At 38.0% G+C, this 72,089-nt stretch overlaps 2 long non-coding RNA genes across 3 annotated transcripts; both read left to right on the top strand.

Moving 5' to 3' along the window:
- The first annotated feature begins 35,450 nt into the window (after positions 1 to 35,450).
- Positions 35,451 to 42,951, top strand: LOC113993159. 2 transcript variants are annotated; one of them, XR_005564485.1, is made up of 3 exons: positions 35,451 to 35,482; positions 40,494 to 40,604; positions 42,639 to 42,951. It is a non-coding gene; the product is annotated as an uncharacterized LOC113993159 (long non-coding RNA). The 2 variants fall into 2 exon arrangements; XR_005564484.1 differs by having other exon boundaries at positions 42,557 to 42,951.
- Positions 42,952 to 45,121: 2,170 nt separating this feature from the next.
- Positions 45,122 to 53,003, top strand: LOC120323719. Its single transcript, XR_005564486.1, has 4 exons — positions 45,122 to 47,966; positions 50,031 to 50,092; positions 51,466 to 51,555; positions 52,978 to 53,003. It is a non-coding gene; the product is annotated as an uncharacterized LOC120323719 (long non-coding RNA).
- Positions 53,004 to 72,089: the final 19,086 nt, after the last annotated feature.

Below are 72,089 nucleotides of genomic sequence, written 5' to 3'. Positions count from 1 at the left end.
CCATTATGGAGTCTACTTATTTTGGGAGGTGACCAAGGAAAATCTCAATATTCAACAGAGAAAAAGGCTGAAGATGTGACACTGTCTCTGAGGGAAGGTTTAGTTCAGATGCATATCCCTTTTCATATGACTCCTGTATCTCACTACGAAATTACTATTAAATAAGGCAATGGCTTCTTTCCCCATTAAACAAGAGCAAATGGGAAAATATTTTCACAAGAATGACTTACTGATTACCAATTTGAAATGTAGGTTCCAAGCCTATTTTCTAGATTTATTATTTTCTGCCAAAATTGATTTGGACAAAAAACATAGTAATCACCTAATATGTGGTTAGTAATTTTCCATCTCATTACACAACTCTTGTAACTTATTACCCATTTAAATGAATACCTGTTAAATGATCAGACCTGTACAATACAAACAATTTTTTGACCCATCGAGCCAAAACAAATAGAGGACTGTAATAAAGTCTTTACAACAGTATACTACAGTACAAGATGCAATAAAAATGGGATTTCTCAGTGTAATACATCAACTGAATGAATATAAAACTTCATAACAGAATCAAAATTACTATTTGGGATGCCACATGACTGTACTATAACCCTAATCTTTCCAAATCCCAAGGAGCTCTGAGGAGGCATTCTGCATCATCCGCATAAGAGCTTGCTCCTGATTCATCGAAACACACACAGTACTTTTACAGGCCTAACACATGATCAGTACTACTAAAATACACACAAAAAGCCAAGAAGCACGAAAACTAGTAATTTTCAACTTGTAATTTTTGCAATGCTTTTATATAATCTAAGGTATATATTGAAAAAAGTGTAAATATACTCATTGTAGAGTGTCTGTTGTCTTTTAAGCAGTTGTTTTTCAAAGCACACATGATGTTTAGGTACTGGAAAAATAAAAAGAGCACTGTAACCAGGGTGATTCAAATTTAAAAAGAAAAGTTATACTTCAAGATTAAGATCATCAAGTCAAACTCAATTCTGCTAGAGTTCAGCATATGTCTACCAATTTATAGTTATAAAGCAGAGTAACAGGGTATGTAAATTGACAGCTTGGTCACTATATCCACAGAATGCAGCTCCATGGCTTTGCTTATGCTATTGTTGCTTCATTATTTTTATGTTCATAAATCAGTAATTAGCAGAGTATCACAATCAGTACATATTTTGCATATAATTAGAGAAGACATTATAGCAATCCCCAAAAAATTACAGAAAAAAACAAACAAAAAAACAATGACAACCCCCCCCAAAATCAAAATAAAACAAAAAAACCCCAAAACACACAAAAAACCCCACACTAAAAAAACCCCCAACCCCCCCCAAAAACCAAAAACAATCCCCCCAAAAAACACAAAACAAACAAACAAACAAACAAACGAAAACAAACAAAAAAACCCCAAAACCCCCACAAGAAATAGATCACTGGTGAGGTAATATTCAGAAAAAATTCTTTCCACAAAGATAATTCTTACCATTTGTAGACAACATGAAATGAGCAGCATTCTGTTGTGGAAACCACCTAATTTTATTATTTTTTCCTCAATTTCTAGACTTTTCAAGTAGTCAAACTGAGGTTCATGACTCTGGAAAGTACCATAAACATTATATTCTGTCCTAGAATGAAGACTGCTATATTCTTCAAGGAGACATATTTCTCGAAGCTGATGTAACTCAGTTCATTGTGAATTGTACATACAAAACAGTAACTAGAAATCATCAATTATAAAGTAAACTTCTTAGATCTTGATGAATTCTACATTTTTCTGATACTCTACCTAGTTTAGCACACAGACTCCCTCTTTAGAAAAATAGATCTTTATACATAAATATGTGTGTACTCCTAGAACATGGCACCTCAAAGCCCTTTAAAGAGGCCTGCCGTCCACAGAGGAATTCCTGTGTTTGCATGGAAGAGTTCTAGGCTTGGCTACCTCTCCTAAAGGGTTTCAACAGAATTGGAGCAGAGAAGTTAGCTATGTCAGAAAACGCAAGCCACCAATTCCATGTGATTAATTTGTGCACTTCACCTAATCTGCTTTGCTTTTCCTTATGCTATTTCTCACTGCAGTCATAGTGTAGCCCACACAGAACCAGGAACTCTTGCCATTTACTAATGATCAAACAAACAAAGTGAGAACAGAGTCAATAGAAAGGTGGAAAATGCAAATTCATGTCTTTGCTGCAGTGAGTCCTTAAGGACTCAAGGTGAAAAGCCTAAGGACATTGTTAAGATCCAATTATTGAGAGATGTCTCTGCCTGAATTCAGGAGCAAACAAGACCATTTACCAAAGACAATAGTATGGATTTTATTTAAAAGTAAATGTGAGGTAGAGAGATAGAAAGAAATATAAATAGGTGGGGGGAAGAAAGACAGAGAGAGAGAGAGGGAGGGGGAGAGAGAGCAAGAGAAAGATAGAGGCATCAATCAGATCCACCCACGGGTCCAGTGGTATCCCATTGGTCCTTCTTCACCTTGGGCTTCTCAGTGATGGGCATCCCGCGGTTGTTAAAAATTTTTAACTGTTTATACATTTTATCAAACAAATGAGTTAATGCTCATTGGCTACACAGTTCTCTTATTCTGTTTGTTAAATGATTCCCTTGCTTCCAATGCTAATTAGTCTCCTGCTCAGTCTTTCCCTTCTTTTGAGTCAATGGGTTTCCTGAGTTGGTGGATCATGATCTCCTTCAGCTGGAATTACCTTTTACCCAGTCTGAGCTGATTTCAGCACAGTTGCTGAGTTGGCTTTCTTTGTGGCTGCATTCTTTATGTCCATTGTCAGTGACACATTCCTCTCCTTCACCTTTGTTTACCTCCCCCTAGGTCTGAGATAACACCCAGACAATAATAGCACCTTTATCTTATGTGAAGTTCCCATCAGGGTGGCTAAACTTACAGTCCAAGTTCCAGGTATCCTCGAAGGCACATTGGGGAGGGAGTGTGGGGGATGTGGTGGTCAGAGATGCCATCTGTACCATTGTTATGGTCAGGTTATTAAAATTATTAGAGAAATGCCTCTGCCCAAATTAATGAGACCATATGCTGAAGTCAATAGTATGGATTTTTATTTAATAGTAAATGTGAGGTAGAAAGACAGAGAAAGCAACAGGAAAAAGAGAGAGGAGGAGGGAGAAAGAGTGACAGAAAGAGAGATTAAGTAGAAAAATATCACCACTGTGGATTCCAACAGCATCCTGCTGGTCCTCTTCTTGAGGTTTTCTCGGTGGTGAGAGTCCCAGTCTCGTCGAAGTGATGGTTGCAGGCTGGATACACTAAGGGAAGGCCAGGAAGGGTAAGGGAAGACCTCACAGAGTCCATAGGGGTTTTTAATATGCTTAGGCTAGGTGGAAATGCCTCTGGTACGTCCCCTGAGGCATGGAGTTTTACACTGGATGATGTAATATTGGATCATACTGGACATTTCAGGAGTCTTTGACACCTTGTAAGACATTACAGCAGCCTGTTATGTCAGCAGTTGAGTCAGTTATCACCCATCAGCAGAATATCTTCAGGCTATGTGTGAATTGTTCTGGTAATTCCCCAGAGGGGAGTTACCACAGCTGAGTCATTTGTGTAAGGACACCCTCAGCACCTGGGCAGTTACTTTGTACATGGTCAGCTTGCACCTTGATTGTTTGAGTTATTAACATTCCAGTCTCTCACACTTGTGAATATGTTCTTCTCCTGGGATAATTTTATCCTTTATTAGAATAAAGGACAAAATATATATTAAATTTATATATATTATATATATTATATAATTTATATATATTATATATATTAAATTTATATCTTTATTTTATCTCAAGTTCCTGTAACAGTCCAAATTAATAGGTGTTTTTGGGGAGGGGTGGGCTTCAGTTGTTTCTTTGCACAGTTTGCTACAGCGGGCAAAAGTCTTTCAGTGATTTTAACAATATTTAAGCCATTAACCATTTCAGTCTCTCCCACCCATAACTCAAGATGATCTTTGTTTGACCGATGACATGCATATGAGCAGCTGCTTCTTTACACGGTTTGCCACAGTAGGAATTTTTGTCTAGATTCATACCTACGATGTGCTAGCCAGATCTTGCCTCACCAGGCCTGGAGTTAGCACCATCCTGTCACTCCATTCTGTGCTTATCTCATGGCAAAGTCCTCTGTGGCTTTAGCAGTGTTTGAGAGAGGCAACTGTACTCTCACAGACATTCATCTCAAAATAGACAATTTTTCATAATAACCATTTCCTTTTGTGATATGTGGGCATGATAGACTCATGGTCCACTTAGAGTTCCCAGATAGGACTTGATGCTGTCTCTTTGACATGTAAAATGATTATTCATCTATTTGAACACTTCTTGCAAAGTTTGATTGTCGTCAGATTCATGATGCTGTAGGAAAGGAATAATTTCAAAACACCACATTCTTCTTGAGCTGTATTTATGTGTTTAAGCTCTTCAGGCTCTTAACTCGAGCTTTTTTTAGTTACCGTTTTTTTTGACACACAGCTGTAGTACTGTACATTAAAATGTTGGAGAAAACAGACATTGGACAGAGTTCATATAAACTTTATTTAAAGCCAAAAAAATGTAACTTTTATAACAGAACAAAAAATATATCCAACCTAGAGAAATAAGGATTTAAAGCAAAACCCAAATACAACCCTATGCAACAATTAGAAATATGTATTATAGGTGTCAGATGGCCTTTTAAAGTGCATTTTCCCTTGGAAATATCTAGGCATTTATGTCCTTTTTGTAGTAATTAATAGGCTGAAAAATTGATGTTAGAAACACAAAAACAATACAGCCTCTCTGGTAAGTTTTTTCTTATTCTCTTACTCTTTTTATATCCTTACAGTTTTATTACTGATACTGAAATTATTTTTTTTTTTTGTTCTGAGTGAAATATAGTATGTTAAAGCACAGAAGTCTTGTTTTCAGGGTTAGGTGAATTTTTATTGGCTTGTGATGAATCAATAAGAAAGGAATAGTGATGGAAACACTGAGATGTTCCTGGCTACATAATACAGTTACTGGACACTGTGCCATGCATGTATGCCCACACATAGTTTAAAATAAATGTATGTAAGCAGAGTAAAATAAATTTTCTAAGAGTGAAAGCTGAGCTAAGCTTTTTAATGCAAAAAATCAGCTGGATTAAGGAATCAGACCACCCACTGCTGGAAGATAAATGCTCATACCATATATTATGCAACTTTGGTATCTACAGGCTGATGTGAAGTATTGCAATGTGGAATTCTACTGACTGGGTAATGAAAAAAAGATACACTGAGAGAATGAAATAAAGGTAAAAAGATTTATTAATTAATGAATTTACACTTTCCATAACCAAAATTTAAATCTTCCTGTTCAGAAGTCTTCAGCATGTTCACATTAAGGGTTCAAATCATGAAGCTACTTTCATACATTATTAACTCTACCCCTATTTATTAAAGCAATATAAACCTATGCATAACATTTAAAAATGCTTAAAAGTCTTGCTGAGTTGTGGCCTCCCTATCTGACCTGAAGTCCTTTGTCATCACTATGAGTCTTTCTATCAACCAGAAAGAATTCTGTGTTTTTGTAGGGGTAATACCTAAATAGAACATTGCAACATGCTCCTAAATACCCATCACACCATAAAACTAAGACAAAAATTAAGATTCTGAGTCACAAATTGCATTGTTTTGGTTTTGTTTGTTAGCTGTTGTTTGCACTTCTCTTTGTTGCTAATACCATTGCTGTATGTCAAGCTTAGTTTCTGACATGAAATTTAAGTGCTTGTCTTGCAGAATGATAACATATTTGATTTGATTTCAGTATACCTGTTTGTTTGCATAGAAAAGGGTAATTTATTTGATTAAAGAATTACCCCATTAATGTTACATGAAAATAACACACTTGTATAAATATTTCCCTTGTGACAGAAAAGAAGGATGTGTTCGTATTATATCAGGCGCAAAACCTCACTCATTCTGTGACATGGCATGCTGTCCTCCATGGGCTGAAGGCGTATCTCTGCTCCACCATGGATCTCCATGGGCTGCCAGGGAACAACCTGCCTCACCATGGTCTTTACCATGGGCTGCGGGGGAAACTCTGCTTCAGTGCCTAGAGGACCTCCTCCCCCTCCTTCTTCACTGACCTGGGTGTCTGCAGAGTTGTTCCTCTCACATATTCTCACTCCTCTCTTCTCTGGCTGCAGTTTTTTTCCTGTGCAATAACTTTTTTCCCTTTTTAAACACGTCCTCCCATAGGCACTACCACCATTGCTGATGGGCTTGGCCTTGGCCAGCGGTGGGTCTATCTTGGCACAGCCTGGCTCTGGCTCTATCAAACATAGGGGAAGTTTCATGTAGCTTCTCACAGAAACTACCACTCTGACCTTCTTGCTCCCAAAACCCTACCACATAATAGTCTCTCGCAAAATCAAAGAGTGTAGACGGACACCATGCATTATGCAGACAATATCCTCCTGGCACGGAAATAACTTAGACCAGCAGAACAATCTATTGCTGAAACAGCTGATTTGTTTTTACTGTAGAAGGCTTCAAGGAAGAAACCTGGCTGCTCACTAAAACAGGCAAATTTTCCCTTTCCCTGGTTGCATAGCAGTGTTTTTCTATTTTACCTCTGTAGCTCTTTGCAACACATCTCCATCAGTCTCAGACTGTCCTCTTCATGATTATAAATAAGATCCCCAGCTCCATGCTTTCCAGTTTGTAAGCTTCCTGCATAGGAGCTTCTTTGGAAGCAGTACTTTGGGCACTGCTGATACACATACACAGGAAACACTTATGATAGTCTAAGTTAATTACTGCGACAAAACTCTTTTTTGAAGCACACACAGAAAATAACTCCAATCACTTACACTTTAATAGATGACTGAGTTACTTGCCTCTCTTTTGTTACTGGACAGATACTTCAGAACATTTGATATGTGATAGCCTGATGTAGGGAAGTGTTGGATTAGCTGTACCTCAGGGGTTACTTAAAAGCATGGAGCTTCAAGCCCTCATTTGGACTACTTGTGCCTGAGGCTGTCACTCATACAGAAAAACTATCTAGATCGACCAAGTCATCCCGATCTTATTAAAAGAGTTACTGGTGTAGCTGTCAATCAAAGGCAACACCATGCCTCTGGCTGATTTGCCAGTACAAGTTTTTTTGCTTGAAAAAAGCGCCAAAGTTTTAAAAGACAAAATGCCATAGGGGTGTTCACTAGGGACCCAATTAAAATTAAATTAATGTTTAATTATGTGCAATTTTGGAACAGAACAAATACAAGTATTTTCAAGTAAAAAATTTATAGCTTCGTTAACTGGCAAAGTTAATTAGAGTACATTTTATGTTACCTCTTCAGGCCATTTTTAAATTAACAATCAGCAATTATCTTCTGAACCCGTCTTCCAGTCCTGAGAGGAGTATATTTAATCATCAAGTGCCAGATCCTCTCTTTTCATTTTTTCTTTCTGTTTGATAAATTTCCTACTTAGAAATTCAGTTTCATACTTACAGAACATAATTCTTAAACAAGAAAGCCCATTGAAACCTTTCAAATTGAGTATAAAACAAACTATGTCATATACAACACCATGGACCTGAATAAAAAGCAAAAGTTTAAGTGTCTTAATAGGATACAGAATATTTCATCGAATATTGGAAGGAACCCACAAAGATCATCAAGTCCAACTCTTAAGTGAGTGGCCTATAAAGGGATTGAACCCACAGCCATGGTGTTATTAGCGTCATGCTTGACCAACTGAACTGAGCTCACAGTCAAACCTTGTGACATTTAATTTATATGTTCAGCACTTGTAGCAAATGTATAGCAAATACTCAAAACCTTAAAAAGAGAATTCATCTAAGGCTGTTGAGAGAGCAAGTCTTTCATTGTCAAACACTGATGTAGCTGTCACTCTGACCTGTTCTCACCACATAATATTTTGTGCTCCCAGGTATACTCCTAGGTATCTTGCCTGCTTGAATTGTTTATTTTATGAAAGGATCATAAGATAGCAAGACCTATGAAAGTCAGAGAAGAGATTTGGAGACTATAGAGGCATCTCTAATCCCTATTCAACAGAACATAACATTTAGAAATTCCTACCAGTAATAATAGAATAATAGAATTACTTGGGTTGGAATGGATCTGAAAGATCATTTAGGTCCAACCCCCTTGCCATGGGCAGGGACACCTGCCAGGTAAGCAACCTGATCAGATTGGTCAAAGCCCCATCCAACCTGGCCTTGAGCACTTCCACAGCTTCTCTGGGCAACCTGTTCTGGTGCCTCATGACCCTCACACTAGCGATTTCTTCATAATATCTAATCTAAACTTCCCCTCTTTCAATCTGAAGCCATTACATATTGTCTGTCACTACATGACCCTGTAAATGGATTGTCTCCATCTTTCTTGTAGGCTCCCTTCAGGTGCTGCAAGGCTGCAATTAGGTCACCTCAAAACCTTCTATTCTCCAGGGTGAGCAATTCCAATTCTCTCAGCCTTTCCTTATAGGAGAGGTGCTCCATTCCTCTAATGATCTTGATGACCCTCCTCTGGACTCACTCCAACAGGTGGAGGTCCTTGCTGTGCTGAGGACCCCAGAGCTGGATGCAGCACTCCAGGTGGGGTCTCACAAGGGCAGAGTAGAGAGGCAGAATGCCCTCCTTCGACCCGCCCTGCCTTTGATGCAACCGTGCACACAATTGGGTTTCTGGACTGTGAGCGCACATCGCCGGGTCATGTCCAGCCTCTCATCCACCCCAAGTGCTCCTGGGCAGGGCTGCTCTCCCCCTATTCATCCCCCAGCCTGTATTGATACAGAGGGCTGCCCTGAGCCACGTGCAGCATCTTGCACTCGCTCTTGTTAAACCATCATGAGATTGCCATGGGCCCACTTCTTGAGCTTGTCCAGGTCCCTCTGGATGGCATCAGGTGTGTCAACCACACCACTCAGCTTGGTGTCAGCTGCAAATTTGCTGAGGGTGCACTCGATCCCTTTTGTCTGTGTCGTTAATCAAAATATTAAATAACACTGGTCCCAATACAGACCCCTGAGGGACACCACTTGTTACTGACCTCCATCAGGACTCCGAGCCATTGACCACTACCCTCTGGATGTGACTGTTCACCCAATTTCTTATCCATCTAACAATCCATGCATCAAATCCGTCTCTCTCCAGTTTAGAGAAAAGGGTGTTGTGGAGGACCGATGTTGATGATGTGGCAATTCCATGCCGTGTGAGGTTAAATAAATTGGATGAAAATGAGAATTATTTCCTTACAGGAGTCTTACACCAAAGTTACCTTATTCTCACTCTCCTACTCTGTAGTCAGAGTATCATAGTAAAGTAATTTAATCTGATCCTTGAAATGGGAAATTATAGCTTTCTGAAAAAAGATAGTTTTCTTTCAAGAGTTTATGTTAAAATGGACTAGGTTACCTCAAAGAAAGAGGGTATCATATTAAGGTTGTCATAGAACAAGAGAATTAAAGCATAAAAATTTAAGTGGAAAATGCCCTTTAAAATTGCATGAAGAAACACAATTTATTTTTGACTCATCCTTAAAGTGAGAGTGATTTCTACAAGCACCAAAACCAAACCAAATTGAATTCAATGCAAGATTTTTCGATGCATTCAATGGTTTTTGAGTCTAACTCTTCTGGAGAACATTTAGGGATTTCTCTCTTATGGTAATATTGATAGGAAGAGAATTACTATTTCTCTCAGCATCTAGAGTGATTGAAATGGTAGAAACCTGACCTAACAGTTATTTTCAAGCAACATTCATGCTTGTGCTATGTACAGAGCCTGAAATGTTACAAATAAAAGTTTAGTTTTGCAACACAAAATTGGAAAATGTATCGTATTAATGTATCATTATGATCATTAATTACAAAGATATTCTCCTGTTTAAGGAGACATTTGCTCAAACTACAGTGATTTTATTATTCTCTCTGTGCAAATAACATTACTCTTTTGATCATATGTGATAGTTGCGTAGATGATATGAAAGTAACAATAAATAAAGGACAGTCCCTGAACCACAGAAATCTTACAGTTTATACGACAAAGATGTACAGTGCATATACAGCATATTGCTGAAAAATAAAACTAATTGATATCTAATACGAGCTTGGTTTCAGTGGGAACAGTAGGAGGTATTTATCACAAATAAAAGACCTAATTGTATAAAAGGAGTGAGAAGAAGATGAAGAAGCAAAAGATAGAGATGAGTGGTTTTATTTATGCTGCTTTTATATGTCATTTCAATTACTTACTTATGGGCAAATGCAAGGTGATAATCCTTTTGCCTAATTTTTTTTGAAATTTTATCATGGTTTCCCTCAGACACTTAGGTAGAAGTGCTAACTGCATGTGCCATTATTGATCCTCCTCTAGTAGCTTTTGAATCTATGAGTTCATTGAGTCAAATCTGCCAAGGAGTGTTTCAAAAGGGTAGGATGGTTTCAGAGATGACCACATTTCCACCAGTTCTATGAATAAGTAAGGTGTGAATGTCTGTTTAAGTGTCAAGAATTTAAGGCTACAGCATGAGTTGAATCCCTTACAGATACAGCGGTATCTACTTTGCTGAGCAACTCTGTAAATGATCCAGCTTTGGAGCAGGCAAGAATTCACCTGGAACTCATCCTTCCTTGACCATCAGTCAGGTCATCATAAATCATATAGCATGGAATTTATCACCTACCTGTAAATGTCTACAGTGTAGACGTGAACCTCTGAGCTAGTCACGCTTTTTATAGTCAGTGGGGAATAAAAGGCACTGAAAGGGTAAGGCCACAATTTGTCTGACCTGCTTTAGACAGCTATTTTAAGATAAGATAAAATGTGCCCTAGAAATGCCAACTTCGCTTCACTGACTGCAAAAACAGTCTAAGGCAACTTACTCAAATATAGATGGTGGTTTAAGTCCCAGTCAAAATGCAAGGTATTTATTCCTCAGCTACTTCATAGAATTTTAACTCTGAAGAAAATTTTCTGTGTGCCTAACACATCTGAAAAATAATGTGACATTTTTTAATTCAGTAAAGTTTTTTCAAAAAGCTGAGGTGATTGTGCATTCCTCACGTGGGAACAAGTACATTGATTTTCATTATCTGTTGAGATGGTACTGTATGTATGCATGTGTACACACGGTCAGTGTCATTTTCTAGGGCTCTTATTGTCTTTTTCTTTCAGCCAAAGCAGGCTGTGTGACTGTGTCATGAAGAATCTCATCCCGGAGCGCCCATTACCTGGTACCAACCAATGGAGATAAAGTGATGGCTGAAAGACCACAGTTCAAACTTGGAGGTAGGAGTTATAGCCTTTAATTGAGACTTTAAAGCCAGAAACCTTGCCAGGAGACTAACTTTTACCAACAGCATTCCCAGAAGACTCTCTGGGAATGAATCCTCTCCAGTATGGGTTCAATAGTGGTGGATGAGTGTAACCGGACATTAAAGGATATGTGACCAGCTGTCTGTAGTGAGCCAACAGAAAGAAGGACTACTCTGGTTTTGCATTGCAAGTATGGGAGTTGCAGGTCTCATTGCAGGGAATAGAAGGGAGTTCTCAATGTCAATGCAAAGAACTGAACTTTCAAATCCACAAACACTGAAAGTGTGTACATAAGTATGTGTAATATCTGTGCATTATCTACAAATATATTGCTTCATTCCACTTTGCATATATATCTACCTAGGTGTAATAAGTGCATAGTCATCAGATATATTATAGTAATATTAGCCAGAATCAGACTAGGGAAATAATCTTAGTAGTTAGTGTCCTTATTTTCAAAAGCTATATAAAAAATTAATCTAATAGGCTCTCCTTCCTATTAATTCTAATGAATTATTAAGAAAGAAATGAAATATCTGAAGAAGACTCTCTGTTTTCTGACTGTTTTCAGTCTGTTAGCTCTAACACATGAAAGAATGGAAGCAATTTGATTTGGAAACCTATGATAATAGACTTATAAGAAATGTATATATAAAATATTTGCAATTTAAAAACTTCTGCAATCCTAAATTGATTTCTATATCCACTTTTCTTGATCCTCACCTCAACTTTTACTTTTCCCGAGTTACCCTTTCACAGAATCACAGAATATACTGAGTTGGAAGGGACCCACAAGGATCATTGACTCCAACTCTTAACCAGCACAGGACCATCCCCAGGAGTCACACCATGTGCCTGAAAACATTGTCCAAACTCTTCTTCCACTCTGTCAGGTTTGGTGCTGTGACCACTTCTCTGGGGAGTCTGTTTCAGTACCCAACCACCCTCTAGGTGAAGAACCTTTCTCGAATACCTAACCTAAACCTCCCCTGACACAACTTCAGGCCATTCCTTCAGGTCCAGTCGCTGGTTGCCACAGAGAAGAAAACTCTGCCTACCCCTCCTCTTCCCCTCATGAGGAATTGTAACTGTGGTGAGGTCTCCCCTCAGTCTCCTCCAGGCTGAACAGACCAAGTGACCTCAGCTGCTCCTCATACGGTTTCCCCTCAGGGCCCTTCACTATCTTCATTGTCCTCCTTTGGATGCTCTCTAATAGCTTAATATTTTTGTTATTGTGGTGCCCAAAACTGCACACAATATTCAAGATGAGGCCTCACCAGTGCAGAGAAGAGCAGGACAACCCCCTCCCTCGATCAGCTGGTGATGCTTTGTCTAATGCCCCCCATGACACGGTTGGCCCTCCTGGCTGCCAGGGCACTGCTGACTCATATTCAACTTGCCATCCACAAGGACCACCAGGTCCTCTCCATGGCACTGCTTTCCAGTATCTCATTCCCCAGTCTGTATGAACATCCAGGGTTGTCTCATCCCAGGTGCAGAATTCTGCGCTTTCCTTTGTTGAATTTCATATGGTTGGTGATTGCCCAGTCCTCTAACTTGTTGAGGTCTCTCTGCAGGGCCTCCCTGCCTTTGAGGGAGTCAACAGCTCCTCCTAGTTTTTTGTCATGTGCAAACTTGCTCAGTATGCCTTCCAGCCCTGTGTCCATGTCATTTATGAAGATGTTGAAGGGCACAGGGCCTAAGATGGAGCCCTGTGAACTCCATTAGTGACAGGTCACCAGTCTGATGTTTCCCCATTCACTATTACCCTCTGTGCTCGACCTGTGAGCCAATTGCTCGCCCATCACCTGCTGTGTTTGTCCAGCTGTGTGCTGGACAGTTTGTCCAAAAGGGTCCTGGGAGAGACTGTATCAAAAGCTTAACTGAAATTCAAAAAGCTTACATCAGCTGGCTTCCCTAGATAAACTAGGTGGGCTACTTTTTCATAAAAAGAAATCAGGTTAGATAAGCAGGACTTTCTTCCCATGAAGCCGCGCTGGCTGTGACCAGTGACTGCGTTATCTTTCAGGTGTTTTTCAATACCATTCTCCATAACTTTACCAGGCCCTGAAGTGAAACTGACAGGCCTTTAGTTTACAGGGTCCTCCTTCTTGCCCGTCTTGAAAACTAGGACAACGTTCACCAGCTTCTGGTCACCTGGGACCTCTCCGGATTCCTAAGATCACTCAAAAATCATTGAGAGAGGTTTTGTGATGACATCAGCCAGCTCTTCAAGAATACTTGGATGAATCCCATCAGGCCCCATAGATCTGTACAGATCCAGTTGGAGCAGCAGCAGATCCTGCACAATTTCAGGGAGCTGATCATTCTCTCAGTCATGGTCCTCCAGCTCAGGGCACTGAGACACCCTTGGTCTGTCATCTGTGCTGAAGACAGAGGCAAAGAAAGTGTTAAATACCTCTGCCTTGTCTCTGTCCCTGTCTGTGAGGTGACCATCCTCATACTCTAATGGGCTGATGATATTTCTATACTGTCTATTGCTATTAATATATTTGAAAAAACTCTTTTTATTGTCACCCACATTTCTGGCCAGTTTCAACTCCAGCTGAATTTTGGCGGCATAAAGTTTCTCCCTACAGCAGCAAGCAGCATCTCCGAATTCTTCCCATATCACTTGACCTTACTTCCACTGGGCATACACCTTCCTTTTTTGCCTTATTTCCAAGAGAAGATCCCTGCTCAGCCAAGCCAGCCTTTTGCCTCCCCTGCTTGATTTCCAACACTTGGGAATTGCCTCCTCCTGTGCCCTTAGGAGGTGATGTTTGAAAAAGGACTAGCACTGACGAACCCCAGCACCTGCAAAAACCTTTTCTCAGGGGACCTTGCTTACTAGTTCCCCGAGCAGCCCAAAGTCTGCTCTCCTCATGTCCAGAGCTGAGGTTTTGCTGGCACTTTTCCTCCTGTCAACAGAGATTTTAAACTCAATCTCTTCATGGTCATTGAGGCCAAGACGGCCAACAATCTCCACTTTGCTCACAGGATCCACTCTGTTGACAAGCAGCAGATCAAGGAGAGCATGTTTCTGAGTCAGCTCCCTTAGGATCTGTTCCATAAAGTTGTCATCCAGGTTTTTAGGAATCTTCTGGCCTGGGTTGTACCAGCTGTGTGATGCTCCCAGTTAATTTCTGGCAAGTTGAAGTCCCCCACAAGGAAAAGGGCAGTTGTGTCCCTTAGTTCCTCAAACAATAAGTCATCGGTGTCATCGTCCTGGCTGAGTGGTCTATAGCAGACTTCCATGATGACACCTGCATTATTTGTTTGCCCCTTGATTCTTACCCAGAGGCTCTCTCTACCATTGCCAACTCTACACATTCTAACCCTTCTATTACATACAGTGCCACCCCTCCACCTCTTCAGCCCTGCCTATCCCTCCTGAAGAGCCTGTAACAACCCACCAGGGCACTCCAGTCACAGGTCTCATCCTGCCAGGTTTCACTTATGCCAGTTTTCATCCCTGCTTTGTCAACTTCACACTGTTTCCCTTCACATTACTGTTTAGCTTCTCCCAGAATTCATGGGGATTATTTTTCTGAGGATTACCACTTCAAACTCTGAAGTGTTGTGATGTGACTGTTATCATTCTGTTCTGTTTGTACTCCTGACAAATACCTTGCTTATTTAGATTAGAGACAACACATATAATTTTGGGCTCTAACAGTACCTTTTCTAGTTGAATGAGTCAACTTTTTGGGGGGAAGGGGCTCTTAGACATTGAAGTAATAGGTTTGACTGATAATGCTAATGGTAATAAAGACACTTCAAGGAGAAAGCTGAAAGCTCTTGCTCTTCAGTAAAATAAAAGTAATTGAAACAATTCTAAGTACTATGCCTGAGCAATGTGTTTTTTTCACTGGCATTTCTCGCTGTACATGTGAAGATCCATGCTTGGCAACTAATTTTATGATCTAGTTTCCAGCTGTAGTAGTCAGATTATTTATCACCAGGAGCTAGGCAAAAAACTATAACAATTTAAAGTCATAACAGGAGAGTTTGGAACAGACACCCGAAAAATTTGATTGTGTTAAATGTCCAAAGACTATTTTGGAAGGTTCCATGACCTTTGTTGAGTTTCTTCTGCACATCCAAGTCAATTTTTTTAAATTCATATATAGATCCTCACACCAAAACAATGTTGTTGGGTTTGTCAACGAAGTAAGAAGAGACAAAATTTGGAAGAGGTTGTGATAACATTATCTGTTACTTTAGGAAATTACAGATGTGACAAATGTCACTAGATGGTGGGTTTTGCTAATTTATTGTTTCACAGTATACATGAGAAAGGTTTCTGATTTCAAAACCTAATGGAAGCTTTTAAGGACTTCAGATGTTCTGTTTAATGCACAGAGATTTTTTAACTTAACATATAACATTTTTTTAAAATTTGGTTTTAAATATTAGGTAAAATTCAAGACAAGGCCATTGAAGTTTGCCAAGAGTAGTAATGGAAAAAAATAATTTGGATGTCTTCTTTAGTTCTAAGTGCAAAATCTGTGTGAACAGTTTCAGTGCAACAAAGAGAGACAAATTCTACGTGAAAAAAGTAGATGGGATACAAATAATGGTTAAACCATGGCTCTTGTTATGCCATACATTACTTCCCACATTCACTTAGAACTAAAAATACTTTTCTCAAGGTTTTTGTGGAGAGGAGACAAGAAGGAAAAGAGGTAGTAAAAAAATGTAAATATTAAAATAAGTTTTTAAACAATGCTAATCTATTTTTTTTAATGTAATAGGCAGGAACCAGCCTGCTCACAACAGGGAGTTGACTCTCTTTTACACATAAACACAGCTTCTTCGACTATTTTGCTATACTTCAGGAAGAAATGAAATGATGAATACAGCTTCTATTAGGCAGAACCCCCAGGAAAGTGGTAGTTACAAATCTAGCAACTAGACTGGCGGAGTGTTAATGATTAGTTACTTTTTATTGTGTATTACTCTGAAAAAAACCATTTTCTTCAGGATTAGTGGCTAAGGTAAGCAGCTGTCTTTTTTTCTTTTCAAAGTGTTATTGAAATTATAAAACCATACTCCAGAAGAACTATAAATATAGCATCTTTTTGCTGTTGTTATTAGGTGTTGTATTTCTCTAACAAATGCTTGCAGATAATAGCTGCATTTGTACTTTTAGAGGTGAGCTGAAGATGAAATATAGAGTACTATTGCTGAAGAAGGTATAACAAAAGGTATGAGCAATAAATTACTGTGTTTGCTTCCAGCATGTAAAAGACAATGTTTTTTCCAATCGTTTTGTTCATTCAGCAGTTTTCCTGTGGACAAAAGACATTTTCACACAGCCAAAAGAATAGTCATCGATCTGTTAGACAAAGACTCTGTGGTTATGTGCTATCATGACCCTTATCTTCCACAGTATAGAAGTGTTCCTCTCATAAAGCAAGAGTTTTTTATTTTCTTATTTATTGTTGTACAATGCATATTGTAGTTTTTCAATTTTCTCTTCAGTGCCAGATTCCTGCTTGGGGAATGAGGGATGGCTTGCCATTTCTGCAGCTTTAACTTGCTTCCTCAGCAAAGTCACAACCATCCACCAGCAGAATCATATTACCAGAGGTCACTGAAGAGGCTGCTCCTGACAGTATGTATTATAACAGAGAGTCATCAATGTTGCAGTTGTAATTCTTATCAACATTACTCACAACCTGTAAATACCAAGAGTAATTCAGGTCCAAGCCCTTCTCTCACTCTCCTCCCCACAACTGCTTCTTTCATTTTCCTGCCAACTTGCTTATCTCCAGGGTTTCTTTGAAATACTGATCTACTAAATTAGAACAGCAAACACAAGTAGATTTATTTAACTTTGAAAGCCTTGTTGGCAGAGTCCTTTCACTTTGTTATGAAGTAACTTCTGAATTGAAAGGGCATCTTAATTCTTTTCATCCCTTTTTGTCACAAGCACAGTTTTCTTTCACATAAACTGCAGAGTTTTATTTCATTAATTGACAATGTGATTACTTACTCTACAGCATAATGAACATTTTCTGAAGTGTTTGGTGTGTTTTTCAGTCTAGTGCTTAAAATGTATTACTGTAAGCACTGAAAAAAATGTTTTGTATGTTCATATTTTCCTCCAGGTTGCATGAAAAAGTCTTGCTTTGCTATGTGTATTTACACTGCTCAGGAATGGTAAGGGGAAAGGCTCTTACCTCAAAGTAGTATTCCTCATGCACTTTGATCATTGGCAGCAGCTAGTTCTGGCACCCTACTCCCAGTTCATCACTGTGTGATGCTCCCAGTTATCACCAGGCACACCTGTGTTGCTGCACTACCCCTCTGGAGCATCTCTGTCCTTCTGGGAAGCCAGGGCAGAAGACAGGATTGTAGAGCAGAGCAGGGCTATGAAGAGCAGTGTTAGAGAGCATTTGTTTACATGGGTAAAGAAAGGACAAACACAAAGCACTGTATGCACTGTGAATTTGCTGAAGAAAATTTGGGATCAGTTGGAAAGATACATAGTGCACTAATACAGACCCAAATAATAGACTGGTATGTCTTTAAAGACTTCATTAACTTCACTGTGATACTGTGAGAAGGCTAGTACAGTGGCTTGTTTTTAGCAGATTAGTGCATGGGTAAGAACAACTATATATATCTCTGCCCCCTGCCTACGTAGAAATATTCAGTGGACTTTAAATCAATGACAGATTAAAGCTAAACCCCTCAGGTGAGACAAGCAAAGTATTCAGGATTATTGGGCACTCAATGCCCCTGTCAATGGTGAACAACCAAATCCTAATTCAAAACAGAAAGTGTAAATAGCTAATCCAAGCTCAAAAAAAGGTGCTGTCTGTTAGACCTCAAAGTACCTTTTATTGTTAACCTCTTACCTTTACGTGACGTTGTGTGAATTTCAGTGGTTTTTTTAGTGATAGTAAATTTACACTCAGAAGCACATTACAACACCAGAAAACTCAAACCTTGAGAAAAAAGCAGACCACCGGATTCAGTTCTAATAGCTACTTGTTAACTGACAGCTTCCACTATGAATGTTTTTTATTTTAAAATGAAAGGGTTTTTCGTAATTCCTTTACTGCTACTGCTACAGACACTTCATATGTCTTGTTTTTGGACAGAAATTATTCCACCCTCTGTGATGGCACAACTTCAGTCTTCATGAGGTACATTAAGGTTTTGATGACAGGTTTTACAAATTACAATGTAATGTAACTTTTGACCGAAGGTACTGTAGTAATTAAAGCCTGATCTTTTGACTGCATTATAGCATTAAATTTCCTATGACACAAAAAATATTTATTGAAGGCATAAAAAGCAAGGGTAAACATGCAGCCTTTTTGTCATTATTATTTAACTACTCTAGTTACTGAACCTGTCTAGTTCCATTTCTGTAATACTACACTGTATGACCTACCTTGACCAAAGCATTTTACAAGCTGGAGTCATCCATTAAACTTGTGAAATGACTTTGCCAATACAGCTTGTACAAAAAGCCAATAAGGAAGAAATGGTTTTCCTATGGGATGTCTTAGCATTTCTTGCCATGATTAATATAAGTAATTGTTTCAGTTTTCCTCTTCAAGGAAGTGACAACTAAACAGAAATAATGAGGCTAATTGAAGGCAAAGATAAACTTGTATTATGCCCTTTCCTGGAGTTTATATGCAAAATTTGTTTCATATGTGCCATATTTAGTGTGTTACTAAAAGGCATGGAAAGATGATGGTGGTGATACAAATAATAATGACACTTAGTAAAACTGCCAGATGTAGAATATGCTGGCATATTCTGAATGATACAGCAATGATGAATTTTCTTTGCCAAATATGATAAATAATGGTAGCCTACTCTCTTTAAGTTTCTTTACCAGCAGCTATGCTTTTACGTATGAAAAGTAGCTTGGACTCATAAAAAAAAGTGTTTCCAGAATTAGCTTAACCATTATAATAATCACTAATTATACATAACAAATCAATATAAATACCATAAACTCGATTGCCTAAAATTGCCCAAGCAATTGTATTTTGTATTAGTCTACATTTTGAAAAGACTCCCATTAGTCTTTCACAGCCTCAAAACTTTTTGAAAGGAGACCTTTCATTAGTATTCAGATGATGTGGTGTTTGTAGGATGTTGCTGGCCAGCATCTAGCTTCATTTAGAGAAAGATTGCTTCTTTTTAAAAATTTGAGGATCATGAGAGAGAAAAGAAGTCTAATAATTAGAACAGTCTCCAATAGAATGGTCCCTTCTAACCCAAATCATTCTACGATTCTGCAAAAAATGGTCTTCCTGTTATTAAATACAAACTCTTCTGTCCTAATCTAGAATTAATTTGTGCAGTGTTTCCATTATTTATAGTTTTCTGTCATCAGCTGCTCAACAGATTAATACTACTTCCTTTCCGAGAATAATTAAAATGTGAGAGCTCTTGTATTCATCAGACTTTTTAGTGAGGTTATTAGTACTTACATCTCATTACGTCTGCTGAAATATAATTTAATTTTTAGTTACTACACACATTTGTGTATTTTGTATATCTGTATATGTACATGCTGATTATTGGAATTGTTTATATCACAGACAAGTAAACAGTTATTGTGCCATTGTTTTCAGTAGAATTAATATATTATAGACATTCAAATATTTTTGCTATTGATGAGAGAACTCTTTAATTGGTATTCACTAAATTTAATATTTTAGAATCCAATTCAAACCCTATTGAAGTCAATAGAGAAACTTCCACTGATGTCAAAGGCTGTTATATCTGGTCCTTAACATGTTTTATTACTATGTCTCTTTGTTTCTTAAGAAAAAGTCTTTTCATACTATTGAAAATGAAGGCTAAAAAGAGACAGTGGACAGTAAGAAGTTTGCATAGCTACTTCAAGTGAAATACTCTCAGAAGATGCAGCATTTGGTTTTGGTGAAGAGAAATTAAATGGGACCGTTTTTTACCCAAATATTGAAGTCCATTCAGCAAGTCTGGGACAAGGATAAAGAAGCCATCAGGCAACCTGGAGAATGCTTTGACCACGATCCAGAAAAGCACTCACACAAGTGCTTACCTTTAAATGTCCTAAAGCTCTCATTTGAACTAATGAAAAACTCTACTTGACATGTCTGGCTGTTTTCAATCTGGGTGGATGAAGACAGTAGGAATTTCATAGTGGGTTCATGATTACAGTCATGACTAGGGCCAACCTCTGGTAAAATGTACAGCTTAATTTCTATAAATTTTAAATTTTTACTCTCCAAACTTGAAGCTTTAGTCTGACATTTCACTTCTTGCATCCCTGTGTTGAGCTACTGAAAACCCAAACTTGTATGTTCTGAAACTGAAGAGATGACTTCGGATGGGATTTATTTTCACTAATGTAAGCCTTCTGGCATCTAGTCTAAATTAGTCATGAAAGAGAAGCTCTACTAGGGGAGTTGGTATCACCTGTAATCATTTTATTTTTGAATTGAATGAAAAGAACCCTGAGATTAGCTCAGTTGGTTAGAACGTGGTGCTAATGATGCCTTGTGGGTTTGATCCCTGTATGGGCCATTCAACCACGTACAACCTCCTTTGAACACTATAAAAGTTGAGGAAAAATTTTGGAAAACCTAGGGAGAGGAAAGGAGAGAACCGGTTACTGTAACTGAGCATCTCTCTCCCCACCTCCCCTTTGCATTTTCTCCACTACTGCATGCTGCCTGCCTGACACCTGAGACTGAAACTCTGCTGGCCTGGAGAAGAACTGAGAGTCACTATGCCATATTTCTGAGGGCCGAAAGGTGCTGCTTACCCAGGATGGAGGATCGGAACCCTGCACGGCCTGGAACACGACTCAAATGTGAGTGGCAAAACCACGCATCCTGGCTGCATTCCAGAGAACTAAGCTGCTAAGATCCCCAACAGTTAAAGAGATAAAATCGAAAAGTGGCAGAGAAAGAAAAAAACAAGGGCAGAAACTGCTCCTTCCCCCCCATCATCTCAGTGGAAAGATTTTGTTAGTATCTTTCCTATGCTTCTAAAAGTAATCTTAGCTTTTTCCAAACTTTTCTTATTTTTCCCTCTTTCTCTTTGCATCTCTAACAATTAATAAAATAAAAATATCGGATTTTGGTATCAACAGATAACTTTGTTTGAGCTTTAATTTTGCTCGGGGAATATTCAAATCTGAAGTTCTTTCTGCAACATTTAAACTGATTGTAACACTTGTCCAGCTGGTGGTTTTCTCTGTGACTGTGTGTAAAGATCTCCTGTCTTTTCTGGGTTGTGTTCTACAATGTCTGTGAACACATAGCTTGATTTCCCAGATGAAGAACATGTATCATGAAATCCAGGTAAGTGAATCATAAACCTTCTGGGTTTCTTCTGTGACATATTTGTTGAGAGGTTTAACACAGATTCTAAAGAAGAGGATGCAATAACTAGCAGAAGGTACAAGAAAGTATTTCACTCCAGTCCATTCTTCTGGTTTAGGGTTTACCAGTCATAACCACTGGAATATAATACAGGTGGGTTTCAGACACCATTTTCAAGGGTTACTCCCCAGATAGAACAAGGTGGTAGGCAACTTTTAGAGGTGCACCTCACACCACTACCTTGGAGTATCTGTAGATGAATGTGTTTTATACAGCTAAAAGCAGAAAGGCTGATTCTCACCCAATCTGCTGCTAATATTTCAGAACATCTAGTTTTATAGTGCACTAAGACCCAGCAAATTTAGTAATCTGCACTGTCAGTGTACCTCTATGCAGCGTCACTGCAGAATATATCTAGTTTTAACTTCCTGTTGTCAATCAGCCCGGCAGCTCTGGCTGATTGATACCAGTGTTAACTGAAGTTCTTTGTGTATACTCTACAGTCAGCTTGGTGCACTAGCATATGATACTCTCAGGTCAGTAACTTTAGGTATGTATTGAATGAGGGAAAGTTACAGGAATTCTACCTAACAATAGGAAGACATGGTCAGTATCCTGCCACTGAAAGTCCTCAGAAAAGACTGAGCAAAAGGTACAGCTATGCCATCTTCTGAAGACTAGCCTGAATTTTATCTTCTAGTTGCATGACCTAGGTAATCTGAATTCTTTGTATTATTTTATCTGAAGTTTTCAAATTATCTAATAATCATAGTTTGAGGCTCAAAGCCCCAAAGGTGAAAGGTGTCAAACAGTTATATATATATATATATATACATATATATATATAAGAGTTTCTCAATAGGAAAACTGTTTTGGGAAACTAATTTTTTATATTAATGCAAAGATCATAGTCAAACATTGGTCTTCTAATTCCTTCTTCTGTATTTATTCCGTTAAGAATTATTGCTCAAATTGGGAAGAACTGAAGGGGAAGATGACAGAGAAAAATAAGGCATTTCCTAACATAAGACCTCCACATCTGTATCATGTATGTTTTCTAAGTCAGAGGCAGTCTTTAGGAATCCTACTATAATGTTTTATTTCCTGAGGATATAGTCCAAGGCAAAAAATCTGAAAATCCTTCATAGGCTACATTGCCTTCCATCAAGCTTTCTGTGCAAAGTTACTAGATTATTTGATTGTCTCTCAGGATCCTGAGAATTAATTAATACTTTATTGGCTCTTTGAAAGAACAAAGTATGGACTCCTTCCATAGCTAATGCTGTAACTACGTTTCCCTTTAAAGAGTATTATGGGTTTCTGTGTCCATTTCTAATTATGAATCATAAATGCCAGATGTTCTGGGTGAACAAAGTGGCACTGATGTGGGGAGAGAAGTAATATTGTTTCAGTAACTTTAATTGTTCATTCCTATACTGACAGCAATGCTGGGGATTTGGTAAGTGCATTAAATTAGAACTGCTTGGCACTGTAATACTGTAGTATAAAAGTTACCACTAAGGGAATTTTCTGTAAAGTTGTTGATGCAATTTTGTACTTAACCATGTGTCTGGGTTTGATTACGATTCAGAACACTAGAAGAGCAGCAATCAATATCCTGGTGTTTTACTACTAAAACAGGCCCCTAAATGAAGCCCCTAGATGCAGCAAACATTAAAATACCAATTTTTTTATTTGTAAGGAAGGTTTTTTGTTTGTTTTCAACTCTTATTCTCATTTTTATGCTTCATCACTTGGGCAAAGATAGCATAAAAAGCTTTCTTTGAGCCGACTGTCTTCACTGCTGTCATTAATAGTGGAAGAAATTCCTGCAGGAAATGAGGTGGGCCCCTCTGGGTAGTGGAGACATCAGTGCCTAATACAGTACATGTGTTAAAGACACTTATGCTAAGCGACTTCTTCTCCTTGCTTCAGTTTGTACTAATAAGACTGCTGTATCACCCACTATCATGTTGTGCAATACCTTTGTTTCTATTTCTGTGTCTTCTCATCTCACTTCCAGCCTGCTGAAATTTCTCTAGTAGTTTGTATTAAAGGTCAACTTCTTCGACAGTGAGGATCATGCTTTTTCCCATGTGCATATACAGTGCTTAGCAAAAAGGAATATTAAAAATAAACAGATGCAACAAAAATAATAACAGCCCATTGGGTTTTCTACTAAACCTCATTCTCAGTAAGATATTTGAATCTGTAGAAGATGAATTTTTATTGCTCCTGTTTCTGCTGATGTCCTTAGAAGAGTAGTAATTGTTTTCCCTTTATGCAATAGTTAGGGAGAACATACTTTTCTTTTTTTTTTTCTCTTGTACTGCTGCCAGGGTAAAGAATTTTCAAAAATTAGCTTTATATTGCAGTGGGTGAATCATAGAATCATTAAGGTTGGAAAAAACCTCCAAGATCATTGAGTCCAACCTTTGATCGAAATAATCATCAAGTGAACTGGATCATAACTCTTAGTGCCATGTCCAGTCATGCCTTGAAAACCACTATGGATGGTGACTCCACCACTTCCCTGGGCAGCCTGATCCAATGGCTGACCACCTTTTCAGTGAAGAAATTCTTCCTAATGTCCTACCCAACCCTCCCCTGGGACAGCATGAGGCCATTTCCTGTTGTCCAGTCACTAGTTACCAGGGAGAAGAGGTTGACCCTCACCTGGCCACAACCTCCTTTCAAGAAGTTGTAGAGAGACAACTCAGGTCAGTATCTCCCCTGAGATCTCCCCTGAACCTCCTTTTCTCCAGACTGAATGACCTCAGCTCCCGCAGTTGCTCCTCGCATGACTTGCTCGCTAGATCCTTCACCAGCTTTGTTGCCCTTCTCTGGACTCACTCCAGCACCTCAATGTGAGGGAGCATTGCCACACCCACACAAACTTAATTACATCTGATTTAGACCAAAGATACAGATCTTTCCATCATGGCATGTTAAAGTAGGAAAGTGCATATGTAAGAATTACTACTGATTATTTGGAAAACTTCATAGTATAACTTACGTTCCCTTTGATAGTACATGACTTATTTTTAAAAGGAAGAGCTAATAACTTTTATATAGAGAGAAACAATTTACAAGTCATTGCTTATAGTTTATTAAAGAATGGCATATATTAACTCTAGAGAATACTTGGGTATTTATTCACAGCACTGTATTTCCAGCTAATATTTAGTTGGTAGTCAGTAATGTAGCAATAAAATGAATTAATTTTTTAAGTAAAAGAACAGAATAGATTCTCCAGCAAAGCTATAATGCATCTTTAATTTCTGAGAAGGAAGCCTAAAGATATCAGATAGGATTATAAAAAGAATAATAATTAAGACTTACTAAATCTGTCCTCTAGACTTATTAAAGATTCCCAGAAAAATATGAGCTATTTGTTTTAAGTGAGAGAAAGCATTTACTGCTCATTTGTGGGGGCAGTTTCAAAGCTGAAACTTTATTACATTCCGAGTAAAACAAGATGAAATTAGTGCAAATATAGTAACATTTTGGTGTCATGTGACAAACTATGTTCTGCAAGTTCAGACTTGCCATGACTCCTGTCATGGGATGGATGCTGAAGCAATGGATTCCAGCTCTAACAGAGAGCACTCTGAGAGCAGATGCACCCCTGCAATTTTATGTTATCCCACTTAGAAGCTTGAAGATTCTTGGAAGGTCATTTATAGTACATTAACGTTCAGAAAGGTTTTTCTGGTTATGTTGTCCATAACCTTACAAAAACCTCACATGCATGAAAGTTTAAGTGTCAGAAAGAAAAACCCCAAGGCCATATACTAGTTCAGAAGTTCTGCAGTGGGAAAAATGTGCTTAACTGCACTGTGTGGGAGACATCTGGGTACAGAGTTCAATTCTCTGTGCTCCTTTCTCTATCCTCTGTTCTCCACACTAAATTCTTCTTCTTCCATAAAAACATTGCTTTGGAAATCTCAGTTTAGTTATAAGAGGTTTTTTGTTTTCTTTTAAGGGATTGTTTTTGTAGAAAGTAGACTATCAGTTAGATTTAAAAGGACACTGAAAGTTTTTAGTTCCTGTCTTGATTCAATTACTGTAATTGTTCTTAATAGCATACAGCAAATCTAGTGGTTGCATTTATTTCTGCTTCCTTCATAAGAGTTAAGTTATGGGTTGTCTGGAAAGTCATATGGCCAGTGGCCAGGTATGACTACATTAAAAGGGGAAAGGACTGGGAAATGCACCGAGAAAACATGTCTACTGCAGTGGCAGATTTGATGATACCTGAATGATGAAAAATTTCTGTAAAAAATAGCACCAGTTAAAAGCCCAAAATTGATTTAAAATCAAAACCCCCTTGATTTACATCTTGGGTAAACATAGGACTTGAAGAGGTTTCAGATAAGATTGGCAAGTATTGCATGTTTTAATTTTAAAGTAAACATCTCAAGTACAAAAAATCTTATGACAAAATACAGAAATATGGTTGTCAGAACAGGAAAATAAGCATATCAAGGAGGTGAGAAATGAAGATTGTCACAAAACATAAACTCAACAACTGCTTTCCTGAATTGTCTTATTAATGACAGTTGGAAAACACTATGCACTCAGCTGGCAGAAACAAGAAGAAAAGAAAGCATATCCATAAGAAAGTCTAATTGTGCAGGTGATTTTCTTTGGATGCAGAAACTTCTGTATCTATACAGATGTCTTACATGTCTCAGATTATCTGATAAGAGAAACATTGCTTAGAACAAAAAAAAATCATTTCTTACTGCACCTAAAAGCAACTATTTTATTCAAATACATATTTTATTTTATCTGCGGATTTTCTGCTTTAAATCCACTTCCTACATAGCATGTGTTGTCAGGGTAACACTGTGTTTTAAGATGAGTTTGTACTTTGTGACTAGGAACTTCCTGTAAATCTCCTGGAGTACTTCTGGAAGTTATTAAAAGTATGCCTACCTTTAGTTTTGCCAAAATTCTCTCATTGATTTAATTATTCTGCTGTGCAAATTCCTGATTAAGAATGTCTTGTAAAGGGAAAAAGAATTTGAATATAAATTGAAAATACATATATGGAATTGGAATATATATGTGTAGAGGAATAAATCTTTTCCTATCTCCTGAGAAAATGATGGGTTAAGCTTCGTGGGGATGTTTACAAGTCTCAAACAGTTAGTTTTACCAGCTAACTGAAATAAAAGCCCTAGAGGGTAAAATGTAAATGATTTGATGAATGGAAGGATAACAATTAGCTCTTTACTATAAGGATGTTGTTTAGCATGGAGTATTTCCAAAGTTCAAAGAAAATCATTGAGAATTCCATATTTGGCCTATCCTATGGAAAAGATTATTTTCATTTTTTTTTGAACACAGGATTAAGGGCTTGATAATGCTAAGAACTACATGGTATGGTATGACATAATAGGTAGGAGTGAAAAATTTATCCCTGGTTTTCTAAGAAACCTCCACCTAAGGGTCTGCATTACTGCTTTGAAGTGCATTATTAAAAAACTGTTATAAAGTTGAAAAGTTAAGTGCTAGGAAAAGTATAAATCTGTAAAAAAATTTGGAGCTAAAACAAGTAACTTTGAAAAAAAAATCTTTTTAACATTTTTGTTTTTGTTTTAGAACTGAAACTAAGTGGAGGTAACTGCCTATGCAATATTATTTGTAAAATAGGCTGGTATGCATTGTATCAGACCATGCTTGTGTAGCGCTTTCAGTCTTTCAGCCTACTTAACCTTAAAAGCCATCAAAATAGTGAAAGACTGTTGATCTTACCTACACCTCTGGGACATTTTTATGCCAGTTATTTTATTTCCATAGACAAACTCTTCGCTGGTGATCCACAGAGAAGGAATACAAAACATTCTAATGGAGGAAGTTTTTTTCTTATTTTTTTAAATTTCTTTCGAGTAAGGGTGTTCAAAGAGAAGAACTGCTTCTCAGTAGCTTTATAGGGGGAAATATGGAGATTTAATTTTGCTTGCAGTTTCTGTTAATAGTACTGGATCTTATTTTGGTTAATTTTAATTAACAGTAATTGAGTGTTGAGTCAAAGTGAGTCTCCAGCTTCCAAAGCAACTCCTGGAGAAAAGTAAGTGCTACCAGATGACAGTTTGTTGTCAAAACAGTTGCTGAAAATAGTTGCACCCATTCTGCCGGTGTGCTTATTTCTTGGTATAGGCAAGTGAGATACTAATTCTTACATGACAAGCTGTGTGAGGTGTATCACGTAATACACACTGAATGAGAGTCACTAAGACTGTATTCTGACTTCATATGAGAGATGACTGACATAGCTCTTGTGGCAACAAAGCACGTAAATAGAGATTTGAGAAATGTAGAATTACTATTATTGCAGGCTTCCACATCCAGATTCCCTATAGCAGAGTAGTTGTGATCTCTAACATAGGACCTCTAAATAGGCAGTTTGCAACTATTTTTCTGTCTAGGTTATGCATTGAAGGTATCAAGTGCTCTGAATTCCTGATAATTTTCCTAAACAGAAAAGCTATGGCAAATATATAATAGGGAGTCAGAAAACTGCCTTTACCATGGTCAGAGGGAGTTATTAGTAGCTGTGAGTCTGATGGTTCTGTGATTTGTTCAGGACCTTCTTTGTCAGTATATCGTACAGCAAAAAAAATGAAAAGGCATTCAGTAGAGAACAAATATAGGAATCTGATAGGATTGCGTTACAATAAAATATTAACAAGATTTCTAATCTTGGCACATTGCTGAGTCAATGTGACACAGATCTGCGAATCTGAATTTCTTTTTACTGTAAAGCCAAACTGGAACCAAATGCAAATGTTCGTATTTCATATATATATAAGAAATTCCCTATTCTATGTGTGTAGCAATAAAATAATTACATGGACTGCTTTAAATCTACTGATATTTCTGTTGGCTTCAGAAGGTGAAGATCTTGGCTCCTTGCTTTTCTTCCACAAAAAAAAAATTATTATTCTGGTATTATCTCTTAGTTCTCTGACTCCTGACACTGGTTTTCCTTCTTCTCTATGTCTTCATCCTAATTCCGTAGTATTATCAGGAACCAGAGAGCATCACTTAGAACTATAGTTAGAGACGTTGATAAAAGATGACCGTTTTTTGCTTTAATGAAGAAACACTTATTTAAGAGTAGTAACCTTGTAATATTAGTGAAGACTTTCAAAGGAATTATTTTCACTTATGCCCAATCCTCATGCTGCTGAACATATACATGTTTGCAACTCCAAAATGTTCTCCATAGCCAAAGTTTCACTTTTCAAGCCCACACTTCATATGCTTTTTAATGATTAATTTGTTCCTATGTTATCTGTTTTGGTAATGAACCTGCCATCTGATTCTTTGCTGCCAAATCATTCCACATGTGGCTGTTGATTGTTCTATATCATGTCATATGCTCTATTCTCTTCTCCCAGGTAGGATTTCTCCCAGACTTTTGTGTCTTTCCTGCATCATTTCCTGCTGTGAAGAAGTCTGCTGGGCTCTGGCCTGGGCTGTGCTTTGGTGACTGTTGCGTTACACAGTTATGAATTATCAAAATTCTCATGTGAAGGTCACTGGCCTCTGTCAAACTTCTGGGTTATGAGCATCTGCTCAACAGTGCAAGCATCACAATTTAATTTGCAAGAAGTGAAGAGAATATGGCAATTGAAAGCAATATGCAGCTGTAACTAACAAATATATATGTTTTTTGAGAACAATGCATTTTAAAATTAAAAATTGTCAAAATATATGTGTGAGGACCTGTGGTTTTTTATTCTTTTGAAACAAATCTGATGGTTTATTTCATTTATTATTTTGGATTTTTAAGAAAGGCCTAACTTGCAAGTTACTATAGTAGCGAATTCCTGGCCTCATGCGGAGACACTTTAACATCAGTGCATCTCTGTCTGGAAGAATTACCCGCTTGATTTATTGCAGAAAGACTCAGCATCACAAAATCTTCAAGCCAAGATTTGTGCTTTTAACTTTCTTTAATAAAGAATCAAGCATATAAATTGTTCAGAGTAAATAATAATGTCAATAATTGCGGAAGATTTTCATGGACAAATCCTATCTTGTCTTTCCATTTTTAAAAATGTCACTTCTGACACAGTCTTATAGTCAGTAAAGGTTTGATTGAACATGCTAATCTGAGCAGACTATGTCTGGGAGGAATAGATTGTTTTTCTATATTATTCTCCAATTTGTCTAGCATTGTCTCTCACTATTTGTTTAACAAGCATTCTCTTTTCCCTCATTATCTCTTTATCACTCAGATCACTAAAATAAATCTCAAATGTTCCTGTATTTCATCTCATTTACATCCATTCTTGACAGATTTCTCACTCTTTTCAGAACTGACAATGTAATGAAAATGACATGAGTCATGAGAAACAAGGAGAGAAGATAAAGGCAAAATTATAAAGAAAATAAAAATGAGAAAAAGTAGAGAGGAGAGGTGGGTGATTTGGTCAGAGATATTAAAAGATATATAGAAGTTCAACCCAATTAAGATGTGATAGAGTAGGTGAACTAAATCATCAAAGGAGTAACTCCTCATTGTTCATCTGTACCCAGAGCCGAAAGCTAAATAAATCCTAAGCAAGCAGATATAAATGTCTATTCATTGATGGCAGGTGGCTGTGCATCTCTGTTCAGAAAAGACATGGCTGCACACTTACTAGTATTTGCCTGGGCTGGCATGAAGCAAGAAGCAGGATACCAGCATAATGGTTTGTGCACATGTGGAATTAATTTAATCGACTCATGTAGTAATGAAAATCAATGTGGATTTTCAGAAGGATATTTCATCATCTTTTCCTCATATAGAATTTAAAAAGTTTTCCTAAAATTTTTAACCTATGCAAAGTGAATGAATACTGTGAAGAGAACATAAAACTGTCTTTTCCAGAATGATCATACATCTAAATTTTTTTCAGCTAGCAAAAATTATTTCATATTTGTGTCTTGAAAGCTGTTCTGCTTTGAGCAAATTTTCTTAAAAGCAACGAAGACATTTTCTACAGCCAAAAATATGTCTCATCTCTTATTTCTATGGTAAGTGTCTTATAAGTGCCAGGCCAACAGCCTCAGTGGAATTGCAGTTGCCTCCAGTCTCAAACTAAGGTAAGATTGGCCAGACCAGATCAAATCAAATCAGAAGCTTATGCAACCATACATCTTGCCTCTGATGGAGACTGAGAGCAGACACCTTGCATATAAAAAAGTTTGTCTTGGGACTTTACTGAACACCAGGAATGCTGGGTTGTTTTTCCACAGATTAATCTGTGAGTAGTGTACACCTTAGTTGCTATAATTGGGCTGGAATCTGATTCAAATTATGGTAGGAGATTTCTTGATCAGCCACAACTTATTTGTTAGGGTAGAAAAAACTAGAGCACTAAGAAATTTTGTATATTGGTCTGTAAAAAAAATAAAAAAATAAAATAAAAAAAGCACAGGGTTGTTTTGTTTCCCCAGACTGCATAATCTGGGAAACTTTATCTCCCTTTAGTCTTCTGAACAATCCTAATTTGTCAGTATTCTTCTTTGCACAGACCTGTTAGTCCTTTAAATATATCTGCTCTTTATTACTCTTGAATATCACACTAAATACTGTGATTAAAAATTAGCAAGAAAACTGTTTTGATGTTCCTCATGTCCATTTTATTTCTATTTATCCAATGGTCATTAAATTTCTCTTCAAAACTATAATTTCAGTATTTGATAAATTTCTCTTTTTGCTGAGAGATCTAAATATTTTCATAAAAATAACCCCAAGCCATTTCTCTCTAGGGACCATTGGTAATTTAAAGAAGCAATTGCCTCTTTAACCTCATCTTGTGAAATCTGATCCAACAGAGCAGTGGAATCCTTAAATGGAACTCCAGGGAGCTGGATGCTATTCAAATAAGTCTTAATCTGGGCCACATCAATATTTTTTCTATTGAAAGCTTTCTGCAAATAATATATCATGGGAATATATCTAGGGTATGGAGTGTAATTTTATTTTTATTATTGTGTTATCATTACATCTTAATAGCTTACTTAATTGCCATAAATTTTAAAAAGTAATAGAATTCAGAGATATACGCAGATGATCTTTTTAAGTATAGGCTTCAAAGATCATCTACTGTAGTGAATCATATTTATTAATGGCTGCATCACTTGTCTGCCTCCTTTGCAAATCAGATGAATCCTACTGAGAGTGCCAAATGCGGATGTTAAATTGCATCCTTTCTTCCCCATATGTGCCCAGCAGTGGTGTTGCTGCATGGGATCCCTGATCAGTAGGAATGACTGACTGTAGAGAAGCCATACTGCTGAGTGTGAAAAATATCTAGCTTCATTTTACTAGGATTATTTCCAGAATAATATCACTGCTGACATTGATCATGGAAATCCTAACAGGTTGAGTTTAAACTCTTGTTATTTATTTGCAGCCATTTTAATCAAAAAACCCCTAAGTTAAACCAAGTAAAAGCTTTTACTTTTTGCACAGTGTCATGACATAGGAGAAAGAAAGTAGATATTCCATTATGTTCTGAAGTTCCTGGAGTTACTAGAACTTTTGTTCTAGTAATATTTCATTAATAAGACACCAAAGAGTTCAGTAATGCAAATGATAGGACAGTCTCCCATTTTATTTTTAGTCTTAAAATATTGTAGTAATAAAACCTGCCATAATTAATTCCAAAGCTGAATCATAGATAGCAAAGGCAAAAAAGACTTTAAAAGAATGAGACTTTCTGGTCCTCTCTTGAGGCCTATCATGGGGACTGCATCTGTGAGGATAGCTTCACATTTTCTTCCTCAAGAATGACAGGTTTTCCTATTATACATCTTTCTCTTATCTGTTGTTTTTTCTTTATTTCTAAGTACCATGTCCCAGATCAATGAATTTCGTCCCAATGGAATACAGTGAACTTCGAACAAAATGGTATCAATGTTTGATCCAGAACTGGAGCTGTCCCTGAAGTTTTTGCTGACCTCTAACTGGAACCAAACAGGAACATTTTCAGTCACAGATGAAATTAAGTTAGAGCTAAAAAGATATTGTTCTAGTTTAACTTCTTGTTCAGTATTTTTCTGTCAGCTAGTGCTCAAGTTTACTTAAATGAACAGAGTTCCTACAAGACAAGTCAATGGCAAAGCTATGGTCAAGGCTATAAAACAAGTTACTGGGAAATCATACGTTGTGGGATCAAGTCATGTGTTGTGGGATCATAACACATCAGCAACAACACAGTATTTACAGGTTTTTTGCAGCAGAGAAACACTGAGGTAGTTTGATATCAAACAGGTAAGTTGCTTCATACTCACTGTGGTGCTGGATCACGGCCTAGCACAGCTATACTGTGGAATGGTATCCTCAGGAGATACCATTCTGACCACTACTGTGGAACAGCTGACAGCACTAGTTCACAGCATAGCTCATCCTGGAAGCTATGTCAGTCAGTTGCTTACTTCCTCAAGTAATCTCTCTGATTTTTGTTAGTAGTATGGAAAAGCTAGGGAAATACCACTCAGGAATGAAAACCAAGAATTCATAGGCGTTTTGCTTTCTAAAATTTTTATCTTGTAAGAATACTTTGTTTTCTTTTCCTATGATTAGTAAAATACATGTCATCTTTAAAGACTGCTCTTTATTGCCTATTTTGCTAAGTAATCTGAAATTGTTAGATCTTCTTAGTACTACATTGAGTGGAGGATAAAGAAAGCTGTTTTCTTAATGATCTTCTCTATGAGATAAGGCCATGCTGAAAAGGACATGGCTGGGTAGAAAGGATAATGCTGACTGTGATATGAGGTTTTTAATTTTAAAAGCAGCTCTACAGATGATGTTGGTAACTACTTTCCTATGACTTATAGTAAAAGCAGAAACATAAATCACTTGACAGACTGACTCCCTCTACTTTCATTTGCCTGTTTATTCCATAACATTTTGCAGTTACAATACATCAACAAATCAAAACAACCTTTGTGGTTCCCACTGCAATTTGAGGAGGGACTGCAGAAACCCAAGTTTTCTTATGTTGTTCTAATTTATACTGTCTCTACTGAAGAATTATTTCAAATTGTCCAGAATAATTCCTGAGTACTACGGGCTACCATGGGTATATGTAAATTAACCTGAATGAAGAAGCCTTGTTATCAGTCCTGGCTCCATCAAAGATAAAATTCCTGGAAATGAGGAAGATAAGTAGAAGGATTTCAAGCAGCATTTCATGTTAGTGAACTAAAAGTTAATTTGATGGTGGGTTTATTTCTCATAATAGCATTTAAAACAATTTTTTTTTCAAATTATTTTTTTCTTGCATACATTTCTCTGCTTGATTTAAATTTTTGTTATTGAAATGTGAACAATGATGCACTCTAGTTAAAAATGAAACTTCTGGATTACATATTTTTAACAAAAGAGTACAAATAAAACCAACATTTTAGTAATTTGTTGCTGTAGGGTTTTCATGAGTCTGGAACCACATTAGGAACAAAACCTTAGACTGAAAATTAACACTAGGAGAGAAAATTTGAACCAGGCTTTTACAATTGTTGTTGCTCAGCAAAGTCTAACAAGCATAAGACAAAGCCACCATCTTTTTTAAAACAGATCACAGTACTCTACAGTTCCTGGGAAAAGGTGAGAGGACCTCATCTGACATGCTGGTCAGAGTTGCAAGCATCAAAAAGTATGCATAGCACAGTAAAAAAGTTGTTGATAGCTTTGATGAAACCCTTCATGCAATCCTTGTGACAGAAGACGAATGGATTGTCCATCTGAGGACAAATTGGACATTCATTACTTTAATATGGAAACTGGTACATGGGCCCTGCAGAAAGCCCTAACACAGGAAAACTTGAAAATGTAATAAAAAGGCAAATAGGGATTGTGAAAAATGAACTTACCCGGAAAAAAGAAAAAGCAAAGGCCTATAGGATGTGAAGGTGAATTCAGAAAAAGAAGTCATGCTAAGGAAAAGCCAGATGGTGCTTTTCAAGGGAAACTTATCCTAACAATGAGGCAGAACTGGAAGACCCAGTTCATCCCATCATCTGTGCATTTAAGCAATCTTCACTTAGCCTAAGGGAGAAACTAGAAGTGCTATGACTACAGGATTTATATTGTAAAGTTCTTGGATTTGGTCACTCTAGAAAAAGAGAAATAAACAAGACAAGAGAAACCATTCACTCACATTTTAGTCTAGGCAATGTACATGAATATATGAAAATACGTTTTATTAACCTCAAGGAGGGAAATGTTATGAGATGTGGTTGATGCCTAATAATTTTTATGCTTGATTGATGAGCAATGTCTGATAGGTACTTGTATCAGTCTGAGGAGACTGGAATGTTTGCTAAAGAGGATGAGTTATAAGATAGACCAAACTCCTCTCTCTCAGCAATTTTAAATTCAAAATTAAGGGGGTTTTAATCGAGGAAGTGTGGAAAAAAAAAAACCAGAAGAAATAACAACCCTTTATTAAAAGATATATGTATGTTGGCAAAAACAGTAACAGAACACAAAAAAACTAGACAGTAGTCCCAGAAAAAAAAGAAAAAGGTCTGAATGAATACTTCTCTGTCCTTCAGCACAGTCCTAACCGTGGCCTGCAGGGGGCGCTGTTGGATCGCTGAAGGTGCAGGGCCTGCAGTTCTCTGTCGTGGCCGGCAGGGGGCGCTGTTGGGCTCTGGCGGTCCCCACACGGGGAGAGGGGCCCGGGGGGTTGGTCTCGGGTCACGGGAGGAGCCGAAAAGAAGATGGGGGACCCTTCCCCCAATGGAAGGAAGGGGTAAGGAAAAGCAGTTCACCCCCCAACAGGACTCACTGTTCCCAGATGATGGTGTTCCAAGGCTCTCCCCTCTTCTCCCAGCAAGCACAGACCTCTCCGATGAAAAGAAAAAAAACAACCAGTAGGTCCTGGCGGGAGTCACGAGGCAGTGGCGGTGCAGGGCCAGTGGTCAGGCCTCACCAGGATGAAAGAACCAGAAAAAAAAAACTGGCTCCCAGGCTTTTCCTCTAGAAATGCCTGGAGACAGTCCCTGTCTCCGTCCTGGTGAGAGAACTCCACGATCTGACCTGTCCTCTGTCTGGGGGCCGGCTCCCCCAGCCTCTGATGGGCCATCAGCTAGGAATGTAGTTCGGTTGGCTACATCCTTTGTAAAGCTAATTACCTCCCCTTCCCCCCACCCATTCCAACTCCGTTTTTCTTTTTCTTACAGTGAAGCAGGGAAAGGAAAAAATTCACCTCTCAGATTTATAACCTATAACTACTTCTTGAAAAATGTATACATTTAAAAACATTTATACTTTGAGAGTTCTCCTTAAATTGCTATCTGAGCTGTTCTCACTTTGTATTATGAAAATCTATAGGTAATTTTAGTGATAAAAGGAGCACCACAGTTTACAGTTTAGCTTTTAGTCCAGAGGGAAGAAGTAGATGAGCATGACCAGAAAAACATGAGGAGCAGACTGAACCATAATTGTTTGGTTAAAGATAAACTAATGTAGGTATTGTCCACAAAAAGAATATGGTGTAGCTGGAACAGAAGACAGCAAGTTAAGATATTCAAATGCATTCTCACATACGCTGCAGGGACTTAACAGGCAAGAAAGGGAAAAAATATTTGTCAGTAAGAAGATTCAAAAAATTATATTTGTGATAAATCTAAGTAATGAAATCTGGTTAAAGCACATATGTACAATGATGTCCAATTAGTATAAGGGCTAAAGTAAGTAACTAAAAATAAGGACTGAGAAACTGAGGTTGGTACTTGTGGCGACCCTATTCCTGAGACAGGAAAACAGTATGCAAAGAAATTAGATTGCCCACAAATGCTTTAAAGGAAGATATTTGAATTTTTTTTTCAAATAGCACAAACAAAAACAAATGTATCACAATTGATAGCATAATCTAAGTATTGGTATGTTCCCACAAAGAAAGAAACTTCAGGAGTGAAGTGTGGATATAAAGATTCTTTCTTTAAAAATGCTGAAGTGCACCACACACTAGTTACAGTTGCAAAAGGGAAGCTGGAGTATGCCCTTTCCAAAGAGTACAGATTTTATTTTTCTGTGTAACTTATGATTTGTTATACATATTTCCAGATATTTTCAGATATAAATTTCAGCACACTTTGCTGATTACAGCTGCTGGCTGAAATATTTGTCAGATTTTAATAGACTATGGGCCAGATCTAGGTAATCAATGTAGTGATTTGGTTTGATTTTTTAAAAGTCTGCTTCTAGGCAAAATGCAGACTATATTAGCCAGAGTAGAAGTTGAAAAAGGCATAGAGGATTTTAAACCACAACAGCAAGCACATATTTTCAGACCCTCTCCCAGCCAGGTAGGGATCTTTCCAAGTTAGACATTTGTTTACAAATATCAGGATAATGATTCAGAAAAATGTGATAGAAGACACACTACCTCTGTTTGAGACCTGAATAATGTGAGAGTAGAGTAACTTACACACCAGATTTATTTGAGTTAACTCTGGCCTACCTGATAGCAGTATCTGCCAGGAGGGTATAATTCAGTGGGTGTGAATTTAAATGGCTTGTAGTGAAGATTAGTTTCATGGTGACAGTCAGAGATTGGATAAAGGTTCACATCTGAGACAAGAATCAATAATTAACCGCAGACATTAATCCTTTTTGTGTGTCTGAGTAACATGTGGGTAGGAGGCTGTAAATTTTATATGAAATGTATGATTCAATGTATTAAAAACTTGACTTATTTGAATACAGTCCTTCCAGGCAGAAGATAGCGTTTTTCATTGGAGAATAGTTTAGTTAAGGACTAAGTCAGTCAATAGATGAAGACAGCCAGATCCCTAATTTTACACTGTCAAAACATGATTTTAACTTCTGCCTGAAATAGTACTCATGTTTCAAGGGAAAACACAGGGCAAAACAACATTGCAAGCCATGCCAGAAGTCGACTGGATATGTCTTGTCAGTCTACTAGGGGCTTGTGTTTCAGTGCCTGCAAGAGTGTTGCACATAAACGTAGCTGGAAAGGTATAAAAAACTTTGCTTGGGGAAAGATGTCTATGACTAACTAGCTCAGTTTTAGGAGAGAGTATGCCAGAACAAGGCTGTGAGAAGATCAAGGACCCTTAGGCAGTTGAAGTCTGAGTTGGGTTCTCAGTGGGTAAGTGTTAGCCAAGCATCAGGAACACCATATTTGTTACAGCATTAGCTTCCTAACACTTTTTTTTCCCCCTAGAAAGGAAAATTTTATTTTAGTTTTATTATTAATATTATTCCTATGGAGAATCTGTCCCTAAGGGAATTATATTTCCTGTGTATTTCACTAATAGTCTTAAATGTGTTATATTCCTTTCTGTATTTTCTGCTTCAGCGTACTTACAAGTTCGCTTGGTTAATTATCATCCGTAAGAACAATTACTATGCCATCTTTCCTCTTCTTTCAGCGTGAGTGTAGAATTGCTAAATCAGAATGGACCTATTACAAATTTCAGAGGTACAGGACAGCTCACCTAAACCTTGTTCTTCTGTTTAAAATTACCTTACATCAATCATCTTTGAACCACTATTCATATTACAGTATACTTCTTTGGTGTAATTTTTTTAAATTCTATTAAGTCTAATTTTATGACACATTGTGTAAAATGCTCCACCAAGCTCAAGTTATACTCAGTTCATTTAGTTCCCTTTGTTAACTGAAAGTGTAATCTTACTCAAAGTAATTCAAATTTACTTTCCATTTTTATATTTCACCATTTGCACTGGCTATTATTCCTGACTTTTTTTTAACCTCTGAATGCTCACAGATCTAATTTTCTAATATTTGTTTCAGTAGGCAGACAGGAAGGCAGTAGGCACATTAGGAAGTTAATTTCTCAATCTCTTCTTTGTCCTATATGCTCTCTTCCTACCACTCTTTTTCTCTCATAGTGACTGTTTAATGCTTTTTTCCCTGCAATGAATTCTGCCCGGAGACATAGGGATCAAACCTCAGAGCAGCTTCACAGAATTCAGCAAAAAATTGTTGACAAAAACCCCATCATGTGAAATACTAGAGAAAGAGTCTTGAAAGACTATACTAAAAATCAGACTAATTTTTGACTGGGTCATCAGCATCTCTATCATTTGATCAGCAAACCAGCACAGAGGAGTATGTCCACCCTGATAGAGGGGCCATCTGAGAATGGGCCTTATACAATGTGGCAGAGAAGGAATGACAGTCTCTTCCAGAGACCCAGTTTTGTGGTCAGTTCACTAAAAGGTGTAACTTAGCATCATCATTTCCTAGGAAATATGGTATCTAAACCACAGTCTGTTCTATAACAAATATGTAAATACAGTTCTCCAATGAACCTTGTCTTACTGGGCATTGTGCTGAATGGCACAGTAAACCCAGTCATGTTTCCTTGCTCGTGTTCACTTCAAGGTTTCACTTCTAGCTCTGTCCCTGAGTCTAGAACACACTGTATTTTGAGACCGTTTAGAGCAAGACAGGAATTGCATTACCTAGTTCTCTTTTAAATATTCAACATTTCTAAAAAGTTATTCTAGGTTTCTAGAAGTTGATGAGTATGTGATTGCATTGTTGTGTCCTTCAAAGGCCTTGAGAAACTACTGAGAATAGGGAGGTTAACAGTTTCAATTTTGTTTTAATGAGATACTGCCGTCTTGAGAAGCTGTAGAGATAAGGAGAGAAATAACTACAAAATGAATGAGAAAAAGCAGAAATGTAACAGAGAACTAGGAGATACAAAAGTCTATAAATGAAAGGGTTGAGGAATATGCTGTGGGAAATAAGGAACAGTCAAAGGGAAAGATCTCATTTTTACATTGTGCATTCTATTTTTGTAAATCAGTGTTAGACATAAAAAAGCTGCATTGAGATCATGGTCTGGTTCTGAGATCAGATTATGGTAATGCAAAATGGATTGCTGCTCAAGACTGAGTGAATGATTTAAAAATACGCTGAGCTGTTGCTGCATGGCTCTTCAAAGTGAAAGTCAAATTAGAGGTAGAAAGGAGACTTTTAAAAGTTGAAATCTTATTCTGAGACTGACACTTTTTGTGACTCTGCCCAATGCCTACTTCTCAGAAAACTAATACTGCAAAACTTTTGAACATCTCATTTGCAAGTGCTACAATTCTGTAGTAACCTTAGGAGAAAAATCAGAAAAAAAAAGTACTAAAATAAAAGAAATTCATTGTCATAGACTTAAAAATGTTAAGATGATTTCTGAGTTGGTGTTCCTCAAATTATAATCATTATATAATGTAAAATGTTTACACCAGTTCTTGGCACAGAAAACTGTTGTCCTGCATAATTATTTATATTAATAAGTAAAATTAGTTTTAACAAAATTATATTATTTTAGATTGTTAATGTAAAATGCTTTTTTTTACTGTAGGTGAAAAAGTGTTAACAACTTTAACCTTGGGCAAATTCTTTCTTCTTGCTCTAATGAGCAAGTGTGTTTTCTCAAAAGTGATGTTCTCCCTGGTATTTTTTTAATACAGATTATTTTCTTTAAATAAGGAAAGTTTCAAACAAATAACTTTGTTATTAGCAAATAACAAAAATAAAATAATTTGCTAATGAGAGTAGGTGTCCAGCCCTCGAGGGTGAAGGACTTCACTCTCCACATGAAATTGTGTTGAAAAATATTCACCAGTTTGTGCAAAGTTTCCTGTTCCAGAGGCAAAATATTTGTTTTTATGTCTGCTATCTAAGTCAAAGCTATGGAGATGATTTAATGGAACCAAATTGAGAGAAAAAGGGAAATTGCTTAATTGCCTTTTCATATTGATTGCAGCACAGTAACAAGAGGCCCTCCAGCACACGTGGTTTTGTCTCTCTAGGCAAGTGCAGCTGTGAACAGGGCTCCCGGATCCAACTGGAACTGAGATGTGAATGAGAGAAAAAGGTAAGAGTTGGTTTGCCCTGATCTGCAGTTTCTGCTGTCCGACCCCCCATTGCTTGTGGAGCTGCCAGCCTTCCTAGGAACTTTAAAAGCTTCCCTCTGGTTGTTGCAGCTGGGCTGTGTGCTACTATGTTACAATGACTTCAAGTCTGCCAAAAAAAATTGGTAATCTGTTTTTTTGATGTATGAGAGTAATGGCCTTCAAATTTTAGGTTTGTCATCAATGGCATTTGTTGTACAGTACAAGTTGTACTAAACTGAAAACAGATTAGTTTTGCATTTCATTAGGAAGTTACTTTAAATAAAACATCAGAGAGTTTTTTTATAAAAAGCATAAATAATGTTAACTTGTTAACTGTCAGCTTGGAAAGATGCAATATAAGGTACTTTGACAACAAAAAAGCCCCAGCCATTATAGGAATGTCAGGAGAAGGAAATAGATTTAAACATGCTAAAATAAAAAAAGTAAAGAATTCAGGCAGAGCAAAAACGAAAGAGTTAACAGAAATATGTGATTAAAGCTGGGTGAAATTAATTTAGCAAACAGCAAATTTACTGCAAATACACAACTGAAATCCAGAAATCCAGAAACAGTTTCATTCACAAAACAGTCAGGGAGATACATGAACTACTCATTCCAAAGTCAGTCTAAGATGCAAAAATGTAAAAGAGATGTTAAGAAGTAACACACATAGTAAGTTTTGTGCTTAACATGAGGACATATAGGAGTCTTGAGAGATTCAAAATAAGGCTGGATTTGGGGGGGTTTGTTGGTTTATGTTTTTATAAAAAAAAAAAAAAAACAAAGCATCATTTTTCAGATTAACTGGGAAAAGATTTTCCTTTTCCTCAGTTTTAGGTTGAACAACATACCTGCAAGTTCATTATTCATGTCTCTCTTGCGGCATTCAAAAGGGTCTTTTCTATCATGAAAGCATGTTCTGCTGTTCCTTTTTCTGCTCCATCTTCCTTCATCTTTGTGAATCCCTTCCATCGAGTTCCACTTTGTCTCCCTTAGCAATCTCCAGTGATCAAAGTCTTCCATCTCATGATCTGTTGCTTAGTTACATTCCCCCTAAAATAAAAATTAGAAGACCCTGGCTTGCTTTGGCAAAGGGACAGATATCTTACCATTCAAAGCTGCTCCATTTGAATAGATGATGATCAAAGATTAGTAATCCTCATTGTGCAGCGTTTCCACTGAATTAGAGCTACTGTCACCTCCTCTGGGGTGTCACCCCTTTATAGGGTGTCACACCTTCCCTTTATGGAGGCAACAGTTAGTACTGGATGTGATTAAATTATACATTCAAAATATTTTTGAAGTCTGCCTCACATTTATAAAGTTAAATTCTAAATGAAATCAAAAGAATAATTTCCACATTTACAATCTCTATATATTTTCATATAAATTTATGTCCAAAACCTTTCTATACAAGAATTTAGACACTTCAAATCTTTTTCTCCATATTTTTGTTTCCACTCAGTAACAAATTTGCCATTTAAAACACATCTGTAGAAACACAGAATTTTTGAATTCTTGAAAAATAGGGAAGGAAATATTTTTTACATAATATAGAAGAACTTTGCTATAGTTTAGCTTTGATTATTTAAAAATCTCTTTATTTTACATGCAGAATTTAATACTCTCAATACAACGTATTAAAAAACTATGTTTTGTGTCTTTCCATATCTAGCACATGCTAAGCGTGTCTTTCCATATCTAGCACAGATGATAACAAATCACTGAAGATCCTTTCTGGCATTGTTCCCAAAGGAAAACAAAATACTTCAAATCAGCTATTCTATCCCCAAAGTAATAAAGTAAAAAAAAAAGAAAAATATTTTACAATTCTAGTACTTGAGAGAGGTTTTCTTTCCTTTAATCTGCTAGAACTGTTCATTGCAGATTGCTTTAGATGATATTGATTTTGTGGTAATTTCTTTCTTTACAGGTAATTTCTGTCATCAATGGCTTCTCAATATCTCTCTGAGTTGATAATCCATTGCTTCAGATGCCACTCTTGCTTTCCACAGGAGATTTCCAAGGGAGGAGTTGGGGCTGTATCTATACCTCACAGCAATTTTATTTGCCTCCCAGCAATGTTGTTCGGTTGGTAGATCAACTGAAGTGTATGTGCACTGTAGGAGAAGTAAGGAAAATGCACTTGAAGGTAGTCTCTTATCTATCTTTGCAACATTTTATTAGTTTAAATACAGTATCACTCAAACTAACCTACTTGGCCAGAAAAAAACCCAAAACATTCTTCATGCTGGCTAAGCAATCGGTAATCAAGAATTCAGTCCATGAACACCTGATGGAAATAAAAATGATCCTTAAACTTGAAAATATTGTCCCTGGTCTGCCTCAAAATTGCAGAGCAAAAGATTTTTGAGTGGCTCAGTAGGGCTAACACAAGTGCACAAATAACTTCAAACAGGTTTGCCTTTAATTTGATGACTTCAGATGAGAAAAATCACTAGAGATCTACAGTGGAGTTGTTCAACATGGAGAAGAGAAGGGTTTGGAGAGACCTTAGAGCAACTTTCCAGTACCTAAAGGGAGCTTTTAAAAAGGAAGGAGAGTGACTTTTTACATAGGCAGACAAAAATAGGACAAGGAGACATGGTTTTAAGCTAAAAGAGGACAGATTTAGATGTTAGGAAGAATTTCTTTACTATAAGGGTGGTGGGGTACTGGAGCAGCCTGTCCAGAGAAGGATGTGAAGGTCCTTGAATGTGTTCAGAGGAAGGCAACAAAGCTGGTGAAAGGGCTGGAAGGAATATCCTATGAGGAGTGGTCAAGGACCTTGGGCGTGTCTAGTTTGGAGAAAAGGAGGCTGAGGGGTGACCTCATTGCTCTTTACTGCTTCCAGAGGAAGGAATAGGAGAGGAAGGGGGCTGTTCTCTTCTCCCTGGGATTCAGTGAGAGAACATGTGGGAATGGTTCAAAGCTGCACCAGGGGAGGATCAGACTGGACATTAGGAAGTACTTCTTTAATTAGATGATCAAACACTGGAACAGGTTTCCAAAAGAGGTGGCCAATACTCCAAGCCTGCCAGTGCTTAAGAGGCTTTCGCACAATGCCCTTGATAAAATGTTTTAACTTTTGGTCAGCCCTGAAGTAGTCAGGCAGCTGGACTAGATGATCACTGTAGGTCCTTTCCAATTGGAATTATTCTATTCTATTCTGTTCTATTCTATTCTATTCCATTCCATTGCAGATATATTGCAAATTAACATATTGATATTAACAGAACATCATAAAATTCAAGAAAAAAAATAATTTCCCTTTTGGTGAATACTAAATAATCATTGTGATAAATATACTAAACACCACTCTGATTCATGGCTTGAATGGATTTCTTAAAGCTCTATGTCAACCATTTTTATGTGATCAGTGCAAAAATATTTTGAAAAATGCAGTGGCCAAAGTGGTTCACAAGGTCAGATTCAGCGTGCATAACAATTTCATCTGACCTTACAAACGTCAAACATTAATTCTGTGAATAGCTTTATTTTGATACTAGTAGACAGTGGTCATTCTCTACAGTCTTGAGAGTCTGTCTTTAAGAGTATACAAGATATTCTTAAATCAATAAGCTTCTTCATGTACTTCCCAAACAGAAAAGCTATAACAAAAGCTTAAACACCCACACACTTAAAGAGCAATATATAAATTTAAAATGCCTTTTTTTTTTTTAACACTAGAGGAGTTCCAAAAGGCTAGTTTTGATGCCTATCTATGGAGAGCAGTATTATTGTGTCACACAGTAAATAATGTAAGAGCTTAGATTTATGTGGTATTAAGTATGCTAGACTCTACTGTGTTCAGCTTCTTATACCATTGCTAGGTTATTTGAACAGCTTCAAGATTTTGAAGTAGTGAGATTACTTAATACTAAATTTAGCAATGGCCTGAGTGGCTTGTTCAATCTTGTACTATTTGGACTTTTGTTGAAGGTACTAACTGCTGTCATAATACCAACATATTATATTATTTTTTGCTGATTATCTTTGAGATCATAAACAAGTTAATGGCATTTCCAGTTAAGACTACTTTTATATACTGGACATGCTCTCAATTTATAAGTTAATCAAAATCTGGTACAAGTCTTTTGTTGTGCATGAAAACCATTGTGCTGCCTCTGATACGATTTTTTTTCTGTATGATTTAGCCCTGCTATTGACACTTCAATTTTTTTCTTGGTTAATGAAACCCTTTCTTAGTCTGAGAATACAGAAAGCATCTATGTAAATATCTTATGAACAATGAACTACAAACCATCTTAGGAAATATTTTGCTACTGGCTTAGTGGATGTCTTAGAAAAAAGTAGTAGTAAATCATTAACCTGTGTGTGCAAAACAATTGTATGTTTAAGTTGGTTTTTTTTGTCAGATCAATTCTAGAACTGGTTCACAAAATTTACAAATTCACTTTTCATAACTGTATTTCTACAATCTTTACAGTAAGGCTATTTATTCATATCCTGTAAATGCTTAGTCTGCTAACCTCTGTGCATATCTGAAATAAACTATGATTATAGATTAAAGAAATAATTTCTCTCTAAGGTATTTCAGCTTTAAATATACATACACAGATAAAAATTCAGGCCCTCACAGACTGACACAGATGAATTATTCTTAATGTCAAAGTATCAGGAATACAGACAGAAAAAATATGTTGTTTCTTACGTACCATGAGAAAAACTTCTAGAAGGAGAATAATAACTAAAAATGTTTGACATAGTTGATACATATTTAACTTGATGGTTTTCTTTTACATGTCCCAGGCGTTGAAATCACTGCTTAGTTACACTAGATGGAGTAGATGGAAGGAAAGCAAGGTGGAGTTTCTATTAAAACAACCATTATATACACTTTGTAGTTGCTGGTTAAGTATATACTGCTTTAACACAGTGTAATACATATACACTCCTATTAACTTTTAATGAGATGACCCAAAGCAATCTAGTTGTGGCAGCTCAGACTTGAAAAAAGGCTAATTCACTCTGTTGGCAGTAAGAGACACTAGACAGACTCTGGCAGACAGATGAGTGAAAGAAGGAAATAGGGACGTGATACAAGATCAGCAGCCTAAGGTTTTCGTAGGAAGCAGGACAAGAGAGTAGCTTTACTATAAGACAAGCTGTTTGTGCTGAGCTTTTACCAAGTGAAAAGGTACACAGAAGATGTCTAAGGGCTGTTGGAGACTGGAATCACTGTCTGAGGAAAGAGGGGAGTTATCCAGCCAGCTGATAATAGTTGATATGAGATGCTAAAGAAACATGGTCTTTTTAGTCTACTGAAGGGAAAATTAAGGGAACCATTCAGTGCCTTGAAGCTTTTCACTCAGACTAGAGATGAGGTATGATTGTAATTGTGACAAAAATTAACAACTTATATTTGATTGTAGAGTCCATCAAAGACTGAAATGGAGTTAAGAGTTTATCTATGTAGATCTTAACATGCTCTTTCCACCTGCCACCTAGAACCTCTGAGGTAGATGGCTTATTCAGTAGAGAGATATAGAGGTATGACATGGAGGTACAAACTGAGCTGGATGCAATGTAGACTAACTTGCACTAGTGTCTCATGTAATGAGACAAAAGTGTTTGCTAAGGAGGGCGGGATAGGAGAAAAACAAAACTCCTCCCTCTGAGTAATTATAACTTTGAAATTAAGAGTCTTCAGTTGAAAAGGTGTGGAAAATAACAGCTCTTTACTAAATATATATATATATATATGTAACACAGCAGAACAAGCAACAATTCCGTAACCAAACAATGAAGTACTTTTTCCCTTTCGGCACAGGTACAACCACCCCCGGCAGGGGGCGCTGGCGCCTCGGGAGGCGGGGCTGCGGTGCCCCACTCGCGGCCAGCAGGGGGCGCTGTTGGATCGGCAGGAGCGGGGGCTGCAGTGGCGCTCCGATGGCCGGCAGGGGGCGCTGTGGCGCCCGGCACGGGCCGGAGCCGGGTCGATCCCAAACGCGTCCCGGGGACACGGGCTGACACCAGCTCGGGAAGGGAGAAGGGGGAAGGGGGGCTCCTCCTGGGGACTCACGCTGTCGAAGGCTGGCTCTGACTGAGATCCCCTTCCTCGTCAATGGATGCAAGCTGCCACCTATCCTTGGAGAAATGCTGTAATGAAAAGGCAGATGTCATCAAAAACCATCTAGAATAAGTGCATGAAGTTCCCTGAGTTGTGCTATTTAGTAGATAAGCCCACAGTGACATGCAATTCTCTGGCTGCTAGAATTGATTACTCTAGCTGAAAACAAATGAAAAATTAAAGTGATCAAATAATGAGGAATGAATAAAATGTTATTTGAATGGCCACATCTGCTATTCGTTAAGATATTTAAAATTATTTCCACCAGCAGAATGATCACCATGCCTTGCCTGAGCTGGTTGCTTGTTTCAGTCTTGCCATATTGTGATTTGCGTCTGCATGGACATAAGCAAATATGTTATTGTCACAGTTTGGCAGTGTGTGACAAAATGAAATGCCATAAATTATTTATCCCTTATTCATTATTCTTAGATCCATCATGTTTATGAATATTACTCTCTATAAATTTTAATTCATTTATTCATTTAAATGTGTCCCTCCAGAATTTTTTTTTGAATGAAAGAATGAAGATTATGTAAAGCTGAAGTAGCTCTCTCTGGAGAATTTGGGCAAATGGGCAGAAAATTTTATAATGAAATTTAGCTGCATTAAGTATAATTCTTAATGGAATCTACTGAGGTTTGTAAATATAATTCATACTTCTATTTTATGCATTATTCCATCTTTGATGCTATTAAATCAATCCTCATTTACCTTTCTTAGAACAGTGACTGACAAACTTATTTTAAGGTAGTTTAAACAAGGTTTGTGATCTTATTTTAATGATACTAGGTAGAGAATCCTGTGTATGCTATTGCAAAGAACAAATTATTTTTTAAGAATGAAGACACTGTGTTGTACTCTAGTTGCTGGGAAGCATTTTGGAGGTAAGCATTATTTGTACAGATTTCCATTTGCTTTTGTGGATGTTCTGAGATCCAAATAGACAAAAAAAACTGGTTCAAGTGCCAGCTGCTCTTGGTGTTGGTTTGAGAATTCTTCACTTACCACTATAGTCCTACATGGTGGAAAAACTGCAAATTCAAAGCTGCTGGACAATGTCTGATTGTGCTTTGTAGGTATCAGTCTGTTTATTTTCTCTTGCTTTACCTCCACCTGCCGTGAATATGTAACCACGTCATGGAAAGTGGAACAACTTGTGGAGGAGAGCTTAACATCCTGCCAGTGACTGGACGTATTTTGACCACTTTGGTGGATTAGTTGCTTATAAAGAAATTTATTTCTGAAGGTAAAAAGTTCCTCAGTTATGTTTTGAGAAGAATAAATTGCTTTCAAATCTTTCCCATTACTTTTGTTTCTTATTAATGGCCTGACAAAACATACTAGTTTTTAATTTTAATCAGGACTTAGGGTTTGAATCAGGACTTAAGCTGACTTACTGTTAATATTACTGACTTACTGTTATGCCTTATTTATTAGCAGAGAATATGTAGCTCATCAGCGGACCAAAGGAAAAAAAAACATGTTTAATCTACTGACATGGGGCATTCAGCTGAGGGAACAAAGATTGTGCTGATTTTTTAATGGTCAAGTAATTCATGAGTACTTTATTGTCAAGAACCACAAAAGTTAGCTTTTCTTAATATGTCTCTATACTGGTTCTAGTTGAGATGCAGTTAATTTTCTTAACAGCAGCCTATATGATTCTGTGTTTTGGATTTGAGGCTAAACAGCGTTGATAACACACACTAATATTTTGCTTATTGCTGAATAGCACTTGCACAGGTCCAAGTCTTTTTCTTTCTCCCACTTTACCCATCCCACCTCCCAGGTAGGCTAAGGGTGGTCAAGAAGTTGGGAAGCAGTACCACTGGGACAATTGACTTGAATAAGCCAAAAGGATATTCCTACCATAAAATGTTGTGCTCAGCAATAGAACCATAGTAAGATAGAGGGAAGAAGGGCAATGAGGGTGTTTTTGGTTTCTAAGGTGGCTATTGCTTGGAGACTGGCTGGGGATCCATCTACTAGTGGGAGGTGGTGTGTGTTTGCTTTTAACAAGGAGCATTATTTCTCCTTGGCAATGCTCAGGCTTTGTCAGGGAGATAGCAGTGAGTTAGCAGTGCTAGAAGTCAATCCTTCTACTCAGCATATATGAAGTCATCTTGTTTTGGGGGCTTTTTTATTGTCTTAGTTTAGCTTATGGGTGCAAGCCATACCTACAGACTTAGATATAGTCCTTTTCATGCTTTCCTTCTGTCTGGCTCAATGAGTATTTAAATGGGCTATGCAAAAAAGAACAAATTCAAGATGTTTGAGACCCTTTTTCCTAATTTAATGATTCAGTTCCTGGTGGCTACAGTTAGCTTGAAAACTAAGACATTAAACTTGAATACCTTAAGGTAGGAGAAATTTTATTCAGTTTTTATACAAATGCAGAGATGGTACACAGGCCTTGCCCACCTGCAGGACAGAAATTGCACTATCAGTTTTCAGACTTCCAGGAACTGTGGATTTTTGAGGGACAGAAAAAGGATATTTTGCTCTTATATTTACACGCGAGTAAGAGTAACTGAGGATGTCTTTAGGTAACGCTAGGAGAGGCCTTCACTGAAGCACAACTAAAGCATTGCCTATGGCAAATGAAGGCTGTGCCATATTTAAATATAACCTCGAGTGTTATTTATACCCTATTTACCTTTGGCTTCAAAGACATACCTCAGAGTGAATGAAGACTATCTGTGCTGTGATACATTGGCTTGTTATATCAAGCATTGGATCAGAACCAACTCAAGTGTGTGTGTATGTGTGGGGAGGTAATGCCATATCCCACATGCCAGCCCCTCCAAGCCTGCTGAGGTGACCCTGGAGTGGCTGTCAGTCAAAGGCAGCCCAGGATCACTGCTCCACACCATGCCCCCCAGCACCCCTAACCCAGCCTTAGATTGGCTCACATATCGGCAGCACTGTCCCTCACCCTGCCCCAGAGCGCCAGAGTGGCCAATGGGCCAGGAGTTCTGCCTGGGAGGGATGGCGACAGAGGGCCAAAACACATTAAGCAACAACATGTGGCTCCATCTTGGCTCAAGACTTACCACCTGGCCATGCAGAAGCTGGACTTGCACAGGACTCTCTGGCCGTAGCTGTTTTTCTCTCATTGTCTCCCTCTTTACTTCTTCTCTTAATCTCCTTTCTTAATATTTTGGGTACCTTGGATGGAATGGGTTGGATTTTGCTAAGTTGCATGGTTTAGTATGTGCTAAGTCATAGCTTTGTGGAATGCTCTCTTGGTTGTATCTTACCCTCTTAAGCTTTTGCCAACTTCCTTTATTTTCTCCCTTTTTTTCTAAAGTTACCAGTAAAAGTATCTCCCGAGAAAACGTGTGCAGAGTCCTGTCTTTATGCTACCTCAAGGTACTAAAGAACCGAGGGCTATTCTAAAGGTTTGACTGGCGAATTTTTGGAGCCTTGTATATTTTTAAAAGTAAAACTGGTTTTGTGCTTGTAGCTCTGGGGCTGAGGTCTTATATATGTCACTAAGTATTTTTCAGAAATGGTCCCTGACCTGTTATCTAGTGTTTGTATTTCATTATGCAGTCTTTTTTAAGGCATTTATCTAATGACTAAAGACAAAAAATGCAGTCATTCTTATCTTTGCTGTTCCATTGATATGTTTCTTTCCCACCCAAGAAAAAAAATTTTAGATAACTTATTCCAAATATTCTGGGAGTGTTTCTTGTATCAAAGTGTCAAAATACAATTTCCATAATAATACTTGTATTTTGTGCAGAGATCCAGTCTGATGTCATCCTGTGAGACAGATAGGTTCATTTACTGCAGTATTTGTTCCATCTCCATTATCTGCAGAAGCCCAGGCAAATAGTTTACAGTGTGGATAGTATCCCAGAGCCAAACAAGGGCTGTCATGTCTGGTGATGTTTGACAGTTTGCAGAGATTACTCAGGGAGCAGGGTCTTTTTGTTATAGCTAATAAGACCAGCATGTTTTGAGATTATCAGGTTCACACTTTGTAATCACTTCTTCTCAGTTTTGCTATACCACAAAGGCAGTCTGAAGAGATGTTTGATGAGCACCTGCTAAGCATATGCAGCACAGCCATTTCTGACACACGCAGTTTTAATGCATGCTGGCTTCTCAGACTGACATAATCCAAAAGAGGCATCTATCTGGGGACTTCATATTTTGGGTTTCAGTCAGGTGTGAAATAGAAGTTCTTCGATATGATGAAATATTGCTGTCTTGCATTGACATGGAGAGCCAAAGTGTCCTTGTGTCAGTTCATCTGTTAGCAGTGCTCTGCACCGAATTTCTGTGGAAATACACAGCAGAAATGCATTGCTAACCCAGCATGGCATTTTGTTCTCTCCTGCTAGGACACAAGTAATGTTCTGAACCTGCCAAACCAGTGGTAAAACAGGTTCTCCTTTGCTTCCTCCCTACTTAATTATCAGTGACTCACAAATAGCCTTTAATTTTCACTGTGTCAATCCTGGCAATCCCAGTGCTCCAAATGATCAGTTAGTGACATGGCAACAAAGGCACTGTGGCTGTTTTGGTTCAAACCTGAGCTTAGCTTACACTTAGGCACATTAACATCCTTATAATCAGATTTCTTTCTAAACTTATGGGATTCTATTAAAGATCTCAGAGATTTAGACTAAGCAATCATTTTGCTAGAACTGCAGCCATGTCCTTAATCCTACTTGGCTTTTAACTGTCATGTTTTTTACTGTGCTGTTTCCTTATCTTTGCTTTCATTCATGGAGTACTGGAGACCGGCGGTTGTGCTTTAGCTTGGATCATGCGTTGGTTTCCATTGTTTTGATGCACTCAGCCTTCCTAGGCAGTAAAAATTGGTAAGTGTGAGCATTTCCATTCCTCATGGGATGCCAGGGAAATGAAATAGGCTGAATGCAGCAGAATGTGATGAAAGGAGAGAGTGTCAGTCAGGGAAAATGGTTTCTTCCCTTCCTTGTCTCACCAATAGTCCTCTATCATACGCATGGTGTACAGTTTCCTCCAGTCACTGTGTCCAGAGCCAGATGAACTGTGCAGCAATAACCTATAAATGGCCCATGTGTGGTTAAGGAGATGTTTCCATAAAGAACTGGTACAATATGAGGCAAGAACACGGCCATAAGTGACAGCAACTCATGCCACATTCAAGAGGAGACGTGCCCTTGACACACGAGAGTCGTGAAGTGCTGAGGCATTACACCTTGCAGCCTGTCTAAGGACCAGTCAGCTTTCAGTTTGACCTATTTCACTCATGCTAAAAACCCACTGTGTAACAGCTGCTGCTCTGGCTACTGCAGCCTCAGGACTAAAGCAGCTTCTCTTTCTGCCAGCTTGTGAAGGCTAATGGACTGAATCTACTGCCCGCCTGCAAAGATGAATATTCATTTTTATGCTTGCACATCATGTTCTATGAATATCTAGAAATAAACATGCATAAGAGCCTCTGTCTACAAAATTTTACCTTTGGGAATGTAAAGTCATATATTTATAAAAATATAAGTAATCTTTAAATAATCCCCATTTACTAGAGAAAGTAAAGCAAGGACAGCAGCAATAAAATGTAAATTGCATGTATTTTGAAATACATACAGTCACCATATCTGGCTATGAAGAAGAACAATTCACAATATACTTTATGTCTGAAGCATAATAGTAAAACCAATCAAATAGCACTGTGGAATCTGCTAGTTACAGGTTGCGAGTCTGATGTCACTCCATTCACTATTATCCTCTGTGCTCCACCCATGACCCAGTTGGTCACCCACCACATGATGTGTTTATCCAGCTGTGTGCTGGACAGTTTGTCCAGACAGATCCTGTGAGGGGCAGTATCGAAAGCTGTGCTGAAATCCAAAAAGATTACATCAACTCACTTCCCTAGATAAACCAGGTGGGTTACCTTGACATAAGAAGGAAATCAAGTTTGATAAGCAGGACTTTCCTCTCATGAAACCATGCTGACTGTGACAAATGACTGCATTGTTTTTTTGGTGCTTTTCAATACTTCCCAGAATACTCTTCTCCATTTAAGGCTTTTGTTACACGTCTTAACTGATATTCTGAACTGAGAGATCATATTTAGTTTTTTATAACCTGTTTCACTTGGTATGTTCAGAAGCATGAATTTCCAACACTGAGCTCTCAGCTCTTGGCGTGACTGATTCACATTCTTGGTTCCTGGGTGTTTATTTCACTGCACTTATGAAACTGTCTCCTGTTTACCAAGTAATTAGTCTGCTCTTTATCTCCCCTCTGTTTAGCTCTTCATCTACCTTTGTGTTGCATGTAAGTTTTATGAACATTTTTTTGATACACTTTTTTTTTCCTGTTTTTTTATTTCCCACTGAGTTGTTGATGTTAACTGAAAAGGCTCATCTCTATGTATATCTATTATTTTTCAGGATGAGAGGCTAATCTCTTATGTGTTTTGAATAATACGTATCTCCCCTGGTCATAAGACTAAAGGAGACCTGCTACGTGAGCACGCCTAATCATCCATATTGGTAACATTTTGGAAACATTTAAGATTGCATATTTTCAAAATAAAGATTCGATTTTAGTGTAATAATGAATACAGCAATGAGTATGCATACACTTGTGCATATATTTGCTTTTTAGGGACATAGTGGTTATTAAATGGCTTTTTTTTTAAATTCTGCATCACACCAACAGAATTTAAATTTATGAGTTTTATTAGAGATTGGGGGACCTACATTTACAGCACTGGCTTGTAAACTGAAATCTGACTTTCCGAAACATTTAACAATGCCATTTAAAACCATTTAACCTCTTTTAGCATACAGTGTAAGAAGAGCTCTTGTGTGCACTTGAAAATTATTTTGAAAATGCAGTTAATAAGGTAGCCTGTCCTGACCAGCGATTGTTAGGTGTCATATAACATCATTTAGACAAAGCTCAATTCGTGACCAAATACAAATGCGTAATCTAATAGTGTAACCGATGTGACACTAAAAAATTTATGTAGTTTAAAAAGGAATCATTTTACATAAATGCCAATTATTAGTGGATTTTAAGAAGATAAAACACAATGCTGCAGTGTGTACCTGAAGTAAATGTTGCATTGTTAGCAGAACTAATAAAAACAATTCAATGCTGTGTTAGAAACACTGTAGCTGAGCTGTGAGCAGTTTATTGCTATTCTATTAATATAAAATATAATATGTGCCTATAAACAAATTACAAAAAGTTTTTATGAACAATTTGACAAACACAACATAGATTGCAAGTGGCTCCAGAGAAGCTAATATAACTAAATTAATGACTTTTTACAATCATATACTATTTTCTCAAAATGTAGTACTGAGAATGCTAACTTCCAAATCAAAAGCACTTGGGAAACTTTCACCAGTCTGACTCTGGACTGGGGAACTGAGTTGTTCTCAGATTGTTCCTCTTCAGCTGCTTGTGTGTTCTGTATAAGGGTTACAGCGAAGAAAATGTATGCTTTGCTCTAATAAAATTTAGTTTCTTTCACTTCTTGTTTTCTGTAGTTTCAACTCTGAGACAAACAACGAGCATGGGAAGAATCAAGTTCGAAAACATGGATTTCAGCTATAGAAAATGAGTTTTGAAGCCAGTATCAGAAAGGAATTGGCCAGCTGTCAGGCATACCTTCAGTTATCAGACTTGTTGTTATTCTATAAACATTCCTGATGATCTTAACTCATGTCAGCTGTGCTGTGATGCTAATGGAATTTTTCCCAAAAACAGAGCAAAGTGAACATGTGAAATCTGGGATTTTAGATAATGACCACACTCGAAATAGAAAGGTTTTCTTTCTGGTTAGACCAAGCCTGCCCAGCAGACATCATAGGAATGTGAAGATCTCTGAGCTAACTTTCAATTAAAGCAGTATCACCATGATAGCATGAAATTCTACATGGACTAATTTTCCTTCTCCTTGACTGAAAAAATTAGTTTGCGTGTGCTGAGTGTATAAGCTAAATAGTTAAAACTAGGCCCCTTTTTCTCATTATTGCACTATTGTCTTGAATACAACTATATCAAATTAGAGAAATAAAGTCATATTTTAGTTATGCAATTTCCCAGGAGTCTGGATATGATGCAATTTCCCAGGAGCCTGGATATGTTACAGTTCCTGTGCCATGTGAACTTGACTTCCATTTCAAATGTGGATCACGCATGACAGTAGGTCTATAAATTTTGTTACAGTTATTGACCAAAGAACTGGCAACAAATCATCCAGAACAAACAGGATTTATGTAGGATCTTATACTGGCTAGTTACTGCTTTATAAGTAATTTTTCACTGCAACATTTCTGTATAGAAAACATAACCAGCGAAGCACTGAAAATCATAAGGAAAGGTTTTTAATTTATAGCTTCCCGCCCCCACTTTGGGAGAAACTCTTAAGGCCATACAGCAGGTGAAAACTGGCAAGGCAGCTGGGGTTGATGGAATTCCACCTGAAGTCTGGAAACATGGGGGCCAAGCACTCCATGCTAAATTTCATGAGTTTGTGGTGTGCTGTTGGGAACTAGGCGAACTACCATCAGACCTTTGTGACGCAGTCATCATCACTTTGTATAAGAAGAAAGGAGTTAAATCAGACTGTTCAAATTAACGTGGTATTACTCTGCTCTCCATTGCTGGTAAAATCCTGGCAAGAATACTTTTGAACAGACTAATACCTGCTATTGTGGAAGGAATTCTACCTGAAAGCCAATGTGGTTTCGGAGCCAACAGGAGTACCACAGACATGGTGTTTGTTCTCTGACAACTGCAAGTGAAGTGTAGGGAACAGAACAAAGGTCTTTATGTAACCTTTGTTGATCTCACCAAGGCTTTTGACACTGTGAGCAGAAAAGGTCTGTGGCAGATTTTGAACACTTAGGATGTCCCCCCAAGTTCCTTAAAATGATCATCTCATTTCATGAGGATCAGCACGGCCAAGTCAGATATAGTGACGCACTTTCTGAGCCCTTTTTAATAACTAATGGTGTGAAACAAGGCTGCGTTCTTGCACCAACCCTATTCACAATCTTTTTCAGCATGATGCTCCAAAGGGCCACAGCAGACCTCGATGATCAGGACGGTATCTGCATTCGATATTGTACTGGTGGAAGCCTATTCAACTTAAGGCGACTGAAGGCCCACACTAAGACCTTAAATCATCTTGTCAGGGAGCTGCTTTATGCTGATGATGCTGCCCTTGTCACCCACACAGAAGTAGCTCTGCAGCATTTAACATCCTGCTTTGCAGAGGCTGCTGAGCTTTTTGGGCTGGTAGTCAGCCTAAAGAAGACAGAAGTTTTCTATCAACCTGCACCTCAGGACATCTTCCATCATCCACATATTACCATTGGGAAATCAGAGCTCAAATCAGTCCAGTAGCTTAATTACCTAGGCAGCCTCATCTCCTTGGATGGTAAGATTGACGGAGAGATAGACAACAGGTTAGCAAAGGCATATAGAGCTTTCAGAAAACTTCATAAAAGAGTTTGGCATAATAAACACTTGAAGAAAAGTACAAAGATCAGTGTTTATAGAGCCATTGTGCTGTCTACTCTTTTATATGGATCGGAATCATGGGTCATCTGTTGCCACCACCTGCAACTCTTAGAACGCTTCCATCAATGCTATCTCTGTACAATCCTTAATATCCACTGGTCAGATTATGTGACTAACATGTCTGTTCTAGAACAAGCAGCAGTCACAAGTATTGATGCCACGTTGCTGAGAACACAGCTGCGTTGGGCAGGGCATGTCTCAAGGATGAAGGACCACCGCCTCCCTAAGATCTTGCTTTATGGTGAACTTGCCACCAGCTGCCGCATGAGAGGAGACCCGAAGAGGAAATACAAGGACTCTCTGAAACGATATCTCAGCCTTGGCCATATTGATCACCATAACTGGTCTACTCTGGCCTCCAATTGGGAGGTCTGGAGACACACTATCTTTAACACTGCTGCTTCTTTTGAGAACACACGCAGGATCACTCTTGAGGAGAAAAGACAACGCAGAAAGAATCATGCCTAGCAGAATATTCCACCTAAGGAGTCCTTCTGCTGTGCCTTTTGCAACTGAACTGGTCTATCTCATATTGGCCTTTTTAGCCACCAGTGCACCCATAACAAATGTGGGCAGAGCCCTTCCCAAATCTTCATTCACGAAGCCTAGCCATGATGATTACTGAGGCAGAGAAACTTTTATTATTATAAGAAAAGGTGGCTTTTAAAATGCTTTAAAATAACTTAGCTTGTTTGGGTTGCTATGAAATTACAGATATTGGGCAAAGTAGTGGGATTATCTGAAAAAAAACCCTGTGAACCCTCATTTCTCAACAAGTACACACATTCCCACCAACCAACAAATCTCTTTTATCTTATTCATCCCGATTTCTTTTGTGCACATCAACCTTCTCTGGGGTTGTTCCTTCCCTCTGACTGATCATAGTCACGCAACATTTATCCCAGGTGATCACCTCAGTTTCTTCGGAACAACAGTATCGGAAATATAATGAAGGGAAGAGTTCAGTTCCATAAATCACTCATTGCTGAAAACAAGTCCTTGAAAGCAAGGACCTGTTTTCAACTGGTGTGGTGCTGAAGGGAAAAACTGCTTGATTAACATGGTTTAAGTCAAAGCAGCATTCAAATCTAGATTAGCTCCACATAATTAACCAGAAATCAGTGAACTATGCATCCAGGAGCAATAAAACTGAAAAAAACACACTAGTGGAACCTAAAAAATGTTATCAAACACCTACAAAATCTTTAAATATTGTATCAATATTTATACTAATATCTTCTCTCAATAATCCCACAAAATTTTAACCTCACCACAACCCTATGCATGTTTGCAACCCCTGCTCCCCTTTGTTCTTCACTCCTGGGCACCTGGATTATAAGCATATACACCCTCCCTCGGAGCACCCATTCCTCTATTTACACAACTGTGCTCAAGATGCAAGTGCTCTACTGTTGTGTGTACACTGCTCCTTCTGCTAAAGCATGCCATGGAGAAAGCTCTCCATGAGGTCACATAAGTGCACTCCATATGTGGGTCTCTATGTGTTGCCCCCTTGCTGTCCATCCTCTAGTTGGATGGATATAAACTCCTTATGGTGTCTGATGGGTGGCCTCCCTCCAAAGTGTCATAATTTTTCATGCTAATTGGATACTTCTTTTAAACTCCTATTTAAAGATGGTTGTCTTAAGCAAACTTTATTACCGAGAATTTCCTTTCGGTGTTACTTTTTGGCAAATATCCTCTCAGAGGACAGTTTTGGACAGTCTAGTCCCACAGCCCGTTTACACTCACGTACCTGCCAATAGCTGTTATCTGGACCATGTCACCTAGAAAAGTCCACGTGGACTCCCTCACAGTGCAGGAAAGAAGTGGCAGTGCATTCCTTGGACAATGGATAGAGATCTGCAACTGAGAGACACAAAATAGCTGTTATCAAAATTGGATGATGAGTAGATGTTGAAGTGCTGTTTCCCCCTTTCCTCAAAAAGGTAGGCCCTATTTCCAGACTGTGGAATGAGATTCAGGTCTTAGGTGAGTACAGAAGCCTCATCTTTTATTTTTCCCCCTCTGTTTTCCCACCATCTCAGATATTAAACAGCAAAAGAGCTTCTTTCTTAGTGACCATGCAATTAGCACAGTCTTCATTAGGTATAAGGTTATTTCTTAGTCTCTCTCCCTTAAGACATAAGCAAGCAGACTAGCTAAAGCCCACAAAAGGTAGAAGGACTGTCCTTATTCATAGATATTGCCAAGAGATACAAACCTGAGTTTCTTAAGAACCCCTTATTAAAATTATTAGAGAAATGGCTCTGCCCAAATTAAGGTGCAAATAAGACCATATGCCAGAGTCAATAGCATGGATTTTTATTGAACAATAAATGTGAGGTAGAGAGAGATAGAAAGAAATACAAAAAAGAGGGGAAGGGGGAGAGAAAGAAAGAGACAGATTATGTAGGAAAAAATAACGCCATTCTGTGGATTCCAATGGCATCCTGTTGATCCTTTTTCTGTGGTTTTCTCAGTAGTGAGTCCCAGTCTTTTCAAAGTGATGGTTGCAGGCTGGATACACCAAGGGAAGCCCAGTGGTGAGGGAACACCTATGAAACAAGGAGTCCACAGGAGTTTTTATTATGTTTAGGTTATGCAGAAATGCCCCTGGTACCTTCCCTGAAGCAGGGAGTTTTACACTGGGTCATATAATACTGGATCACAGGACATTTCAGGAGTCTTTGACACCTTGTAAGGCACTACAGCTGCCTATTACATCAGCATAGTTGAGTCCATTATTGCCCACTGTGGTCCATCAGGAGAAATGAATACCTTGAGGCTTGGTGTGAATGTTTGGTACTTCCCAGGAGGGGAGTTACCACAGCTGAGTCATTTGTGTAAAGACACACTACCTACCTCACAGAATTTGCCTCTTTCCTTATCTTGTTCAACACCCAGCTTGTAGCCTGAGGTGATGGGTGTGCATGCCCTCAGCACCTGGGTGGTTACTTTGCACATTGTCAGCTTGCACCTTGATTGTTTGAGCCATTAGCATTCCAGTCTCTTACAGCTGTGAATACATTCTTCTCCTGGGATAACTGGACAATAGTACCACCTTTATCTCAAGTTCCTGTCACAGTCTAAATTAGTAGGCATATTCGGAGAAGGGTGGGCTTTGGTGAGGAGTTGCTTCTTTGCACAATTTTCTACAGTGGACAAAAGTCTTTCAGTGATTTTAACAATATTTAAGCCATTAACCATTTCAGTCTCTCACAGAGCTAGAGGAACCGTCATTTTGCTTCAGTATGTCCGGGTCACGACTGTCATATTAGTCAAGTATAATTTAGTGTAGTTTATGTTCTATTTCTCTTATAAGGCACTTTCTTAGTAAACATATCTGTGAAAGAAGATTTCTACATACTTCAGTATATTACCAAAAGTGAGGGACCATTCATCATACATACATCAAACACAATAATTCTGCTTACCTCCACACCAGTCAACAATCAGACATTTGGGGATAGGGAAGGCCCCTGATTCTCCTAGGGTTGACATTGCCACAACCGAATCTCTGCAATGAAGGTCCTACAGATCATTTCATTATAGAGCTATAACTTAATAATTGTATCTGTGTAAGGGCAGAGATCTTTTGTGAATATTCCATCTCCAAATGAACATGTCTAATTATGCTTTAATACGTTCTCCTTTATTTTTCAGTACAGCTTCCTAAGGCAACAAAATAATGCAACTACTGGTAAATAAATTTTAAGTGAGTTTTCAGCACTTGATGACAGATCATGAGCTGGTAGAGAGCTTTCCTAACTTTTACAGAGTGCTATACTGATTTTTCCTTGCACCAGTTAAATATGTTGTTATTCAACTTCAATACTATTACAAGAATTTATTTCTTCTTGAGGAAGTACCTTCTAGGGCAGGAGAAGGTACTATTTTCAAACATTCACTGTTTGTAAGTAGAGCTACAAGCCAGTATTTTGGAATTTAATCATGGCAGATTACATTAGTAACTCAAATTGACAGCTTCTTAAGTATGCATTGTTAGTAGAACTGCTATAGAAGACATCAGAAAGAAAACAATGTAAGCTATATTGTGACATGATTGCTCTAATTAAATGCAATTTCAAGTGTGGCTGTAGCATATTCTGTTCTGTGTTTGCCTTTTTACAATTAACTAGGAATAGCAGAACAAATATGGGAGGAAAAAAAAATCACTGATGCTCTATTGATTTATGTCCCTGCCACTTTCCCCTTTATGATGGATAAAATAGCTTTTGACTTGATCTCAGTAAAATATTGCTAAACATTCCAAATCCTCAGCTTTGTCACTGAACAATGTGAATAATGTTCAGAATAATGAAATTATTTTAGTTCAAAAAGTTGCAGAAATAAAAATTTCTAAAAGAGAACTCAGGGATAAAGACAGCAACATATGAAAAATTACACTCCACTAAATTTGTCTTCATTTATATATGTCTGTGGAGGAAGGACATTGACCTGTTAGAAAAACTTAGAAATAAATGGTCCGCTACACCAAATCTAAGGTAGGACACGAGTTACCAAAAAAACCTAAAACCCAATATCCTACAGTACCAAATGTTAATGACGTGCTATCATTTTCTATATCTAAAATATCACAGACTTTTATAAGAAAGAGCATGAACAAATTGTCAGCCTTCCACAGCAGATGGAGGTACTTGCAGAGATATTTCTGAAATAAAATTGTTGTAGGCTGTGAATAAGTGATTGATAAACAGAAAGGTCATTAACTGATGACTTAAAATCTGCAGGCTGTTACACAGGTAAAGGACACATTGCTGTGGGCTGACTCACATATAGAATAATGAAGAAAAACTTCAGGTGATTCCACCCTCAGGACAACTTTATCACAAGAAGGATCCATGTTAAAAATCTCTCAACAAGCTCTTGCACTGTGTCATGGTTTAACCCCAACTGGCAATGAAACCTTTGCAGTTGCTTGCTCACTCTCCTCTGGCAGGTTTGGGAAGAGATTTGGAAGGTGTCTTGGTTTAAGACAAATGCTGGGGTGGACACTCCAGGAAATGAGCCTCCTTCCCTTTTATTAAAACCTCTCTCCCTTTCACCAATACAGAGAGACAAAATGCAAGGACATATAAGCGAAAAAAGTAACAGTTTACTGAAAAGAAAAAAATATATATAACAACTGCAATAATACAAACAAAAGGGTTTAAGCTAATAATAGAAAGAAATTGTTCCTAGCCCCTAATCCCCCTTGCTGCGCAGACAAAATTGTGGCCAACATGTGCCCTTCTGCCCTCCCCCTTCCCCCAGGAGAAGGAAGAAAGTACTCAGTATGGGTGTAGGCTCTCTCTCTCTCTCTCTCCCCTTTTCTCTGGCTCTGTCCAGAGGCAGGTGGCAACGGTAACAGCCAGCAGGGACTGCAGAAATGGCAAGTGGTGGGGCAAAAGCCCTGGAACAGCAGATGGCTCTGGGTGGCTTCCCCTTGGCTGAACTCCGAGGTAATATTTCATGGAGCAGGATTTGGGAGGTGGCTGTGGCCACTCTGCTGTGCTGCTTGACTGGGCTCGGCTCTGTTCTGGCTTGGCGGTGGTGACTCCCATCCCTGACAGTGACCAAGGTTTGTGGAGCTGTGCTGTTGCCAGGGCTGCTGTGGCTCCTTCTTTTCATTTCTCCCACACTGGGAAAGAGAGGTGGCTCCCAGATGGAGAGAGTTCCACTTCTTCCCCAGCAGCCAGGACTTCTGGCACGCGCTCCTTCCCCCCTCTCTTCCAGGCTGAGGCAAGGGGTTCACTCTTACAGGAACAGTTTCTCCGAAACACTTCGAAAATGTTGGAAAAAGAGAATAAAATACAAAACCTACTTTAACCATGGCAGAAGGGTAAAAGCCAGAAAACTTGTGGGTTGAGATAAAGACAGTCTAATAGGGAATGCAAAAGCTGTGCACACAAGCAAAAGCAAAACAAAGAATTAGTTCACTGCTTCCCATGGGCAGGCAGGTGTTCAGCCATCTCCAGGAGATCAGAGTCTCATCACATGTAACGGTTACTTGGGAAAACAAACACCATCACTCCAAACATCTCCCCCTTCTTCCTTTGTATACTGAGCATGTCATATGGTATTGAACATCCCTAGTTGGGATTACCTGTCCTGGCTGTGTCTCCTCCCAGCCTCCCATACACTCGCAACTTCCTTGTAGGTGTGGCAGTACAAAAAGCATAAAAGGCCTTGGCTCTGTGTAAGCACTGCTCAGCAATAACAAAAACATCTCTATATTATCAACCCTGTGTTCACCACAAATCCAAAACACATAAACACCCATAAACAGCCACTGGGAAGAAAATTAACTCTACTCCAGCTGAAACCAGCACACCCACCATTTTGAGGTGTGGGTGTTTCTCAAAGTCCACCTCAAAGAACTGATTTTTAATTCCCATGTCTAGTTTGCTGGAGTTGAAGCTTTTTAATGTTAATATTAATTTTTGATTATGCTAATTATATAGTGGAACGCCACACATCAATATTGTCCTTTTGGGGACATCAACCACCCTAACACCTGCTGGGAAAGTACCATAGCAAGCTGTAGGCAATCCAGAAAAGTTTTGGAATGCATAGAGGATAACTCCTTGGTAATAGATAGCCCTACTCGGCAGGGTGTAATACTAGATCTGATGGCCATCAGTGTAAGTGAGCTAACTTGGGACATCAAGACTGGAGGCAGCCTGGGCTGCAGTGATCATGCATTGGTAGAGTTTGCAGTTGTGAGGAATATATGGGTCAGGTAAGCAGTAAAGTTAGGCCTCTGAACTCTAAGAAAACAAATTTCCAGTTCTTCAAGAAGCTAGAGAATAAGATCCTCTGTGAGACTTCCCTCTGGGACAAGGTAGATCTTTAAGGAAGTCTTCTATAGAATGCAAGAACTAGCAATCCCCAGAAGCAAGAAACTGGGCAAAGAAGACAAGAGACCATTCTGTAGGTATGAGTAGGGACCTGCTGGTCAAACTAAAAGGAAAGAAGCAAATGCACATACAGTGGAGACAAGGGCAAGTAATCTGGGAAGAATATAGAGATGAAGTTCAGTTGCGTAGAGGTGGAGTGAGGAAGATGTAAAGGGAAGCCGGAACTGAACCTGTCAAGGGATGCAAAGAATAACAAGAAGGGCTTCTACAGATATGTTAAACAGAAAAGGAAGATCAAAGAAGATGTATCGCCCCTGATAAACAATGCTGGTAAACTGGTAGCAACAGATGAGGAGAAGGCTGAGTGTAGTTGGTTGACCCTGGTTGGACACCAGGCACCCACCAAACCAAAGGATGCTTGAGCTAATAGCAAAGGTTCCTTAAATGTAATAGAAGTGTCAAGCTGAATAGGAAAGGGTGGAGCTGCCTAATGACAGAAATATAAGAGAAGCTCTCAGAGATGATAGTATCCCCAGAAAAGCAGCTCAGTAAATTCTTTGCTTTTCTCCTTTACAGGTGAAGCGATCTCAGGAGAATCTCACACTTGATGCACTTTTTTTTTTCTGTAACAGATCAGAGGAGTTATATTAGTTTGAAATAAATATACAGAAAGTATGAGACCAAACAGATTTTTGTATAAGGTCTTAGGAAACCAGCAGGATTGGACGCTATTCACAAGGATGGTGCTCATATGTGAAACTGCAGAGCAGTTGGCCAAGAGTGTAACCTGTCTTCACCAGCAGCAACTGTGTCAGCATATTGATGACACAGTACAACTCCTAGCCACAGAAAATACTCTAGAGGGAATCTTAAAAACTACATCCTGGCAACTATGACTTCTGCATCTGTTAGAAAATATAGTCTACTATAAAGAATATGGTAGCAGACTGCATGGATACAATCGTGTTTGGGGAAAGGGGAAGCACATGTGAGTTAACAGAAAGAAATCCTGCCTTATTGATCTGCTGGTGTTCTTCAGAAGTATCACAGAACATGAACAAAGAGGAACCATGTAGACAATATATTTAGATTTTCAAAAAGTCTTTGACAAGGTTATATGCTAAAGGTTATTAAAGCCTCTAAGGTGTCAAATGTTTGGAGCATTGGTGAAGTTAAAAAAAAAAGGGACATAAAGTTTGGGATGATCAGCACAGACCTAAAATTAGACATTTGATTAAGTGGATTACGAGGTTGAATTGAGTATCTGAGCTACTTCTGCAATAAACATGGAGAATTAAGCATCAAAGAACTTGTATCTGCCAGTACAAAGAAAGAATAAGAAGCGGGAAACTTAATGTAGAATGGGAGATAGGGTCTTCACCTGAAAGAGAAGAACTCATTGTCCTGGTTTCTTCTGGGATAGAGTGCCATGGTCCGTGGGGGAGGGGCGAAGGGCCGCAGCACTGCACAGAGATACAAGCGAGGTTCGAGGTGCAATGCTGGTTTAATGAAGTGTGCAAGGGGTTTTATAAGCTCTGGCGTGGAATGCACCAGAAAATGGGGTGGAGCATGAGACAGACAGCCAGGGAAACGAATAGGGATAGGGACTCAGGCGAAGAGGGAGGAACTGGGGAGGAACCGGGGAAGGAAGGGACGAAGGGTAGCTCTCTCCTCACTGAAGCTTCTTCAGCCAATCAGAGGGAGAAGCAGGGAAGTGGGGAACGGGCACCGCGAGGCATGTCTGGGCAAGCCCGGATATTACAACCGCCAGGGAATCATACAATGTACATATTTGTAAACACATAATAACTGTAAAGTCCACATAATAAAGTCCTTTCAATTGCTATATATATTTTTCCACTCCTGAAACTGTTCCCATTCTGATTCTTGCTCCTCCACAATAGAGTTAACTTCTTAGTAGCTGGTACAGTACTTTGAGTTTGGATTTAGTTTGAGAATAATGTTGATAACACACTCATGTTTTAGTTGTTGCTAAGTAGTTCCTACACTAAATCAAGAACTTTTCAATGTCTCATGCTCTGCCAGTGAGGAGCTGCACAAGAAGCTGCGAGGGAGCATGGCCAGGACAGCTGACCCGAAATGGCCAAAGGGATACTCCACAGCATAGAACATCATGCACAGTATCTAAACTGGAGGATGATGGCTTGGAGCTGCTGATCACTGCTTGGGATGCAATGGGCATCGGTCAGCAGGTGGTGAGCAATTATATCATGCATCACTTTTTTTTCTTGGATTTTATTCTTCTCTTTTTCCTATTATTATTAGTAGGAGTAATTATTATTAGTAATAATATATTTTAATTTATTTCAATTATTAAACTATTCTTATCTCAGTGCATGGGTTTTACCTTTTTTCCACTTCTCCTACTTCCACTGCAGAGGAGGGAAGGGCAGAGAGAAGTGATACTTCTTGGTACTTTGCTGCCAGTGAGGGTTAAAACATATTTATATTTAGCTTAAAATATTTAGCTTAAAATATTGGAGTAACATTGTTAGACAGAGGAAATATTTTCTAATTTTAGATATTTCTCATAATACAATGAGAGTTCACAAAAACTAATTTCCAACAGGTATTCAACCATAACATTTTAACCAAAATAGAAATAGAGGGATTTGCAGATTTGCTTGCATACAGAAAAATTATTCAGCAACTGAAAGACTGAAATAGAAGGCTAAAGAACAGAAAGAAGTGGATCTACCTTAACTATTTTCCTACTTTGAGTGTTACTACTATTACAACCTGCTGTATAAAGAACAGAGACGTGTTTATATTGAGACTACAGGATTTTCTTAACCTATATGATCAATTATACACAAAATTACATGGAAAAAAACCTAACAAAAATAAAATTCAAAATACCATAAGTTCCAACTGATCTGGACACTTACTCTACCTGAGGCTTGCTTTCAGAACACTTTAGTGCCTGGTGTACTTTATGCCAGCTGGATTTAAGTGTGCTTGATACGTTTGCAAATCAGAGCCCCAGTGCCTTAGCTACAGGAGTCAGAAAAAGAAGAATCTGCAGAAATTTGGAGCTGAATCCAGAAATGTTCATTAGCTTAGTGTCAAAGGCAGGGTCAGAACACGTCTTCCTTCAAAACAATTTTATCTCCTCACTAATATTCCCTGTTTCACCCACTATCTACTGTACATTTCTGGTGATAATTGACATGGAAACCCTGCAGGAAAAAAAAAGAAAAAAAGCTTCCTTCAGTTTTATAAAATATTTCATTCAGTTTCAAATTCATATTTGTAATAGCCCCTTGCTGCAGTATGTCAAGCACAAAGTTAAAAAAGCTAAGGATATTAAGAACAAAAAAGCCCTGTGCAGCAGTTACAGAAGGAAGACCCCATTAGTGGTTCTCAAGGTAATATCAGAGACAGCCAAATAAAAGTTCTTCCTGGAGACTGAGCTACTGGCTTTGCAAATTTATTCAAGTGAGAAATGCCTTTGGATGCCTGTATTCAGAAACACCTTCTGAATGCTCAGAAATAGAGGTCACAGGTATATCTATGCAACAAAACCAGGGAGAATATTCAGAAATGGAATTCAAGAATTCACATTCAAGGGTTCACAAAGCTTGTGCATTAATCCATTCCTTGGTACTCTACACACTCCAGCTAGCTCTCACTAAAACAAGTTTGCTGTAGTAGGTGTTAGATCTAAGCAATTTAAGCCATGACATGCTACTTGGTTTCAGTGTCCAGCTTGGTCCTTCTTCTTTATTAGTAGAACTGGTGTGTTCCATGGTTTTATGGGATTTGAAAATATTTTTAAAATGAAATATCTTGGATATAGGATCATAATTTTACAAGGCACACAAAGATAAAACTTGATCAAGTGGAATGACAGGTACTTTTCCTTGAGGCAAAAACACATCTAGGAGTAACTTCTAGGTGATAAGTGCCAAGAACTATATTTTTTGAGTGTGTCTGAAAGTGCAGGTAAAGCCTGGCTCTTAATGAGATGTATAGTACAAACATTGAAAAGACTTATCCAAACCTAGTCTGAAAAACAATGACATCGTGCTTAAGTCAGAGATCCCAGAGTTCATGTTCATGTCAGGAAACATAACCACATTTTACTGCAAGTGGGGTGATGTTGCCAGGGTTTTTGAAGTAATGTGGGACTGATGGTTCTGTATTCAGACACAGAGCTATCACAAAACTTTAATGATCCGTAGCAAAACTGTCTTTAGAGGAATGATATTGCAGTTGCCTTCAAAAATCCTCCTCATCCTACATCATGTAGTATTTTTAAATACCACTGTGACCTTAGTGTCCTGTGCCCATTCATTGCTGCTTAGTAGACTACTGCATGCAAGCTAAGTAAATTAGGCTTTTTTTCCTCAGATATTTACTGAAGTGGCTAGCACATGTGTACATGTCATGACTATAGAGTCTAGGTTCATTACCTTCCTAACAATTCCTCACAACTTCTGCTTCAGTAGTTATTTAACACAAACATAAAAAGTTCAATGAATTACTGTTAAGGCACAGATATAATTATCACTGACAGTCATAAAAAAAATTACAGAAAACAGTTAAAAATCCTGAAGAGTTGATAGTTGATTGGCTGCATCTCTTATGACGAAAAAATAATCTGACCTTTGTTATGTTACCTGTGAGAAATTGAAAAATAGAGCAAGATGATGCTGTCCTTAGGGCACTGTGGCCATAGGAGTGACAAACGCTCCATTCAGCACATACATGCAGTTCCTGACATTTTCCCAGCACCAGTAATTGTCTATCATTTTTCTTTTATGCTTTAACAGCTCCTTAAATATGTCAGGACTAGACATGCTTACCCTGAGCGAACATTTCTCTGAACTGATGGATGTAAAACATGTACAACACACCGACACTTGAAACTTTACCGATTTCCTAAAGCAACAAAGCTGTTAGAGGTAGGGCAAAGTTGATTAAGTGCAGAAGCATTAAACTTTTAGTGATGTCTCATTGATACCCTACATAATTGTTGCTATATTCAGTGGCTGTCTCTGTAAGGGCTCCGTCATTATTCAACAGGCCAAGGTACTTCGTGAATGCCATCAAAATCAATTACAGTTTGGCTACTTTGGGGGGGCAATGAGACAAAGAATTAACCTCCAACTAATTTCCAAAGTCATTTACTCACTGATAGCTTAGCACATTTACTTCCATAGGAACTATATGTTACGGAGCATTTACAAAAATAGAGTATGAAATAAGGTATGGGAAGAAAATAATCTGAATAATATTAGGGAAACTGTTGGGGTAATTGTTAATACTTGAACATTCCAAATAAATTTTGCAGATTAAAGATTTTAGGGCAAGAGTTTATACATGATAATTGATCTGCCAGATAAGTTTTCATTCACTTTTAGAAGCAGACACATTGGTTGACTTAGCTGAATACATTCATAATTACTTACAAGACATGGTCATCCAGTTATCTAATTGAATTCATTACTGTTGAATATCATAACCAGGCTAATTAAAGTTATTGTATGGAACAAGGGAGATTGTGAGTTAGAATATTGCTTAGAAGATCCTTGTTTCCACTAAGCTTCAAAGGGCTTTCTTAGGCAATCATTTAATTCATCTTAATGTGAGCATTTTAGGGAAAGGGCAAGATGATAATCCAAAAAGGCAATCTTTTTTTTTTCTCCCTGAAGAAGCTGACTATACAGTCTGTTGAACATCTATGTCATTTAGACAAATGACTGTAATACTCTTAGGAAACCTTTTTTTTCATTAAGTTCTTCCATTAAAAACACCTCAAGTCAGGGGTCTACTGCTTCTCTGATAGAAGAAAAGGATGAAACAAGTGCCTGGGATTACGCTTCGTAGATTGACTTTATACACTAGGTAAATTCAGTATAAAGATGTCATATGTGTGGCCTGTACTTTCAAAGAAATACAAATTATTTCTACTCACGAACAGGCACATTTTCTATATTGACTCTGGCAATAATAATTGTGAAGACTGTATGTCAGCCCTAGTATCTAAGATAGGAAAATGGGCATTAAGCTTCTCCACAGGAAGTGAAAAAGGAACAGAATGGGAACAGTCTCAACAAATGCTTGTGCAGTAAAAATACACCTGGTATTTTGTGGTCAGTGATGACTGCAGGAAAAAGTGCATTTTCATTCTGTGAACAATTTTGTTGCCACAGCTACTAGCCTGAGACCCTTTTCAGTAGCCACTGTCTACTCCATGAAAAACCTACAAAGATCTTAAAGTCCCTCTCAGAATTACTGTACCGAGGCTCTCTGGTGCTCCCATGATCCTCTTCCTGGTGGAGCCATCCTGACTGTCAAACACAACAGAGGTCATATTTGTGTTTCAGTACAAATCTTTGTTGAAATACAAAGAGATGGCACTTCAAGCATTTCTGGGTGCAGAAATAAATGGAGGTTGAATGTTTCAGACTGAACCCAACTATGTCACGTTGCAACATGTGCAGATCCTTTGTAATGCATTGTGTACAAATTACTACGCAGTCAAGTCCCACCAAACTGCCCACATCTTGCAACACCTGCAAAGCACAGTGGTCTTCAAAGGAATGACATGCCCAAATGTTCTAGTGCTTCTGATGCACATATCAAAGTGTAGTCCCTTGGATAGGGTTTAGGAATATTACAGTCAGAGAAAATATTATTCCATTATACTGCAAGGTCTCATCCATCACCATGGGATCTTTATGAACATAGTCAGTATGACTATGTGTGATGCCTGCATGTTTCAGAATGCAAGTAACTTCCCCTTTGAACTTCACCTATATTCAACTGCATGATACAAGCATCAGCAACACAGCAGTTGCTACTCTACCATTCTCCTCTCACTCTGGTGACTTATGCAGTACAGAGCCTCTGAATACATTCTTCAGTCCTGCTGGACATTCACTGACTTTTCGCATGCTGAAACATTCATAAAAAAGTTTCTTCATATCAGCTATAATCTTAATGGAAGTGTGGTGTCAAGTACACATTTGACAATGCATCATTTTTACAGTACGCAGAGATGACAAAACATATAAAAACGCTTGTTACAAGTAGTACATACAAAATCAGTTGGGTTGTGGTAAACCAAAACATTTTTTTTTTAAATAAAAAAATCTTTCATATTCATCTTCTTTGAAAACAAGTAAGATATGTCTGCTTTTGTATAGTCAGCAGCTACATTATATAGATAACAAGTTTATATACAAATAATTAGAGACAAACTTGGTCTGATAGTTTTTCTTTCCATAGTACAAAGCTTTGATTTCAGCTTCAGCAGAAGACTTATGGAACTGGAACCTTTTAAGGAAAAAGTCACAAAACACTTTCATTATTAAACAGAAAATCTTTGCACAATTTAGATTTTAATTATTTGTACTTTGCTTGGTACCACTGTGACAGAAGTTTTGATAGTGCTTTTACCAGGAATTAAGCATCTTTATGGCCTTCAAAGGTTTTGAAGGGGATGACATATACAATATATGTTTTTTAAAGTTTATATGGGCAAATATATGCTTCAAAATAATGAATCAGAGTTTTTAACACCAGTTTCAACTAGATAAGCAACCTTCATTTTTATTACACTCAAAGATGAAATAATTCACTTATTAAATTGATGAACATAAATTCAATACTACAAGAAAATAAATGACAGATGCTGGAAATATGTCTGGTTTTAGCTTTAAAACACAGTCTAGATTCACAGAAGCACTTCATGTGCTTAAAGTAGGATGCAGTGGAATTTACAGTGAGATATCTGTATTTATCTTTAATAACTTATAATGTAGAATTATACAACTACTGCATTTTATAATAAGATATATACATATACAAACTGTATCATCAATTGAAAAATACATGATCAGAGAAGGAGAAAGACTGTAATTCCTTAATAAGGGTAGTCAGCTCTGAAAAGAGTCCTTGCTCCTGGGTCTGCTAAAGCATTTTGTGTTAGACCTGTATTGAACAGCATTCATAAACAAAGCACTGACTGTTCTCTCCCAGATAAGTGCCCTCATCACTCATGCATAGACTCAATTTCTTTTTCTGTCTCTGTGAAGCTTGAATGTTTAGCTTCATCCTTTTTAGAGTAGGATGGATGTTATCTTTTTCTCTTGTGTAGTAGATTAGGTCTCTTTCTTTTTTCTTTCCTCTTTTTGGAAATCAGAATTTAGTTTTATATACTTCGAAGACTTTCCCTAAGTGAATGACTTATGTGTCCAAACCAAGGAAAGCCTAAAGGCTAAGAATCCCAGTCTCACATAAGTTTGTAAACCTGCCAGAAGCAGACCTGTAGAAGCAAGCGTCGCTTTACTGGCTCTCTTCGTACTCAGCTTGCTTGTGACTTTGAGCCCCAGTTCTACATGTTCAGCTCTCCTCTTGAAAACATCAGGATTTCAGGGGCCCATCCCGCAATTACAAATTCTGCACCTGAAGGATAACCAAAGTTATCCTTGAGAACAACTAGCATTACCACACTTAAGTGCTTTTGTGGAGCTGAGAGAAAAACGGAATTTTTATTGTTATTTTTACTGGCAGTCAATAAATGAAACAAAATCACATGCAGCTGCACAGAATGCTTTTGCAAAAGAAAAGTCTGATTAATTATCATGGTATATTTCATGATAACCTTCCAAAGAATATCACTGCTCCTTTTTCCTGATGGCAGGAGGTAGGCTTGTTAACTGAACTCCATCAATTTAGTTTATCCAAGAGGAATTTAAAAGGTGACTTCATTATGCTATTTAAGTAACATTATAGGGAAGACATTTCTGGTGGTAGATGCCTTTTTAATCTAATAGGGAAAGGTGTAATGAGATCCAGTGGTTAGTAGATGAGGTTAGACAAATTTGAACTAGAAATAAAGAAGAAATCTAAATAGTGAGAGTAATTGATCACTGGGAAAACTCAGCAAGGGATGAGGTGGGTTCTTCATCATTTGAAGAACCAAG

The sequence above is a fragment of the Pipra filicauda genome, unplaced genomic scaffold, assembly GCF_003945595.2.
Source record: "Pipra filicauda isolate LSUMZ 115617 unplaced genomic scaffold, ASM394559v2 scaffold113_size4260070_pilon, whole genome shotgun sequence".
Lineage (NCBI taxonomy): Eukaryota > Metazoa > Chordata > Aves > Passeriformes > Pipridae > Pipra > Pipra filicauda.
The sequence above is the reverse complement of the archived record's forward strand: the minus strand, read 5'-3'. Positions and strand labels throughout refer to the sequence as shown.